Here is a 72,089-nt window from a genome sequence, read left to right as displayed (position 1 = left end):
TTTGTCATGTCAATGGAATCACAGCTAAAATATTCTTTCCCATCACCTGGGATAATGCTTAATACATAGTCATTAATTTGGTCTACAATGTCATATGTTGAAGCTAGTATAGCTCTAGACTTTATAAAGTCCTCATCCTTATCACTCTGATGGATATTTGGGTAGGTATGGTTGACAATGGATTAAATAGGATAAGTAAAGTTTGTAATTAGAAATTCAGATGGAATTACTATCTCAGAAAATCCATCATCACTTTTCCTAGTTTCCCATCACCAACATCTATCAACCACTGACAAAAGCTCTTTATTTCTTCTGCATTTGACATTGTTGAGTTAGACTGCAAACACATATTTTTTGTCAGCTTTAAAATTGCGCAGTAGTCCCACAAATTAGTAGCATTTGTAGTAGCATGCACTATGTCTAATCTACTGCCTCTAGGTATGACAAGTAAAATTTGTCGAAAGTTGCCTCCAAATACAAGTCTTTTTCCACCAAATGGAACACTATCCAAATGAGACATACACATAATGTCGTTCGGCATTTTATCCAATGCTTCAAAATAATACTTATGAGCCATAGGAACCTCATCCCATATAATTATCTTTGTTTCCTTTAACAGTTCAGCCACAGGAATTGCAACTTTGGAATGTGCAGTTCTACCATTGGGTAATAACAATGAGGCTATACCACTTAAGGCAACAGTTAAAACAATATCACCTTTTGAACACAATGCAGAGGCTAATGTCTTCCACATAAAAGTCTTTCAAGTACCTCCATACCCATATAGGAAATAAATTCCACCAACCGCCTGTCTATTGATAACATTGATGATTGAATTAAATATAAGTGTTTGTTCATCTGTATTTGCAATACACAAGAAAGTACATTGCCTACTATCTGCATCTTAATTGTTTCTATTGTAGTGATATTACATAGTAGAATAACAAGAAGACCAACTTTTTCTAACCTGTTAGAGAAGCCAAGTATGTTTGAAAATCATGTTCTAATTGAACCTTGTCATAATTCTATTCAGCATATATATATCTATTACCAAAATGTGATCACACTACATGTCTTGGAAAAGACATGCTTGGATAATCCTTAAATGATTTTTTGTTGGATTTTAATATCTCTTCTATCTGAAGCAATTCCAAATTCTGTAATTCTTTTATTTGTAGCTCTAAATCTTTTAATAGAAAGAATAAAATTAATTTTTGAGTTCTAAACAGTGATTGGAACTAATAAAAGAAGTAAAGATTTTGTATATTTTACCTGGTATGTTTGTAATCCTTGTCTAATGATGTAGAATAACATCAATTAGATACTCCCATGTTTCAGACCATACAAGATCTGGTCTCTCAATGCTATTAGATATACGCATTATTACAAACAATCTTCTCAGGAATTGGCCAGAACCCCAATAGTATGCTTTTCTTAAAGCCTCAATGTATTTCTTATCATCAAGCAAGAAGCCCATAGCAAAGCAAGCTTCTCTAAATGAAGGATACAGTTGGCCATTAACTGTACGAATTTGTTCATAAGTGGTTGGTCCTTTAACCACAACCAACATCATCCTAAGAAAATACAATTCTATAGTACTCAGAGGCACCTAGTTAAGCCTTCCAATTGCATGGCCTGCTTTACGTGGCTTCCAACATCTATCCTTGACCACGTATGTAAACTTTGTTATGAATTGCAAATAGGCTAGATTTTTTCCTTCATGGAAAATGCTATTAGCTTATAGCCAAGAAGTAAACATGGCCTCCTTAACAGTTGGCTTGGACAGCAAAGCATTAATGTCATCATCATCTTTAAATATTATTGAATTTTCACCGAGCAAATGAAAGTACAATCTTTCAACAACAGGTGATCTCCTGTGAATCTGGAATGAAGTTATTCTCCAGCAAACTTCACAAGGAGAAATATACCTACCATCAAGATAATGTTTAACCTCCTCAACAAATTATCCTGCTGTTCATTCATCATTTTGCGTAGGTACAAGAGTTGCAGTTATGCAATCATAACCTTTATTAATGTACTTGAATAAATATTTGATTGACATTGATTGATTGCACCATTCTATGTTCAGGTGAGCTTGATATTTCAACAATAGGTTTGGATTATATGGTACCATATATCTATTGTCTAGGGCTATGTGATTTTTGTCAATATATTTTCCATCATTACGTCTTGTATAAACAGGATATCCATCTTGGTCAACATTAATTTTAGTTTGCCATTTTTTGGGAAAAATCTAGAACACTTTTCATCTTTCATGCATGGCAACTTTCTATTTGCATGACCACATGGACCATGCATCATATGTTTCTTGACACACTCATAGAGTTGTGGTTGTTCAATAGCATATGGTATCTTGTTCCGACTCTTGAACAGTCTGCGAAATTTATCAGCAAGTGTACTGAGTCACAAGTAATATAAAACGGTAAGAACCGAGTATCGATCACAGGGAGTTTGTTTCATTCAGAAAAATGTTCATTCAATAGGTAGACATTTGTATAAAACCAGGAAATAGAAATAAGCAAAGATATTTTCTATAATCCTAAAGTTAACTACAAAATCAACTAACTAAATGTGAGAGATAAAATAATGATTAAAACGTTGGGTCCTTCTACTTAGTAACTTGATGTAATTAGGTATTTTTCTCTATTTAAGGTTATTTTTGTGTTCTATGTTGAGGGCAACTACCCCAAACAATGATTCCTCGCATGAATGGGCTAATTCTATTTAAACCTCGTTCTCAGATCCCTCGTCAAACTTAGCCTAAATGAATTGCATTAAGATCACACAAATGGGTGATCAATCCACAACCATGTAAGAATTAAATGCAAATAGAAGCAATGAACACATAAAAATAACTTTCAATAAATAGTAAAGAGTTTTAGATTAAGGCTCTACAGAAATTCCCAACAAGAGCTTTAGCCTTCCATGGCAAGTTATCACCTTTAAGCTACAATAGGGGTTTTTGGAAGTAAAATTCAGATTACACAGTGGTGGGGATGTCTCCTCCACCTTTAGGAACCTAGAAATCACTCTAAAACCTAGAATCCTCTTGAAAGCTAAGGTTTTTGGTGCTCTCTTGCCCTATTTTCCTCTGTTGCGTTTCTCACGTATATCTCTATTGCTTTCCTCTAAAAGCCCCCTCTCTTTTTTTGCCAACTTCAGCTTTTAAGGGCTTTCTGTCCTCGAAGGCTCGCTTAGCGCCATTTTCGCACTAAGCGCGAGTTAGTAGATTTTGGCTTAGTGAGTCAGGCACGCTTAGCGCCAGAATAGACAGATGACTCGCTAGGCGAGCTGATGGCACACTGAGCGTGTGCATGCTTGGCAGATTCTCTTCCAGATTCTCCTAACTCGCTAAGCGAGTTGAGTGCCTCGCTTAGTGGATGTTGTTCACTAAGCGCATAGGCCTCGCTTAGCGAGACACCAGCTGCTTCAACCTTCTTATTCTTCATCTTTTCACCTGAAAATGAAGTTGAACCACATTAATTCACAATGAAGGGAATATCTACGGAATAAAAACTAAACTAAACATAAAAATATGTACAAACCTACAAAAAGAACCATAAATTGGGGAAAAGACATAATTTTATAAAGCTTTTTAATATAAAAGTTAGTCGTAAATGATGACTAACATATCTCAGCTGATATGATGCTATCAATATTTGCAGGGGATGGATACTTGCTGGCAGGATAAAAAAACAAGATATGAGCATGTGATAATCCACTCTTTTGGAATTCAATTGTGTAAATATCTGCAATTGTAATATGGTTAGTTTAAGCACATCTATAGACACAATAAGCACTTGACTACTAAGTGCATTAGGAATGCACAACTTACATGCAAGTACTTTCCCTAAAACTTTTTTATCTTTCAAGTCAGACATTAGTTGTTCTAGCTCGAGTTTAAAAATTCTTGTCACAATATATGGTCGATCCTATGCAGTTAAATTAAGAGCTGAAATAAACCTTTGAATCTGAAACCAATACGGATTGCAAGTGAAAGTCAAGAAAAAAATCCAAAAATCCAACAATGCTACATTTGACCATTCCGTCAAAGTACAATTAATCCATATACCTGTGGCTACCAATAAAAGGTGAAGGTAGAATAAAACCCTTTCCATAAGTGGCATGTTGATTTTCATCTGGTTGTTGTGAGCTTTTTAAAGTGTTGTATTTAACACAATGCACCTGCTTTTGATGAATTATGATAAACAATAATCGTTATGCTTTTATCATTGTGTAACCATCAACAATAAATTGTTGGAAAAATCTTATGGACCTCAATAAAGTTTGACCTTCACGCTTTCTAGACTTTATCCTAAAACACAAGAACTCTCTGATTGTTAGTTTGTTTCTCTTTCTTTGATTTGAATCATCCATATCTCTATGTTTGATATCATTGCGGTACCCATCTTCACCATAAATAAATATGATAGGATATTGCAATCCAAGATAACTTGCATGGAGCTCATTGATTCTTTGTAATTGTCCACTTTGCTTTTAAAGTATTATGTCTTGATTGATAGGTTAACTTGCATCACCAACAATAACTACAACCACCTTTGAAATTGTGGGCAAATTATAAATTCATCCATCTTTTATCTTGTCTACTATCAATTGTAGGTTAAGAATCTTTGTCTGAAAGTTATCATATCTATCTTTGGCCATCCTAAAAGACTTAGCAAACACATTGTATTCATCAAACATTTCTTTTAACTTTGACACAAGTTATGAATCAAGAATATTTTGCCTTCCATAAATTTTTAAAAAATGTCATCAATAATATGGAATAAATAATTGTATACATCATTTAATTGTATTAAGGCCATATGGAAAAATGGAAATACAACAATTGAAAGCAAACAAAAACCGACAAATATCATACTCTAAACAAAACTCAAAAAACACATTTTACCTTATTGCACCAATTTTGTTTTCAACTTCATTTTCTGTATCATATATATACAACTAGATAAATTTTGGCGGTTTCCTAGGCATTGGTAATAGGCTTCCAATGAAATGACATGATTATCCATGAATTTTATTAATAGTAGGACATTTTCCTTTGAGCTCACTTGTATCTATTTGGGCTCTAGGAGAGCTAAAATCAAATATTATATTATATTATAAGCTCTGATATTTTGTTGGTAATTTTGTTCTTTCGCGTTGATCACATAGTAGTTGTTGTAGAGGTATTGGAGGATTCTTGAGAAAAGGAAGTTGTATCCTTCCCATGCTGCAACAAAGACTGTATTTGGCATTAGCTTGATTCCTATTTTTCCTCATCCTTTCTTGATACCACATAGCAGCTTGGCAATATGGACATGTTTCAGAAGGGTCTCCTAGATCAACATATCCTAAGAAATAAAAGTTTATTAGTTTCACATTAATAACATTATGCTTAAACTAAAACCTCGTTGATAGACAATAAAACTTGTGCTAATGTGGTGAGCATAATCATCAATACCATCTGATAGCTTATTATCATCATCTAGTAAACTATCACTTGTTTTTGTATAAAAAACAATAGTAATAACAATACAATGTATTACTTGACATGTAATTCATTTGATATAGTCTAAGTATTATTGTTACCTGCATTTTTAGTACTGTCATTTGGAGAGCCTTCATGTGTCTAATGAAGTGGATCATTTATGTGTTTAGGTACTAGAGAATGACCATGGCTTTCATTATCCGATAGTGTAGTGGAAGTTGAAGATGTAACTACAAATTTGATGTACAAATTATTCCGAAGCCTACATATATTGTTAATAGTTTTCCTCTGTCTGTTTGGGAGGTCATAGCTCTTTAGTTGAGTATTAGTGATATCTACTAATGGCATTTGAAAAGTTTTGTGGTTGCCTCTTGTTCTAGCTCCATGAACAATTCCTATGAAATTCATAACAGAAGCTCGATCTTCTCCTTATAGCAACAATACACCTCATATAAATATGTTGAATACAATATTTGGATATTACTATAGAGATGCAAAACCTATATTTTCATTGATTATGTGTGTCTTTTTAGCACTGTTATGTTTACTTCTTGGTAAACACTTTCCTTGCAATATGAGTTTTCGTTTTAATCTTGCAGATTTAGCACAAAATGTTGTATTAGAAACCTCTTCTTCCATGATACATTACTTGGAAAAAAATGCTTTAATAATGAACTAATATTGTTGAAACATCAACTAAAGATAACTCAATAGAATATGATTCAACGAAATTTTTAATCACTCTTTGAAGAGTCAAAAATTTGTTTGGTTTCATATATGGTTCTTTGGATGTTGTATCATTGTTACATCAACTCTAAGTCACCTACCATCTATGAAACAATTTTTTTAAAAGTTATTTTTATTCATAAACGATATATAAAATAGGCTACTTACAAAATCTTCTCCTTTTCATTAGGATTTAAGATGATACCATCTATGAAAGAGAAAACATGACTTAGTGGTAGAAGTAGTAGACTTTTTTGATAGCTTTCGTTAGTCATACCACTTTTTCGGTATATGGTAGACTTAGTAGACTTTTAGCCACCTTTTAGCAAATTATCCATATGTTTTTTGCTTGTTGATAAATGAATATAATAATAGCTAAGAAAATTTTGGAGCTATCCCAGCCATTAGCAATAGGTTGCCAGGAGACCTCAAAGCAAACCTTCTATTTATAAGCTCTAATATTTTTTGGGCAATTTTTGCTTTGGCGTGGCTGGTTTAAGGCCATTAAGTTGATATTGATCTGGCTTAGTAATCCTTATTCTTTAATAAACAAAATTAGAAAAGGTTTACTACTACTAACAGTTAATATGATATAAAGCCTAATATGTCATTTGGAACATATATTTTTGTAATATTTAAAAAGTATTACTAACTAATATTACTTTAAGTTGACACTTCTAGTCATATTATGGCAAACAACGTCTCTATTCGGTATGATTATACTATTAATGATGATCACATTTGGTTATAACAGATTGCCATGATTTCTATTTTCATTGTTCATATTTAATAGGAACACTATCTTAGATTTGATCACAATAAAAAACAACCTTAACATCCCAAAATGCGCAAAAAAAAAAAAAAAACCATACCCAGTTTTATCACAATAAGTGTTGGTTATAATAAGAAAACAATTTTCAATACTTAGGAACATGTTGATTCATCATAATTATCAAGAGTAGTTTGGTCTGCATGATTCTTACTTCCACCAAAACCTTGAGATCTTAGGTCCTCCTTTTGCTTTTTAATCCATTCAATTAACATTGTTTGTGGTGCAGATTGTGTAATAATTATCTTAGCATTTTCAATTGTTGATCTATGTGCAATTGTCTTTGCACCTAACTAATAATACCAATGCGTTTAATTATCAGTCATAAGTGTCAGCTTTGTAACAAATGCAGTATGATAATGGACAATAATTAATAGACCTCTTGTGCTACAGTTAAGTACTCCTTGGTATGAAACATTCTTAGTACTTGCTTGTCATGACAAATTTGATGTACCATATATCCATGATGATAGTTACCAACATCTCCAAGACACCTTCGTTCACCACAATATCTTTCAATTAAAAACAATAGGTGTTTGCCTATGAACAACATGATTTATGTTGGATAGACTGTTGTATCTAAATCCTAAAGAAGTCAGAAGAGCAATGTTATCCAAATTTTCTCATACTATGAAAACCATTTAAGCTAGATGACAAATATACAAGTACCTGAGTGGAAAAAATAAGGTTCTGGCATTCCTCATTGAGTAACTTTGCGACATTAGCATTTGGTAATTTTAACCATGCAGTTCCAGATTCATCATATACTTGAGCTATTAATGAATAATTGTAAGTTAATGGTGTGTTATTACTAACAAGTTCAATATGGTTGTAAAACAACACATATTAATGTATTATGTATACCTAGGAATGATTGAAACACTCATTTCAGTTTGGTAATGTCTAGTACCATTATATTCTACCAATTGTTGGCCATGTTCTAACTCCCACCAAGGTTTATTATCCCTGAATCCAACAATTTTGGCTCAAACTACACATAAACTATCCTTCACAAAAAAAGCACCACATGTACATATTATTAAAGTCCATATTAACCACTTCAACAATCCAACTAAACAGTAAAATATCAAACAGTAAAAAAAAAAAAACTCATCCAAATAAATGCAAATTTGCAGTTCTTTTTTGGCCATTAACAATTATGAATTTGAAATACATGTCCTTTGTCATTAGTGACATATGAATGCCACAGACATTGTCAGGCCTGACTCTGATATAATACATGTAATGCTAATGTTCAACCAATACATATTTGACCAATGATAAAGGCAATACACATTTGCACAAAAGCACAACTAAAGTTTCTACACAATGAATCTATACCTTATTCCAAAATTAGGCATGGTTGATAAGTTTGGATTCAATATAATGTTGTTGACATTAGCCACGGTTTCAATATACATTTCACCTGTTTCATTGTCATGTATTTTGTTAATTTCCACTTACATATGTATGTTGTCTAATTCCAAATAAAACCACTTTAAACCTTAATAGTAATCTATATCATGAGTCATGGCACCACATCCTCCCAGTCTGTTATATTGAATTGCCAAAAGAAGAGGACGAACATTACTATCTCTTACTAAGTCTATGATAACTTTGACATATTCATCATAAAAAACACACTCAATAGTATTTTTGTACAATAATACATAAAATGGACTTCTAGCTAGTATATAAAATGTAACTTTAAGAAAAGTGAATCATACTCTCCATCAGTGAGGTGAGCAAATATTCTTTGAATAGTGGTGTCATTTTTGACAAATTTTTCAACTGGCGATATTGTTGAAATCCACCTAGCTATGTCTTCAATACATAACATATCCAACAAATTAAATCACAAATTTTTTCATAACATATGGACTAAAGCCTATAATACAATAAGACAACTACTATACCTATGTAATACGCAGAAATTTCAAAAGAATCAGTAAAGGCTTCAAATGGAATTGGTTTCAAGCAAGATAGTTGACTTAATGATTCAGAAAGCATTGAGGTAACAACGAAGAATCTTGTTAGTTCAAGCATATATTCATGATTTGCTAATTGGATTTCAACACCATTCCTCATGACACTGACATTCTATAAAATATAGAGCTTTCCTTCTTCCATATTTAAACACAGTAGATTCCAAATATCTTCTGTTATAGATGTTTCTATTTGATCACCCTTATTCTAGATAAATATGAAAGTTGGTATAAGGCATAAAGTAAATTCTTTGAGATAATTCCTACTTCTAATAATAACAATACCAATAACACTACTTAAATAGATAACCTATAAACTTAATAACTTCATACCTCATTGTCAAACAATATCATTTCAAAATTGTCAATTGTACTTCCATTAATATGGTCAACTGTTTTCCATAGCTTACTTACTTGAGCCTTTACATCCCAACAAGTAATAGAAGGAGTAATAGCCTTGATTGGCATTAATATGAATTTTGAAACCGCCATCAACTAAGCACAAGTGTATCACAAAGACAACTCTGGTGTGTGCTTGCTACATTTCACTTTACATGAGTTGCTGAAATTAGTTGCTAAGATACAAGATTATTGTTTTAGTAATCATTGGTATTAGTGGAATTGTATAGGGAAGGTAGCTTTACTCTATGCTTTCTAGATCTCAATTTCCTTCAGCAATATGTTTTGCAGTCTCGAGAGTGTCAACCTATCATTTCTTAAAGACAAAAGTTAGTAGCTTCTATTAATAGGTACTGTTGCAATATAGACCCATCCAATACAAAAGATTTTCGTCTGCACATGTGTACTTATCAAACCAGTAGTTGTTATTGCCATATATAATCAGTACCATCTGATCAATCTGATTTAAACTATCACGCCAGGTCATTCTTTACCCAATGCCATTATTGCCAACTATAATAAAAAGTATTGGATCCTTCTTGTCAAATTTTATTGTCAACCAATTGATGACATCTTAACTTATCAATTATCAATTGATATATATTACGTTTGCTTACATTATCTTAAGTTATCAAACATTTTAAGCACACCTTAAGTTATCAATTGATACATATGTTGATAGTTTAGCCGTGGACCAAATGACAAACAACAGTAAGTTTGACATTATTTTTCAAGATATATTAATTTTTTAAAATCCAACAGACTTGTATATTTTCAAGGTATTTAACACTGTGTTAAACAATGATAGCCTTTTATCACAACACAGTCCTTAACACAGTACTTAACAACACAGGTGTGATAGTGTGCTCAAAATAACCAAAGTACTTAATACATTGATCCAAATACAAAAAAAAAAAAAAAGTTAGCAACATCAATAGTGTTTCATGGTCATCACTCAGTATTGATATGTTTGGGAAAGTTGTATCGATGATAAATCTTCAAATGGTATGTCATCCAATTGAGTATGAGACAGGGGCATGTTGCGCTTAATTGGTGTAATGGATCCCAGTAAATATGGATCAGACTCAGTAGTGGTTGAGAAGCATTACTACATCCACATATGATTTGTATTCAATTAGTCATACAACATTCTTGATAGGTTAAATAACAATTAAACCAATGAGTAACACCAAATAATTTACACTATCAATAACATCATTATTCTCATGCATCAACGATATAGATGGCTCAGCTTCATCCTTAATAATATAATAACCAAGGTAGTTAGTAACTAATAGACTGAATATTTAATAGACAACAACTTATTAAACCTTACCTGATGCTCTAAGGTTAGAAGTTTAGCAAGAACAGGGCTGATTAATGTCTCATCTTCAAATAACTGAGAAATGGAATGGCATGTATTGTCAAGGACTACCTTGAATCTAAAGGCTAATCTTTTTCCCTATACATGATCAAGAGCTTCCAGTATATCTCTTGGATCAAAAACTGATTCCTATGTAATTAGATATATGATACCATTAATATGGCACTACAATATTATCCATGTGAGAGGAATACAGACACGTGCTAGTAGATATAATATGTTTTACCTCATCAATAATTTTTTGCTTAATATCAGTTGTAGTCTCATTTATCAGAGAATAAAATTCACAATCCTAGAGTGTAAAAATGGCAGATTCGTGAGGTTGAGCTACTCTAACATCTACACAAAACCTATGGTACAACTTGATGAATGGAGACCTATACACAAAAGTAATAAAATTCATTCCATAAAAATTGTTATTTACACATCAGACAAGCTCAACTTACCTTGGTATTGTACTTGCACTTTCGTTACCATAGCTAACACAAATGAAAGACAAAGCCTCTCCATCAACTTTTTTGTTACATCTGGGACAGACATCATAAATCCAACCATTGTCTACCAACAACTTGGTTATAGTAGCCCCAATCACACACATACACTTCTACAACAAAGTCAAGACATTAAAAAAATTGAAACCCAAAGAATGCATTAAATATTAATTCAAACCTTTTTCACTTGGCTAACTTCATCAAAACATTTGACACGTGCATTATGCAAAAAGTGATCTACAATAGAATATAGTGAAGATCCAAAAATCTGACTTCCTCTTTGGGTACAGGGAATCATTGTTAGTTGACTTGGATCCTTTCTGAAATAAGGAAAGATATGTAATGATAAGTAAACTTTAACTACTAATAAATACATCATAACAAAGATTTCATCAGTAAGAAGTAGCCAACCGAGCCTTGAATTCTAGAATTTCCTTGATGTCGCTATTCACAAATATTTGGGAACCATACATTGAATTTTGTATTGCTATGGGATAAGTGCTTGTATGAAACGAATCAATATTTACATTAATCATTGAATACTTAGAAAAATGGCTCCAAATTGGTAGGTCAGAATGAAATCTATGTTTAGAAAACTCAAAGTTTAGGCAAAAATAAAGTACTACTCCACAAATAAAGTACATGTACTCACAATTTTTTTTTTGCCACAAAGGGTAGTCCAGTATAAATAAAATAGAGCAATTTCACAAGGCTAGACAAAAAAAAAGTTTAGAAAACTCAAAGTTTATTTGGGCATTTTATCAAACACAACTTGCAACCCATCTGGCAAAAAAAAAACTAGAAAATGCATATTGAAAGGTAGAACAAAGAAAAATACAAGATACTAAAAATTAGAGAGAAAACATGAGTGAGAGAAGTAAAGAATAACCTCTAGCTTCTTTGATTTTAGTCATACTCAACAACAACACTACCGGCCCAACAACATGCCTATCCAAACACTCCTTAAGCTCCATAGCCAGTGCCTCCCACAAAGTACAACTGATGATACTTTCACTGTGTCACATTAGGAATGAAACATAAATGCAGGTAACATTAAACAACGACTCTGGTTTCTCTTATTGTAACATTAAACTAATGAATACCATTCATTTATCATTGTAAAAACCACTTTCTTTGGCTTGCCATGCAGATTCCAGTGACCAATTTCAACAACCTCACCAATAACATCTTCAAGGAAAAACCAAAATTAAACAACATAACGACATTAACATGTTAAGATTATCCTTTTTCAAATATTAAAAAATTGTACCTATTAAATAGTCAATGTTGGCAAAGCCATTTACCATGTCATCAAACATTGTGAAGTTGTACATTGTTCAGGTATTTCAGGTAATTCGTGTGGCATAGTTTTAGTTGCTTTCACAAAGTTAATTTTAAAAGCATGGTGTGTAGCCTTATACTGACCACTATTCTTCTCTACTTCAAAGTTCTAAATAACATAAGTTTGACCAACTTGAAAAAATAAATTCTCCATGTGAACATCAACATTCTTGATTTGAGCTAGAATTTTATCAACCTAGACAATCAACATATGAAGTGATAGTTCACAAAAATATTTGTTATAAACAACTAACAACAACCAATGGATACAACATAGCCAGAAAAAAATAGTTAACCTGACCTTCTTGTCAACTAAAATTTGTAGAAGCAAGGCTTCGTGGTGAATGTGATTCAAAGGTGTTTTGATGATAACAATGATGACAACAAAAGATAATGACAAAGGTGATGAAAAAAAAGCTCAAAGATCAAAGAACAACTCAAGTGAATCAAAGAACATCTCAAGTGAATCAAGATTCAAGATCTCAAGAATCAAGATCAAGATTCAAGACTCAAGATTCAAGAATGAAGAAAAGACCCAATCAAGATAAGTATTAAAAAGTTTTTTCAAAACTTTGAATAGCACATGAGTTTTTGACAAAACCTTTACCAAAGAGTTTTTACTCTCTGGTAATCGATTACCATATTGTTGTAATCGATTACCAGTAGCAAAATGAGTTTGAAAAAGTTTTCAAATTGAATTTACAACGTTCCAATTATTTTCAAAAGGCTGTACTCGATTACAATGTTTTGGTAATCGATTACCAGTGCCCTTGAACGTTGAAATTCAAATTTAAATGTGAAGAGTCACATCCTTTCACCTAAAAGCTTTGTGTAATCGATTACACTGATTTGGTAATCGATTACCAGTAACTATTTCTGAAAAAAATCAAAAGATGTAACTCTTCAAAAAGGTTTTGACTTTTTCAAATGGGTTTTAAGTTTTTCTAAAAGTTATAACTCTTCTGAATGGTCTTCTTGACCAGACATGGAGAGTCTATAAAAGCAAGGCTTTGTTTTACATTTCAAACATCTTGAACACTTATTTCATACAATCCTTTACAAGCCTTGAATCTCTTTGAACTTCTTCTTCTTCTTTGTACCAAAAGCTTTCTGAAGTTTTCTAGTTTTCCAAACCTTGAAAACTTGTGTTATTCATCTTTTCATTCCCTTCTCCCTTTGCCAAAAAGAATTCGCCAAGGACTAACCGCCTGAATTCTTTTTGTGTCTCTCTTCTCCCTTTTCCAAAAGAACGAAGGACTAACTGCCTGAATTCTTTTGTGTCTCCCATCTCCCTTGTCAAAGAATTCAAAACGACACAGTCTGAGAATTCTTTTGATTCTTCCCATTCCCTAATACAAAAGTATTCAAAGGACTAACCGCCTGAGAATTCTTTTGTATCCCCATTCACAAAGTATCAAAGGTTTAACCGCCTGAGATCTTTGTCTTAACACATTGGAAGGTACATCCTTTGTGGTACAAGTAGATGGTACATCTACTTGGGTTGTTGACTGAGAACAAGAGAGGGTACATCTCTTATGGATCAGTTTTAGTTGAGGGTACATCCACTAGGTTCAAAGAGAACAAGGAAGGGTACATCCCTTGTGGATCTTTGCTTGTAAATGGATTTTTACAAGGTTGAAAGAAATCTCAAGGACCACAGGTCGCTTGGGGACTGGATGTAGGCACGGATTGTTGCTGAACCAGTATAAAAACTTTTGTGTGTTTGTTTCCTTCTTCCCTACTCTTTTACTTTCCGCTGTGCATTTAATTTCCGCTTTTACTTTCTGTTAAGATTCTCTTCTACTCCTCATTCTCTTAACAATTTAGTAAAAGCATTAAAAGAGTAATTTTTTAATTAGTAAAGGTTTAGGAATAATTAATTCAACCCCCCCTTCTTAATTATTCTGAGGTCACTCGATCCAACAAAATTAGCTCAATAATAAACTTAGCTAATCTTGGTATAGCCCACATGTTTATAAGTCGAACAACAACCTTCCAAGTTTCCTTGTGGTCATTTATTTTGGCTATGGAATTCAATCTACGAAACAGTGCTAAACAAATACACAAATGACAATTATTTGTAAATTTCACAATGGTTTCTATTATGAAATATATTAATGGCAGTTATTTGCAAAAATAAGAACCACTACATTACAAAAAATAAAAAATTAACAGGTTTAAATCCTTACCAATGGTCATTAATCTTTGCTCCACAATTGCAAAGCTTAAAAAAAGTTTAAATACTTAAAAAAACAGAGAAATGCAGAAAGAAGGTTGTTAACAGTCATTAAAACGCCATTAATCTAACTATAAAACAAAGCATGAGACGATAGATAGAAAAAATGTTTACCAAGTGAGGTGGGGTTGTTGAATTTGCATAGGTGTAGAAGCTTCCTAGAACAGAGAATGAAAATGCAGAAATGAGGTGAGCTTGCTTAACATGCAGTTGGAATGGTGATGCAAAAATCAACTGAGCTTGGAATGAAAATGCAAAAATGATATTTGGTTGGGATTTTTTGTTATACCGTGCAGAAGCTTCCTAGCTCGGGGACGTGACCTCATAGGTCTGGAGATGTAGAGCTAGGTACCGTAATGAGTGGTTTTTCAAATTGGAATTAAAAAAAAAAAGAGTAAGGAAATAGAGGAAGAAAGTTGAAGCAGAACTGAAGCACGGTTACTGAAGAGAAGGATTATTTTATTGCCGAAAAATCTACTTATCTTAGTAATAAAACAATTGTTTCATTACTAAGATATAGATAAAGTGCAAATTTTTTCGTCGTCACGACATCAAAGCCGACAATGACATCACCATAATCAACCTACTCTTCCATTAATAATGTTGTGTTCTCCCCTTTTCTCCTTCATTTTTTCTCAAAAACTTGTGACGTTAAAACAAAAAAAATAAAGAAAAGGGAGAGAAAATGATGAAGTCATGAATGCTCATATATCTTTACTCGATCCACCACAACTTGCAATGTCTTTCACCTCTCTCTCCATGGATACAACACCAAGGAAGTGTTGGAGTGCAAGGTTGCAATTCTTGATGTCATCGGTGGGATCAGACAACCCATTTCACTTTTGATGAAGTTGAACTCTCTCATTCTGAATCTCTCCCTTTATGATATTGTCGAAATCCCCGACATAGTTGTCAATGTCAACCAACCAAATCCGCCAAATTTGAGGTACACCATATCCACCCTCGTAACCCACTTTTTTTTATCTTTTCTTTTTATGGTTTTTTTTCTCAAATGTGTAAGATTTATTGTGTTTTTTTTTCATCTGGCCATTTGTGAGGTCTATGTAAAGTTGCAAACTCTATGGAGTGTGCATGGTTTCCTATTGGTATCAAAAGCCTCATTATTATAGCACTTTACCATTTTGTTCTTCAAACTTGGCGGAGGAAAAGGGTTTGTAAAGGGTTGGAATTTTGGTCGAGTTTGATTAGGTGTTAATATTGTTGGTGCAATTCGACTTCGACGGATTTAGTGGGTTCAGGGTCAGACGATCAAAGCTTTCACTCCTTTGTCATTGTGATGAAGAGGTGGGGTTAGGGTTTCAAAGTAGGGAAAAGGGAAAATTTCAAGTGAAACGATCACAAGGGAGCTGGAAAAAGAGGGTAAATTGAAAAAGAAAAAAAAATATTAACTTTTAGTTTAAAAAAAAATTGGTGTATGTAATTGTAATTTCTTTCCCACGATAGGAGACTTACAAAAATCTCCCACACTAGAATTCATCTACATGCCAGTTGGTAGAACATAAAGTTAAAACCAACCCATGCATCACGCTAGTAATTAAACCATTATTTTAGGCCTTCAAAATAAATATTTTTATTTACAAATAATATTTTAAAAATAAAAACTAATCATTACATGATACATACACTAATTTATTAAGAATGATTAAATATTTTTCTAAAAAAAACAACCACATTATTATATTTTTCTTCAATGTATTCATGTCCACATCTGTCCCATTAGCACTCGGCTTTTCACCTTGCTATCTAGAACTGAGAAAAATAACAAATTGCGCGTATCATCTCACATCTCTAAAATTTTACCCTTGCCCTATATCAAAAAAATAAATCTATAATACTTTTAATAAATTATTTTATTACTTTTTAAAAAATCTCATCTCTGAATATTTTATGCATAAATAAACATTAGGCCGACCTTGATATAAACACGGGATATTGATGATGTAACGTGCATGTTAAGCTCTTAAAAAGGGAGAAAGTATAACTTAAAAGAAAATAGAATTAATTAGTGAAAGTGATATAAGTGAAAATCCTTGAAGACAAGGAAAAGAGAATGAAGATAATCTCCATGAAGTAGATTAGTCCAACTTTTGAATGCCATAGCTATGGGGAACACAACTAATCTGATAAGAACCATTATTGCCTAAAAGCTACAGCATGTGGACCAAAAAAATGAAGATATGATGTGGAAAAAGATCAAGAATTAATGTGATGAAATTTAATTTGAAGATTATACAGTTGAAACTTAGCAGGTATATATATTTATCAGTTCCTCCCTTGGGTATTTGAACTTTCTGAAGTTATAACTACTCCTCCTGCTGTCTCGGAGGAGGCACGCTGCTGAGTCTGTGAATCTGATCATAATCAACCATAATAAACAATAGTCACATTGTTGTGAAGAATATATATCAATATAATCAACTAATCTCTATGCATTAAGCTACAGATTGATCCTACTCTATACATGAATTTGTTTGACATTTAAGCAAATCATATTGAGAGGACCTTCCATTAGTGTTTGCTTGTGGGAGGAAGTGAAAATGAAAATTCCAAAAATTGATACAATACAGTGAGATAGTAACAGTTTTGATTTTCACTAGTTGTTTGATAAAACACAAATTTAACTTTAACTCATTTTCATATGGTAATAGCAAACAAAATTTATAAAGTACATGTGAGTGGTAATCTATTTTCATCTGTGATGTATATTTTACGACTAATTATATAAAAAAATCATCCAAAACTTTTTCTTTCTCCTATGTATACAGAATATACATGGGATTTTGTAGCACAAGCTGTACTCAAACAGGGTAAGAAATTCGAAAACAATTAGAGGTTGATATAGCTGAAGAAAAATCAAGTAATTTGTTTTGGTTACTACATTTGTTTAACATTAAAAACTTACAGCAGTGGTAGTATGAAACATGCACTGTGGGCCAATGCATGTATGCAAGACCATTTGACTGGTTCTTTAAACAATTTAACCACCACAATATTATTTTTTTCCTACTGAAACCACATGCATTCACTGTTACTTTACATGATGACCTCTTCCTCTGTCATGACTTTCTTCCACATTGACCGATACATTATACGGTTCATGGCACAACCGGGACAGCTCATTCACATGGGGCTGGGGTTGCCCATGTGGACCCCTATGGCCACATGTTACAGCCAAATCATAATATATATTGTGTGTCAGTAAGTGCATCACAATTCATAAATCTCTGTGCACCCCTCTTTCACCCCACTCTCCTGGCCATGTGTGTATGCATATATTTAAGTGACACACACAAATTAAAAATCATGAATATTCACTACCGAAAGGGTAATTGAACTTAGAATCAACATGCATTAACAATGTAACTTTTTTTTTACATTTTTGTTTAATTTCTTTTACTAATGAAAAAAGTTAAACTTTAATATAAAAAAATTACAATAACTAAATTCAACTAATTGAACTAATATTTGTAGACATATCGTCTAATTATAAATCATACAAAAAATTTATTGATTTCTATAATAATTTTCTTAAAAATTATTCTAAGAATAGTTTCTGATTGGATGGAGTAACATGCAAAAACTTTAACATGGACCATATATGATATATGTCAACTAAACTTTTAAATTTGAATTAAATCAGCTTATTAGAGAAGAGAAAAGAAAAACTACCACTAGGGGAAGGAGGGGGTTGCCTTATTGGAAGTTGTTGCAATTGAGGTGGTGGACGATAAGCAGAGAAAGAGCTTTCCATGGGTGTAGGGTAGTATAGATAGGAGGGTCCAGCTGGTATGCGATGTGGTTGGGTTGAAGAGAATGTGCCCCTTGGTGCTTGCACAGAATAGCCATAGTAATAAGGGGAACCCATGGTGGAAGATGATGGTCCGTAGAGTTGTTGGTGGTAGTATTGTGGTTGCTGAATTTGTGGGTTATACAATGAGGCCTGTGCTCAACACAAAATTTGCACAATCAATCATTAAGCCAATGTTACACAACTGTTCTCCATTATAATTAGTAACCAGCCCTGACATCATTAAAAGAAAAAATACATGTTCTAATTAATTGATTGATTGGAGGGAGAAAAAAAAAAGATGCTTACTTGGTGGTACCCATAATCAGGGGTGTAGGTAGGGTAGCTGCAAAGAGAGTTAAAAGCAATTTAATCACTAAGCAAATATGGAAGGAAAATACATTAATGCTTTGGTGCATTTGTTTCTTTGAGAAGAAATGGCTCAAAATGGAAGACTCCTATTGTTGTGGATTGGCACTGAACTTAATATATGTAGGGTTTTTTTTCTCGGTAATAAATTAAATATGTGAGGAAAAAGAACATTAATATCACTAGCTTTAGTTGTCATGTGGGACCCCCAAATTGATCAGTGTGTAATGAGAGTTAGTGCTTGCTTTGTGGTATGGTATGGTGTGCAATGCATGGTCCTTAAGATTGAATTAGTTATGAGTGATTCAGTGATAGGGGTCCTTTTTTGTGGCTCGGGCATTATGAACATGTTGTTGCCCCCATCAAGCAGAAAAAGGAAGGAATAAAGCGATGTATATAAAGAATGGTCAAGGTGGCATCCAATGATATGAAATTTTGCATGCACATAAAAGTATCAACTATGCAGTCCGGTTGCAACTGACAGAGTGGAGTTTAAGGAAGGAAATTTCTGATAGAACGTATAAAGAATTATCAACTGTGATAATTGGTAGAAGTTTCTAGGCGATTCAACAAGTTGAATGACCAGTTCAAAATCTTAATATTTTATTATTTTGCAATAATATCTTTAGCTTTACGGTAAAGAGACAAAATATCTCTCTATAGTAAAATTTAATATCCTACAATATTGTATAAACTTAGCAGAGAAAAGATTCGGCTAATGTTGATAAATCCCATTCAAATAAACGTAATTAACTTTAAAAAAAATGGTAAGTTTTTTACGATAGAAGAAAAAAGGTTGAAACACCTGAGAGTTTATATATAACGATAAAAGTTGTAAATAGAAACAAATAAAGTAACACCGTTTATCTTCTACACTTCTTTGTATTAGCTTTCTGCGGTTCCATTGTATACAAAACTAAAATTTATATTATGCCTTCTACAGAAAATAAGCCTATTTTGAAAAAAAAATATATAAGAGTAATTTCCACTCTGTTCTTTTTTATACGTTCATCATATTCTGAGAGTACGTTTCAATTTACCAACTAATACAACTCATAAGGCAACAATAACATTGCTGGTGAGAAAATGACTTGATGGTACAGGACATGCAAAAGTACCGAGAGATGAGGGATTTTATTATGTACAAGATTATAAAACAAATTTATTAACGCAGGACCACTAATATATGACACATAAAAAAATTTACATCCACGGATTAAATATTCATTGATCTTTACCTATTGTCACCAGCATTTCTACTATTACCATAGTTGTATACATCAATTACATAAGTTACAAAGGTAATGTTTCTCATCGATAGGTAAAATCTAAGGGTACCCTATCTTCTTAGGCCTCTTTAACTTATGACATTAATAACTCAACAATTTCCCTCACTCCTTCTCCTTACCGCACAAAAATAAAACAGAGAAACCTAATCTATCTCCATCTCTTTTTTTTCCCTATGTAAAGTTAGTTTTATTTTGTTCTTTGAGGTTTCAACATAAAAAGAAAAGTTCAAATTACCACATTCATTAAACAATACTATTTGACTTTTTTAACCATCTAATGTGAAATATATTTTGATTTTATCGATAATTAATCTATTATAACCTTGACTCTGTATAATGGTCAGAAGTTTTTCTTTTGATCACCTTTTTCAATGTAATAAATATTTTTGTTTTTATTGTATTTACACGTTCATGTATAAATATGCAATGCAGTGGTTGATCAACAACTCATAAGAATGGAGGAAATGCAATTGATTAAGCTTTATGGGGGGGTAGTAGTTAAAAAACAAGATGAAGCAAACTATAGGGGGAAGGAAATGCACATGATGGCTGTTGAAAATTTGGCCTTGTGTGTACTTTTAATGGTGATATGATACGTGAGGACTTTCACGCTGTCACCAAGACCTACTGTAATTGGAGGGGGGAGCAGTCAAGCGACATATGTAGACAGCAATGTGTGCGTCTATATGCAGTTCTCAATTAATGCCATGGACCAGTTCCCCTTTGACTGTGAGTGACAGACATGGGTAATAATAAATGCCCACAGTAAATGAACAAAGCTAAGTCACTTACCCATATGGCGGGTACACTAGCGGCGGTGGCGGCGGCGCCAGTGCCGGCGGCCCAGCCGCCGGCACTCCACCGTAAGACGCTGCTGCCGTCACTGGTGCTCCTCCTTGGAATGTACCTCTTCCTGCATTACGACCCCACAAGACACAACCTCAAATTTGATAAAGGAATTAACAAAACATTATGTTACACTTATTATATACACATATCCTAAATATAATAATTTATGATGCGATGGTAATGATTATGTTTGTTCATAACATTGTAAGATACAAAATGCAAATAAAATAAAAGAAAGTGAAATTAATTAACCTCTAGGTGGTGATGGTCTAGGTCTTCCTAGAGAAGCAATGTTACAATTTGCTCTTCTTCCATCTATAACTGGGTTTGGATCAGCACATGCCCTTCTAGCTGATTCTGGATCACGGAATGTTACCTGTTGTTTATTGTGTTTATATATAGGACACGTTTTTGTGTAATGAGGATCAAATCAAACAACACAACACACGTTGAGGTGAAAAAAGAATCAAAGGCAAAGTGTGTGTGTGGGTGAGAGAGAGAGAGAGAGAGAGAAACATACGAATCCGTAGCCTTTAGATTTTCCTGTGCTCTTATCAGTGATAATGACAGCTTCAAGAATGTCGCCAAACTGCTCAAAATATTTGCGCATTTCTTCGGTTGGAGTCTCCCAAGCTAGGCCTCCAACGAAGACCTTAGTGAACGTTGTGTCTCCGAACTGTGATCGGTAATGCGGGTAAGCCATAGTGTCTCAAAGGAAGAAATAAAGGGTGCCCTTGTTCATGCATGAAAAAAGCTAGTTAAGCTCAAAAGGGTGTGTCTGTGTGTGTCCTTGTTTCTTCTTCTGATCTCTAATTATAATTAACTTGTCTCTGCCATTTTCTTCTTCTTGTGTCTTGTAGTTGTAGTTGTGCTCCACCATTCAACAACACCCCCTTCTTCTTCTTCTTCTTCTTCTTCTTCTTGTGCCTTGTAGTTGTAGTTGTGCTCCTCCACCATTCACCACAGAAGAATCATTGAATTTGAGAAGAGGGGCTAAGGGGAAAAGGGTGGTGGATGGTTTATGATGGTGTGTGGTATCGTTATTATTTGATGGTTGTTTGTGACAGAGAAGTTGGTTAATTAAAAAAATGTAGAAAGGAAAATAAAAGGAGTTGTTAATTTTTAAAGTATTTTAAGAGAAAAGGAAAAGGGAGTGAGAAAAAGGGTGGTGGTGGTGGAGGAGAGAGAAAGAAATCTTACAGCTGCAAACTCTAATTTGCTGGCCAAAGAGAGAAGAGGAGGGTTGTGGGCTTTGTAGTTGTAGTATATCACACAAGTGACAGCTGCGTTACTATCTCACTTGAAGTGTTTCCCCTCTGTCTCTGCATTAATATACTCTCCCACCATCCAATCAATTTTCCGTTTTGACTTAAACTAGTCTTATTTCCTTGTACTTTTCCTTCTTCTCAACCCCATTTCTCATTCCCTAACACATTACACCCCAGCCTAGCCTATGCTCATTTTTAAACAAGCATATTATTCTCTTCTTTGAGAAAAAAAAATGATTATCCATGCTAAGAAACAAAAGGGTAGGAAGGACAAGTCATAACAATAATATCACAAATTAAGGTTTGAGTTTCAATTAAGAGAAATATTTATATGTAGTAGTGACTAAAAGTTTTTTTTATGATTAAAATGGTAAAATGAAAAAACACTTCCAATATTATTGAGTATGCATGGCACCAATGACATGGTGGGCTGCCAATAAAAGTCCACCTAGAAGATTATTGCACAAGCCGAACTGAACTGCAACCGGTTTCACCCAGTTGTAACCACTCAACTAGTCCTTGGGCATAAAAGGATCTTCCTTAAGAAGGTTGCCCACCAAGTAGCGAAAGTGGTACCAAGGAGATTTGAACTCACATCCATGGAAAAGATGAAAGTTTTTTCTTAATCCTTAACCACTTATACCAACACATATTAATGTCTTATAGTATTTCAATCCGTATTGTTTAAAATAAAACAAGAGGATAATTGCTAGGACACTAATATGCTAAAAGGAACTAAAAATTATTTGATAAACTTATATGCCTTATTTTATTCATTCTTGTGGTATGTATAGTGAATTACAAAGGATAATTCGATTTAGAGAATTATAATAACAGATTTTGTAATATGTTTCTAGGTGGTTATAACAAAATTGTGGTCAAGGTAGTGGGGAATCTTCCTCAACAGAATAGTGAGGAATCTTCTTCAACGGAATTAGCAATTCTATCCTCATCCCTTTTACACATAATCATTGAGGTGAGCTAGTCTGTTGATGGATTTTTTGGGCCTGCTAGCTTGAGTGGTGTTGTTGCTATCAACACCCCCAGCCAGAAGAATAACCTTGTTCTCAAGGTTATAGGTTTTTTGCAGATCATTCCAATTTTCCTGAGTCTTTAGGGGCCAAGCCTAGCCACTAAACAAGCATCAGTTTGGAGAAAGGTGATGTAGTGGAGTCTCATTTCCAATCCAGGATAGTAATGGGTTCAACCACTAGATTGTTGTCTGAGGAAAGGGGGGGCAAGGGTCCAGGAGAATCTGATGGTGTTCCTTGGTGCAATTTCAATAAAGAAACATGAAAAACAGGATGGATTTTGGAAGATTTTGATAATTAGAGGTGATAGGCCACTGAACTAATGTGTTCTGTGATCCGAAAGGGTCCAAAATAACGTTTGGATAGTTTGGTATATGTTGGAGAAGAGATGTTTGGTGGTATGGATGGAGACAGATATACACCTAGTCACCAGCATTATAGGAAACATCACGATCATGAGCATCAACAGAATGCTTCATAGTTGTTTGAGCCTTAAGGAGAAGACGTTCTAGAGTAAAGTGAATAGTAGTGTGGGCAGCCATTAACGAATCAACAACTTCTATTGGGGAAAAGCCCTGCAAGTAAGTAGAAATTGACGGGGGAGGTTTGCAATAAATCACTTCAAATGGTGATACACTAGTGCCGAAAATGGACCGAAGTATTATACGACCATTCTACCAAAGCTAGGAACTTGAACCAGAGGGTTGGCCTGTCATGGATGAAGGAACGAAGATATTGTTCCAAGGTTCAATTGAGAACCTCAATCTACTCGTCAGTTTCTAGGTGATAAGAGGTACTCATCCATAACTTGGTGCCACTCAGGCAAAATAATTCATGCTAGAATTTGCTAATGAACAAGGGGTCCGTGTCAGACACCAAGCTTCGTGGAAAGTCGTGGAGCTTGCAAACCAAATTCAAAAAAAGTAAAGCGATAGTGTGGGCAGTATATTGGAAGGAAGGACTCCCAAGTGAATGCCCTTGGAAAAACGATCAGCAATCACCAAAATAACAGTGTGCTTGTGTGATTGCGATGACCCGGTAATAAAATCTAAAGAAAGGTCCTTCCATGGAGAAGTTGGAATGGGCAGGGGTTGAAGCAACCTTTGTTGGCTTCCTGGTCTGATACTTTGTCTGTTGACAGATGAAAATTTGAGACACGTAGCGGCAAACGTCACAACGCATATGTGGCCAGAAGAAGTTGGTTTGAAGCCTATGAAGGGTTTTGGAAACCCCATGTGACTGCTCAGGGGGGGTGGTGTGAAACTCGGCCAGGAGATTTGAAATGAATGGACTATCTGAAGGAATCCATATCCTTTCCTGAAAAAAGACAAGCTTGCGGTTTACCTTGAAACCTGAATATTGCGCAAGGTGTTGTTGAATATTCTGCAACAAATCCAAATAAATAGCAGAAGAATGAAGTGATTTGTGTAACTGCTCCAAGAAGTCGAAATTGAGCATCGACAGAATGAAGAGTTGACCATCCAATAGTGGGACAACACGGGACAAGGCATCTACCATAACATTACTAATGCCTAACTTGTATTGGGTGGTGTAGTCATAACCAAGAAACTTGTATAAATAAATTTTCTATTCAAGATTTTGGATAACCTGCGACATGATTTCCTTTAAACTCTTGTGATTAGTGAGTATGGTGAAGGGGTGGCCAAGCAAGTAATGGCGCCATTTGTGAACTGGAGATGTTATGGCGTGTAATTCATAGACATGTATGGAAGCCCATTAGAGGCAGGGGCAAAACAACTTGCTATAGAAAGCGATTAGGTGTGAGCTCTGAATAAGGACAACTCTTATGGCAGAACCAAAGGTGTCGGTTTCCAGAACAAACGGAATAGCAAAGTCCGGGGTAGCAAGCACTGGTGCCTCGTTCATGAGTTGCTTGAGTTGTGTAAATGCTAACTCAACATCTGAGTTCCAAAGAAATTGATCCTTGCGAAGCAAAGTAGTCAACAGGCCAGCAATGGACGCATATCCCCTGACAAATTTGTGATAAAAGCCGGTTAAACCCAGAAATCTGCGCAGTTCTGTGGGAGAGGAAGGGTGCGGCCAATCAAGCATAGCTTGAATCTTATCAGGGTCAAGAGCAACACCTTGATCTGAAACGATGTGGCCAAGGTAATGGAACTGGTTCCTGGCAAATAGACACTTTGAGTGATGTAAGTAAAATTCACCCTAAGAAAGGGTGATGACCATTGCTTCCAGATGGCACATGTGGGAGGATAAGCAAGGGCTATAGACCAAAATGTCATAAAAAAATACAACGACAAATTTGTGAAGGAACGATTTCAACAGCTCATTCATAGTTACTTGAAATGTAAAGGATGCGTTGCAAAGGCCAAATGACATTACCTTCATCTTGTAATGGCCTTGGTGAGTTTGAAAGGTGGTCTTGGGGATGTCTTCCTTAGCCATACGGATTTGATGAAATCCCTGGCGGAGGTCAAGTTTCAAGAACCACGATGCGCGGCCTAATTTGTTAAGTAACTCATCAATGGTGGGCATGGGAAACCTGTCCTTCACCATGATTGAATTCAAAGCACGATAATCAATACAGCGGCGCCAACTACAATCCTTTTGCTTGACTTATAGCACTAGAGAAGAAAATCAGCTCTGGCTTAACTGAATCAAGCTCGCGTCCAGCATTGTAGCGACATGTTTTTCCAATTCGGTTTTTTGACAATAGGGGTAACGGTAAGGGTGAACATTGAATAGGCTGGAATTGGGAAGAAGGTGGATATGGTGAGTGATGTTACAATGAAGGGGGAAATGGGTTGGCTCGAGGAAAATGTATGCTAAACGGGTAAGCAAATTAGTAAAGGATGGTGGTGCAGGGTGGTCAAAAGTGGTGTGTGTAGAAAAAATGGAAGATTGCCCGATTCACGGGTGAAAGACAACTAGAACAAGGTTGATACACTTTGCATATGGAAGATGGGTTTAACTTGTTGGGTTGAAGCGGGAATGGATTGTAATGAGACATCAGCGTGAAGGGTAATAGGGTGGCCTGAATGTGAAAGGATATGGTGAGGGTATTATAAACCATGGCAATAGGCCCAACTCCTTAAGCCATTGGACCCCTAGTACCAAATCCGCGTCGCTGAGGGGTAGGGCAAATAGTTTAAGGGGGTGAAACGATGGAAACCTGAGAGCAAGAGGTGTCACACTCCATGGTGGTTTTGTTTCTCTCCACGACCTGCAACAACGACGTCGGGGAGGAAGGGAGGTTCAAATACTTTGCTACACAGGATTGGATGAAGTTGTGGGTGCTCCCACCATCCACGAGGATCATGACATTGTGGAGGTGAATGCCACCGTAGACACGAGAGGTTTTTGGTGTGGGCATCCTGGCTAGCAAGTTGAGGCTGAGTTGAGGTGTGATGCAAGCAGTGGAATCCAAAAAGGGACAATTTTGTCAGAGGCTAAAAAACATTGACATGGGGACAGAGGCTAGACCTCGTCATCTTCATCTACGATAAATAGATGGAGGCGTGGTTTACAACGATGGCCTTGGACCCACTTGTCATCACAATGGCAGCAAAGTTCACGATCCCTATAAATCGCCAATTCTTAAGGTGAGAGGAGCTTAAGAGGAAATCGGGAAGTAGGAGTTGCAATGGTGGGCAAGGCTATGGGAGGGGAATGAAATCGAGCACCACGACGACGGTCAGAAAGTTTGTCTTCTTGTAATTTGGCCAAGGCTACGGCCTACAGAAGGGACATGGGTTGTGGGGCCTAGACTTTGTGGTGCAACTCGGGGTTTAGTCCAAAAATGAAGCAGTTGAGGAGAAATGGTGTTGTGAGGCCCACAATTCTATTGGCAAGCCACTCAAACTCCGTGAGATAATCATTCACAGACCCGTGCTGTTGGAGTTTGAAAAAGCGTCGTGAGAATCGTCGTAAAAGGATGGCGAGATCAAGGTAATGGGGAATCTCCCTCAACAGAGTAGTGATGAATCTTCTCCAACGGAATTAACAATTATATCCTCATCCCTTTTACACATAATTGTTGAGGTGAGCGAGTATGTTGGTGGATCTTTTGGGCCTACTAGCTCGAGTGATGTTGTTGCTATCAACAATTGTGAAAAAAAATGTTTATTCATCCTAAGAAACAAAAGGGTACAAAGGATAACTCCTAACAATAACATCACAAACTAAGATTTGAATTTCTATTAAGAAAAATATTTATATTTAATATTCAGTAATATTTTGAATAAAATTATCTCTAAAAAAACATAAGGATATATATATTTGTAAAAATATTAATTTTCCCATTACAAAAGATATGAACCCTCTTGATCATGATCAGATTGTTCCTTTTACCTGAAAAGAAGTTGTGTGATGTATATAATAAGAAAGGGTGCGTGCTGTAGTTGGCAGCTTTGGTTTACAGACATGGAATGAGGCAGATGAAATTTTTACTCAGTCCTCTTCCTTTTTCCAAGGTTTTGTGACAGCGAAAGTTATGCGCATATGATATGAGGTACAAAGAAACAACAATAATATATTTTTTAAATTTGACCTGCCTTTTGTAGGTTAATTAATATTTGATCATATGCTCGGGTAATTAACTGGGCCAATCATGGTTACACCTTTTTTTATGTTGGGACCAAAGTACATCCCTACATGACCCCAAATCCGCTAATCACAGGCAATTACACAGCAAATCAACCAAAATGAATGGGAACAGTTACAGATAGGTTTGAAAGAAAGGATATACTTTTGGTCTTTATTTATTAATTTATCTATTTATTTAATTTTTGGTTGAGACATGGAATTGTTGATTATTGCTGGATAGGAAGCCATTATGCGGCTACGATGAAAACAAAATTCAAGACTGTTACGAGCTATTATATAGATCCATCACCGCCGTATCATTCCCTCATCAATCGCATCATTAGCAGCTGTTAATATCAAGTTAATAACCCTCTTATTTTATTACTAATGGTAGACCATTTTCTTGTCCACACGCCACAGCACAAAGTCACACCTCTCCCTGACACCCAATTAACAAGTTTATTCAATTCATGATTTTGTTTTATCTTATTTTATTTAATCCTCCCCTCAAAGTATTAGTTGGATCATACATGTTTAGCACTCCCCTATTATTGTAGAGCTTGGCATTAATGATCATATACAGTATCAATGGTATAATATGATTGATAACTAATTTCTTTTTTTCTTAAATATATGAATAGGGTTTTAATCTAAGTCCATGTGTAAGAAAAAAAACTAAAAAGATTAATTCTTTAAATAAATATTAATATTTGAGATATTAGTCTTTAATTCTCCATAAAAAGTATTTTAATTCATTTAATTTTTTTAGTTAATTAAGTGTGAAGTATTCATTAATTTTATCAATATCGATTAACATTTCTCAGAAAATTTGACTATTTAGTATTCTAGTCATCTTTAATAAGTTATTTCTCTCAAATCATTAGTTTTTGTCAAAGATAATAATGACTAATTTTATTGGAAAACCTAAATATATTATTTTTAATAGAATATCTTATCTTATATAAATTTTATTCATTTATAATATTTGAATTTTAAGATCTTATTAAGAAATAAAACATAATTCCACTCGAATCAAGAATCAGCCAAAATGATCATGCATAGTTTTTGCTGGTGAGAGCCAAGGGAAGCATGAGCACACCACCCCGTAGAGAAAGAAAGAGGCAGAAAGAGTCATTATCTAGCTTGTTGCCAGCGTTAGGGACGAGGAGACAGCTACAAGGACCCTGTGGTTTTTATGTTAAAAAAACCCTGCAAAACAAACTAGTCTGTGAACTGGCAGTCCTCTCCACGTGGGGTCCTATCAGTGCTGAAGAACTATTATGAGCTGGATTTCCATCTACTCTCTTTTATACTCAAGGGCTTTTGGAACGAACCCTTTCACACATTATTATTTATAAACCATGACCCCCCACCCCCAACCTGGCCTAATTCATCAACCAATACCCACCAATCAATCTTCTTCATTTAACCCCTTCCATCATCACTTGTTTGTTTCCCATATATATTGTTTTATCTTAGCATATAAACCATGCATTCATATATATATATATATATCCTCTTAATTCTATTCTTCCTTATACACTTCCCCTTTGGGGGTCTCATTTCATTTCTTCACTCACACATGATGGTTTAATTTCTTCTTTTGGCCACCATTGACTCACATAGTGAATGCCAGGAACAGGAATTTATAACTACCACAATGTTCAACTTCAGTCATCCACAATTGTCAACTGGACTACTTCAGACATAATAATTATTATAAATATAAATATATATTTATTCTATTTCTCCCCTTTCGTTGTCATTTTGGCTCTAAATAGATTCAAACACTTAACATCGTTACCTTTTTGTCACAAATTTAGATAAAGACCTCTCGCAATCTAATCACCTAAAGATAGAAGCTTCCGTAATAATTTCTAAGAATTGATTATACCTAATGACAAATTTTGCTGTGAGAGAATTCAGCTAGATAGAGGACACAGATTCCGATTAGTAGCATTCGTGAGGCTGGGAAGTTAGTAGTGCTCCTAGCAATTGAGGTTCTCATTTCCATGATTGCAACTGTAAAACTAAAAAATGTAGAGAGAGGGTTTTTAATTATTGCAAAGTTATTATTTGGTTGCACAACTCAATTCAACCTCACACAGTCCCATGCTTGTCCCTTAATGCACAGTGACTTGTATAGTATAGTGCTGCAACATCAACATCACAATGCAATTTAAATGAATAGCAGGGGATCCAGATATATTTGATGTGTCTCAATCTCATTTACCTATAAAAAAAACCAAAAATTAGCAGGAACTGTGGGAAATTAGACTGTGAAAATCGACCCTCTTTTTATGTCTTTGGTCATCAAATAATATATATGAAGATGTGTGGAAGTTATTCTTGGCAATTGTAAAACCATTTCAAAACAGTTATTGGAAATTATAAACCCTTTGTAAACAATTTTCATTGTTCTTTTAATTGGCAGACCAAAAGTAAAAGGAAATAAATGAAAGCTTGAATTATTGAGGCATCATCCATGTTACCAACTTACAATCTCAATGGTCCTCTCGTGAAGTGAGGCTGGTTAAGTCCTAGCTAGTCCCCAAGATGTCATGTACAACTTTTCTAGCCCAAAAAGGAAAAGGGCAAGAAAAAAAGATGTCATATACTTCCAGATTTACTTATATACAGTTGTTCCTCACCGAGTATGATGATGTATTTATAGTTAATGCAATTATCATTCTATGACAAGCTCAATGTTTTTTTCATAATCGAATAGAAATTGATTTTTTTTTTCATGATATTGGTAAGATTTTCTCTCAATTATATTTTTTCTATCCACAAATTTAAATATGAAATCTTATTTAAAGAGATTAAATTTAAAATTATTCAAATTAACAATTTATTGTTACTAAGATTGATTCTGAATCAAAATTTAGTGTCACATGTTCATATTAACTTTTGTGAACATGATTGATTTTGAATATATATATATATATATATATATATATATATATATATATATATATATATATATGTATATTATGATTAATAATGAAAATGATAATACATTTTAAACTTTTTTTTTCTGTTTTTGAGAATTTCTTCAGTTAATAATGAAAACAACGAATAAATTTTCTATTTGTCTAAGAGTATTTTTAAATTTAGACAAAATTTAAAATACATTAATTCAACATATAGATAATAACATTAATTAATTAATTATGAAACAATGTGTCTTAAGAAATAAAGTGTAATTTTTGTAAAATAAAAAATAAAAAAGTGTAAAGGGACATGTATTTATTGTAAAAAAACAAATATTTTATTTGGCCAAAATAAATTAAAAAGATAAATTTAAACAATAAATAATATCTTAAAAATAAAAAAAATAATTTAAGATATGAAATATTTGGTGTGGACAAAGTCATGTGGCGCATTGAAAATATATTGAAAAGAAGTATTCTCTCATAGTGATATGGTGCATTGGAGAAAAAAAAAAGTAGATGAAGAAATATTTTTTCTTTTTTAAAGAGCATATGAAGAAAGTTAATCACTTTAAAGAGTGATGGCTTGAAAGTAGAGAAAATTTCCGGTATGATCAATAAAATTAACTAATAAACTAACTTAAAACTTATAAATTAACTTAAAGTTTAAAGGCTTATAAACTAATGGTTTAATTATTTGATAAGACTAACTAACAAAGACGTAAAAAGACTTATTTAATATTTTATACATTTAAATTTATTTCTAATAACTTATATTCTTAAAAAGTAAGATAATAATTTTTAAATTTTGTATTATAAGAAAATGATAAGGATTTTTTTTATTTTACTCATATGGTTTAAACTCAATTTTTTTTCAAAAAAGTAAAATGGAATTTTTTTTTAAAATTGAATAAAATGGTAAAATAGAATTTCAAATAAAATAGTATGATAAATTTGAGAATAAAAAAAAAGCTAATAGCTTTTAAGCTAACTTATTTTCCAAAAGTTACTTCAAGTATTATCAAAATAAGTTACTTAGGCTATGTTTGATAAAACTAACTTAAACTCAGAAAGCTAGTTGATAGTTGAAAAATTAGTTTATTAAATTATAAGTATTCGATAAAATTATATGTTGAAATAGTTAAAAATTATAAAATAATATAAAAATAATAAAATCATAATTTATTTAAAAAGATAATAAGAAAATTAAATAAATGTATTGAAGATAAAAATAAAAAATATAAAAAACTAAAAATTAGAAGCTAACATCTAAAAAAAAATACTAAAAATTATTAAAAAAAAACTTATTTATCAAACAGCAAAACAAACTTAAAGTTAATAAAAAATATTCTAAACTAATTGAAATGTCTTACCATAAATAACTTTAAAAAATAAATTATTATAATAAACTCGTGTACCAAATTATTTTGGTCAAAATAGCTTATAAACTATTCAATAAAGCTTATAAGCTACTCAAAGTTCTTACCAAAACATAATCTAATATTTTGGCATTTTCATCATTATTATTAAAAAATTAAACATTAAAAATAAAACTAAAATGTATGCTATATTGCAATTATTAGTAGGAATAAAACAGTCAAAAACTTTTTTTTTTCTAAAAGGAAAATAGTTTCCAAATTTTTAATTTTAGCTTTTAGTTTTTTTCTGGGGTAAAAAATGTTATATGATGACATAGACATATTTTCTGAACATTAATTGTATGTAGAGTGTACGATGTGTGAAGTGTAGGAATCTAAAAGAAAAGTTTTTAGAGGCGTAATTAAGAATTGTCAAAATAGTTTAAGAACTGTAAATTAATTTAACCTACTTTTAATAAATACATTCTTCTAAATGAGAGATTCACTTACAATAAAATAATATTAGTATATATGTGTATGTAATCATAATCTTAACTACTATTTATATATATATAAACTCTAGTTTATAACATCTTCAAGGTATTGTCGGCAAGTGTAAAAGGAAACACAATTGAGTATTTGTAATCAGAGTTTAATGAACTTTTTATATTGTGAATTAATTAAAAATTATCGTTTATAAAAACTCTAGTTTACAAAATGTTTTATTATTGAATTGAATGACAATGTAACATTACATATTTTTTTTGTATTTTTGTGAAATTAAACATAATTTCGACTTTTTTGTTTTGGGCGGGGGGTTGCAATTGGCAGAGAGGATGCTGATGGTTCATAAAGTGAACTGTTCAAGATGCGGGCTTTTGATTTGATTTAAGGACCCAACAAGTTTGATCATTTTTACTTTCCTCTTTTTTTATTTTTTTTGTCCAGAATAAATTGGGATCCTGAACCAGTGTTGTGAATTCTGATGCCCCTAAAAACATTTTAAAATGGGCATGCCTACAAACTGGGTGTGCCACATTGTTCTTGGGCTAAAACCAGTGCTTTATGCGCTGTCCATTTTAGCCACTAATACAATTGAAAACACAATAAGGAAATAATAAAGACTCTAGTTAGAAAATGAATACTAATTATGCCAAAACTTATAATATGGGGTGGTGGCGCAGTTGGCTAGCGCGTAGGTCTCATAGCTTCTGAGTTATCCTGAGGTCGAGAGTTCGAGCCTCTCTCACCCCAATATGTTACATTTTTAATTTATTTTATTTAAATCATTCAGTTTAACGGTATCGATTTGAGTAATGTCATTTACTCAATAACACACCCAAAAGAAAATAATATAATACTGTAAAAAAAAGTGCTTACTGACTTATAAAAAGTCGTCCGTATGTCCTATACCATTATTATTACCATATATTCAAATTCTCGACTTGTCACTTGTTATGCTTATAAGAAGCGTGAATGATTTTAATGGTCGTTAATATGTACAAATGGCCCAAGAATTTTCAGTATCTACGGTTACATTTGCACACTCTTTGGGTCACACTCACTATTTAGAATTCAGTAGCAACTAAGTCCTATGGTGAGCTTAATAATTGATAAATTAACGAAGACGACAGTAACCAACACCTCAATTGCCAACTGGTCAATGATATCAAAGGTTCGTTGTGCAAGAAACAAATTTCGTTGATAGTTCATTCAAATTGACTATAGGTAGAAGGGTTGACTTCTAAAGTGCAATATATCTCTCTATCTTCACATTTACTCTTCGACAATTATGAAAAATACGCCAAAATTTGAGGCCAGATTTTTAGTGAACATCAATAAAAGCATCCTTTCAGTTCAGAGAATTTAGTCTTTATAATTATGTAATTTGAGATTCCAAAGTAAATTCATCAACTGCTGACACAAAAAATGGGAAACAGTCTAAATCCAACATGTCAAAACAACTGTTGAAACAAAATCCCCTTTATTTAATAGATTAAAATTAGTATTGAAACTTGTATCCTAAAAGTCATAAAGCTCGGTAGGTACTCGGACACATGTCCTATACTCGAGCAAGACCTAGACACACCATCCTTATTAAAGGAGTACAGCACAAACCGATGAGGAGCAGTTACCGAGTTGAAACCTCCTCCCTTGCCCTATATATACTTCGACAAACAGAAGAAAAAGTATGTTTTATTAATCCTCATACACATAAATATTTCATACTTAAATGACTTGATTGTTGAAGTTCTTTTGCAGGTATTCCCATGGAGATCGAAGATTATATCAATACTAGACAAAGGAGATCATATCAACACACTGAGTGAACTTGGTAACAAAATTAATTTAAGGATGAGACTGATGTATGCTTGATCCCCAAAACTAAAAAACCAGAATTTGTGAATAAATTTCGGTTTATTTCTCTCTGTAATGTTAGTTATAAAATACTAACAAGGTTCATAGTGAATAGACTGAAACCTTTGATGCCTACTATTATTTCTCCTTATCAAACTGGATTTGTTCCAACTAGGAGTATTCATGGAAATATCATTGTGGCTCAAGAAATGCTTCATAGTATGCGCAACATTAAGAGAAAGCCAGGTTTTTTGTCATGAAGGTGAATCTAGCAAAAGCTTATGATAGGATGAGATAGAATTTTATTTCTAATGTTCTTCAAGAAGTGGGCCTTCCCCAACAGCTAATTTCAATCATTATGCATTGTATTAATTCAGTCCAATCTAATCTATTGTGGAATGGTCATAGGGTTGCCCCTTTCTTACCTCAATGTGGCTTGAGACAAGGAGATCCCATGTCTCCGTATATTTTTGTGACGTGTATGGATAAGTCATCTCATCTAATCCTTTAAGCTCTTCATGCAGGTCAATGGAAGCCTATGAGAGCTGGTCGAAATGGACCATTCATTTCACACTTAATGTTTGTGGATGATCTTTTACTTTTTGGAAAAGCATCAATAAGTCAAATTAAATGTATTCAACATGGTTTGACGACTTTCTGTGATATGTCAGGACAATTGGTTAGGGTGGAAAAATCCAATATTTACTTTTCAAAGTGTGTTGATCAAGATACTAGACGTAAGTTGGTCCAATTATCTTGTTTTAAGGAAGTAAATGTCTTGGGTCGTTATCTTGGAGTTCCTTTGCTAGGCAAAACACCCAAATGTAAGGATTTCCAGTATTTGGTAGAAAAGGTCTATCAAAGACTCGGGTTGGGCCTCTCAACAGTTGTCTTTGGCAAGTCGCATAACTTAAGCTAAGTCAGTTTTTGAGACCCTGCCCATATATCCAATGATGACTACCTATATGCCAAAGATTATCTTGGAGTATATTCAAAAAGTTCAAAGAGCCTTTATATGGGTTGATCAAGGTACTACAAGGAAATTGCATGTAGTAGGATGGAAAAGTATGATGCTTCCAAAAAATAATGGAGGTATGGCTATGTGTAACGTAACTACCATGAATACAGCTTGTTTGATGAAAATGAGATGGGCTCTTAAGTCGTGTGATTACGGATTATGGGGGGAAGTTATTTAAGGGAAATATGGTAGAGGTGGGAACTTCAACCAACATGTGTTGCAAGTAAAGATATCAGATTCCTACATATGGAAAACTATGGCTAGTATTTGGCCTAAGCTTTTGGAATCAGAAGTGTGGTCAGTTGGGGATGGTACTTCAATTAATGCTTGGCATGACAGATGGATCGATTCTAGTATGAAATTGATTGATGTTAACTCAAAATTCCTCCTCATATGCTAAATATGTGTATCAAGGATTTGGTGGATGACCAAGGTGAGTGGAATAGAAACATGTTAGAGTCTCTTTTCCCTCATAATATTGTTCAAAGAATTGTGACTATTCTTCCTCCTAATCTAGAGGCTGGTAATGATCGAAGATTATGGCCAGGCAACAAATTGGGCCAATTTTCGGTGCTAGTGCTTATAAACATATAAATGATTTTCATAATTTAGAAACTACAGGTATGTGGAAAAGAATTTGGAAACTAGTCGTGCCTTAGAGAATTCGAGTATTCATATGGCAAGTAGCTCATGGAAGATTGAAAACAAAAAGTAGGCTTGCAAAATGGGGAATTGGTTCTCCTTACTGCAGTCATTGTCCCTTAGTTCAAGAAACTTCTATGCATGTCTTAAGAGACTGTTCACAGACCCTATGGAGTTGGAATCACCTTGTTGCTATAGAATTTAAAAGTGATTTTGGTAGTGCTTGGTATTCGAGGGCCAAGCAACCTCCGAGAACGAAGAGGGAAAGAGAAACTAGAGCTCAAGGAAGAGAATGGAAGTTCTTTCTTGCATTCATCAAGGCTGGTGTGAACATTTATAGCCACTAAGTGGCGGTTACAACAGAATCCAACGGCCTAACAGAAAGCCTATTGGTCCTACTGCACAATTATTCCTTCTAGAATATTCTAGCGCCTTCCTATGAACTTGCATGCTTATGGCTCATGATCAGCTTCTCACGTAGTCCTTCAGATGCATGGGTGTGATGCTTTGCCTTTTGGGCCTTGCTGCTTGCACCCCTGCTCTACTATTCGTATCATTCCCGCGGGCTTCAAATAACACCTTGTCCTCAAGGTGATGCATTGCTTGGAGAGTTGTCCATTCTTCCCAAGATGTTTTGTCAGGATGAAGGCCTCTCCATTGAACCAACACGAGATGTTTCGGTCCAGTATCTGAAGCAATGGTTTTATGAGCTAAAATAGCTAATGGAGTCGGGACAGGTTGATTATCCACGGCCAACTGGGGAAGCTCTGCCATTACGTCTGAGGTGGGTGAACCTACAAAGGGTTTTAAATTTGAACAATGGAACACTAGGTGGACTTTTGTGTTTTTCAGGCAAGGCCAACTTATAAGCCACAAGTCTCATCTTTTCGGTGATTTGAAATGGCCCATAGAAACGCTTCGCAAGTTTAGACTGAACTGCACCCGAAGCTGTGGTCTGACGATATGGTCTTAGTTTAACTAAAACCCATTCACCTACATGAAACTCGTGATCCCGACGATGCCCATCAGCAATAGCTTTCATATGTGTTTAAGCCTTGAGCAACTTTTGGCAGAGTAAGGTGAATACGGCCTCTCGTTGACTGAGAAAATCATCAATAGTGTCCACCGTGGTCGTGCCCGTCATGTATTGAGGAAAGGTGGGAGGTTTGCGGCCAAACGTGACTTTGAAGGGTGTCATTCCCATGGAGGAGTGGGTCGAGGTGTTATATGACCACTCAGCCCATAACAAGAAATGACCCCACGAATTTGGCTTACAGTGAATGAAGGCTCTTAAGTATTGTTCAATGATCCTATTTGCCACCTCCGTTTGACCATCTGTTTGAGGATGGTATGCGAAACTCATTTTGAGTTTAGTGACACTCAGATGAAACAAGGCTTGCCAGAATTTGCTAATGAATAACGGATCCCGATCAAAGATAATACTCCTGGGCATGCCGTGGAGTTTGCCTACGAGTTCCATGAAAAGCTGAGCAACACTTTGTGCTGTGTGATGGGAAGAAAGCATACTGAGGTGTAGCCCTTTGGAAAAATGATCAACAATCACAAGGATACAAGTGTTATCGCGATATGCTGGAAGTCCCACGATGAAATCCATGGAGAGATCCTCCCATGACTGTGATGGAACTGGTAGCGGACATAATAAACCCCAAGGTTTGGCAGGTTCGTACTTCACTAATTGACAATCCACACATTGGGCCATAAACTTACGAATGTCACTACTCATAGTCTGCCATGTGAAGTTTTCCGCTACTCGATTCAAGGTTTTTCGAAAACCTATATGAGCTCCTGTTGGTGTTTGATGAAATTCTGTAAGCAAAGCTTTGATGAAAGTGCAGTCTGAAGGTAGCCAAATACGCCTTCAATGCAAAACGAAGTTGGGCGTTAACACATGATCAGGGTAGTCTGCTGGGTTCGCATGAACCTTCTCCCTTAAAGTGATGAAGTCATTATGCGACTGCAACTCCTTATAGAGATCTTCAAGAAACACAAAATGAGGCATTGAGAGGATGAAACATGAGGTACTAGGTAATTCTGAACATCGCGATAACGCGTCTGCAACCATATTAGTTTTGCCTATTCGATATTGTATAGAGTAATCAAATCCCAACAATCGTGCCAAATATCAGTGCTGTTCCAGCGTTTGAATGGCCTGGCTCATCAATTCTTTCAAGCTTCTATGATCAGTCAGGATTATAAAGTGGTGCCCCAAAAGGTATTGCCTCCATTTCTTAACAGCAGTGGTAATCGCAGTGAGTTCACGAACATAAGTGGAGGAGCTAAGTAACCTAGCGCAAAACTGTTTGCTAAAAAAATCTATTAGGTGTCTTCCTTAGGACACCACCGCGCCCATACCCGAACCCGAGGCGTTTGTCTCTACCATGAAGGATTTAGTGAAGTCAGGAAGTGCTAAGACTGGAGAATGTGTCATAGCATGCTTCAAGTTTTTGAAGGCAACGTCAACTTCAAGAGTCCAGTTGAACTCTTCTTTGGTTAACAGGCATGAGAGTGGTGCTGCCAAAGTAGCGTAGCTCCTTATAAATCTTTGATAAAAGCCAGCGAGGCCAAGGAACCCACAGAGGGCTCGTGTCGTGCGTGGCTGAGGCCATTGTTGAATGGCTTGCACGTTGTCCGATAAAGGTTGAACCCATTCGTCGGAGACCACATGACCCAGGTATTCAATTTGTTTCTGAGCAAAGGAACATTTAGAAAATTTAAGTGTAAACTCGCCTTCTCTTAAGACTTGGAATGCAATTTCCAAGTGTTCCAAGTGATCCTTGAAGGAGCGATTGTAAATCAAGATATCATTGAAGAAGACGATGATATATCTGTGTAGATGCAGCTGGAACAAGCAGTTCATCGTTGCCTGAAATGAAGAAGGTGTGTTACAAAGTCCAAAAGGCATTACTCGAAACTCATAGTGGCCATGGTGAGCGCGGAAGGCTGTTTTGCTTGTATAGGATTCTTTCATCAAGATCTGATGATATCCTTGCATTAGATCGAGCTTGGAAAACCAGGTTGCGCCTCCAAGTTCATCTAATAACTCATCCACCGTAGGGATAGGAAATCGATCATGCACCATGATAGCATTCAATGCCCTATAGTCCATGCAAAACCTCCACGTCCCATTGCGTTTCTTTATTAATAAAACTGATGACGAGAAGGGACTAGAGTTGTGTTGTATATGACCACTGCGAAGCATCAAGGCCACTTGTCTTTCAATCTCTTGTTTTTGAAAGTATGGGTAACGGTAGGGTCTTACGTTTACTGGTGTTGAGTTAGGAAGAAGGGTGATGGCGTGGTCCGTGGCTCGTGATGGAGGAAGGTTTGATAATGGCTGGAAGAGGGAGGAATATTTGGTGAGTAAGGTTTGGATTGCTGGTATCGGGTGTGTCAAAGGTAAGGGTTCGGGTGTGTGTGGGTCAAGCTGAATATGGAAGTAGGTACTAGTGTTACCTGTGTTTACAAGGCGTCGGAGCTGTGACGGAGAAATTTGATCAATATTTGCATCACGATCCCCCTTGAGTTCAATCAACTTATCATTAGAAATGAATTTCATAGTGAGAGTTGCATAGTCAGTGAAGACAGGTCCCAATGACTTGAGCCACTGCACTCCTAGCACTACATCAACCCCGCAAATTGGAAGAACATGGAAATCAACCAAGAAAGTGTGTGCCTGAATGTGTACCGAAACCTCCTGGCAAACCTAGTTACATTGTAGCTCTTCGCCATTCCCTACTGTAACTCGAAGGGTTGAAGTTGTTTGTGGCTGCAAGCTCAATTTTGTAACCAACTCCTGCTGTAAAAAAATTATGTGTGCTTCCTTCATCAATGAGGATATGTACACGGTGGTTTCCGATGACGCCCGTGACTCGCAAGGTTTCAGGGGCTCCTTGACCTGAAAGTGCATGAAGACTTATCTGAGAAGGAGATGTTTCCTGCGTAGATGTAGGAGACATTGGTGACGCCGGGATGGGCTCAGAATCCTGTAGGCATTCATCCTCTTCTGTGACAAACAGGAACAAGGACGGGGTGCACTTATGTCCCTGTGAGTACTTTTCATCACAATTAAAACATAATCCATTCTCCCTTCAAATCGCTAATTCGGTTGGGGAGAGACGTTTGAAAGGAATGGTGGTTGGAGGGGGTTTTACTGGTGAAGGAAATAAGAGGGACTCAACTAGTTTGGAGACCACCGGCGGTGAGGCTTGGGAAGGAGGGCCATACGACGGATTCGTGGATCCCCTAGCAGCAAATCGTCGCCCATCCAACATCTTTTCCTCATGTAATCTAGTGAAGGAGATCGCCTGAACCAACTAATGAGGTTGCATAACTTGCACCTCCCGCCAAATAGCTGGATTCAGTCCTGATACAAAGCATAAATGGTGTCGGCAATCCGATGATACGATTTGCCAGAGCTTCAAATTCCGAAAGGTACACCGAGACCGCGGATTTTTGCGTTAACTTACAAAGTAAACCTGTTGGATCTTCATAGGTTGAAGACGAGAATTGTGCATGAATGGCGTGTAAAAAAGTGGACCATGATGACAGCTGACCACTCTGATGCATCCATTGTAACCAAGCTAATGCTGAGCCTTCCATGTAAAAAGATGTTATGGTGAGCCGTTCATGATCGAGAGTTGAATGATATTCAAAGAGCTGCATGAATTTGAATATCCATCCCTCTAGATCAAGCCATCAAAATGCGAAACTTCGAGCTTCATACGGTAAGTAGGGGTTTGTGGTCGTCGTACCAGCAGCTGGTGATGGTGCTTGCGGCGGTGTATATGTTGTTTCCAATTGAGTCATACGATGCAGAAGCTCGTCGATCTTGGAAGACATTGAAGACGAGAGTCGCGAGCGCCTCTTCCCAACGATCAGCATTTGCTTTCAAACGAGTAGCTTCAGCCATGGCGTAAGCAATGAAAGCACCAATGGTAGTGCTTGGTATTCGAGGCCCAAGCAACCTCCGAGAACAAAGAGGGAAAGAGAAACTAGAGCTCAAGGAAGAGAATGGAAGTTCTTTCTTGCATTCATCAAGGCTAGTGTGAACATTTATAGCCACTAAGTGGCGGTTACAACAGAATCTAACGGCCTAACAGAAAGCCTACTAGTCCTACTGCAATTTATTCCTTCTAGAATATTCTAGCGCCTTCCTACGAACTTGCATTCTTATGGCTCATGATCAGCTTCTCACGTAGTCCTTCAGATGCATGGGCATGATGCTTTGCCTTTTGGGCCTTGTTGCTTGCACCCCTGCTCTACTATTCGTATCAAATTTCGTTGGTACGCAATTTCAAGATTGGATAGAATTTAATCTTAACAGTGATGTTTGTCTTCAAGGCTATTCTCCTTGGCCTGAATTATGGGCCACAACTTGCTATTATTTTTGGTATTGGAGGAACATACAACAACATGATGATTCATTTGTTTATACATGTAAACCTTGGGAATAAATCTGTCATCATTGGAAGAAATACAAATCTGCCCACTTTCAATTTAGTCCCTCTAGAAATTATGTCAAAGAGGAAATTCATATGAAATGGAACTCTCCTCCTGGTGGTTGGTTTTGCTTAAATACAGGTGGATCTTTGAAGTCATCACAAGGTCTGGTTACTTGTGGAGGCCTCCTGCGAGATCATCATGGCAGATGGAAAATAGGATTTGCGAAAAAAGTGGGGTGCACTTCAACCTTTGTTGCTGAGTTATGGGGAATTTTATAGGGCTTGTGTATTGCTAGAGATCAAGGTATGCAAAATATCTTGTTGCATGTAGATTCAGAATCTGATGTTAAAAGCATTAAAGGAGGCAAAGTTGGATGCATGTCTAGAGCACCCTTGGTTCGAGCAATAACAAAATTGATGAAACAATTGAGGTGAGTTTATGTTATTCATATATATAGGGAGAATAGGTGTGCTTATTGTTAGCAATCAGGGAACATCCCAAAGGCAGAGGCCCAAGAGGGCACACAACAAGCCAGCACACCTTAAGGATTTTGTCTGAGGAAAAAGACAAAAGCAGGAAATCACCAAATCACAAGAGGAATCTTTTCATAACATCCCATTTGCTATTTGTTATAACTACCTAGAAGATATTTTCTACAATTCTGTTATTTCATAGCTTGTACGGCTGACCATTGATTAGTTGCAGCTTATGCCATGAATGTTTATATATATTCTTCTAGGAATGAATAAAAATTGCAGACCATTATCTCATTGCTTCTTTTATTTTAGCATAGCATAGGAGTAAGACTTAACAAAGTGGTCCGACCTGCCTTTCCGATGCCGAAGCACAATACATGATAGGCCACCATAGACCGCTTGGAAGATGTTGTTTCGCATCTCACACAGAACCATGGCTCCCTTTCCCAAACCCAGTCCACCTTGAATAGCAAGATCAACTCCATCCTGAAGTGACTTGCGGCCATTACAGTTCATCCCTCTTCCCCCAAATTGCCACCAACACCCCCCACCCTCGTTCCCATATGAAATTGGAAGTTCCCAGGTTCGATGGACAAGATCCCATAGGCTGGATTTTTAAAATTACGTAGTTCTTTGATTATTAAGGAATTCCAAAGAATGAAAGACTCATCGTGGTCTCATTTTATATGGAGGGCCCGACTCTCAGCTGGTATCAATGGATGTCCCGAAACGGCTTCCTCTCCTCCTGGCCAGCAATGCTTCAAGCGCTAGGGTCCCGCTTCGCTCCGTCTTTCTACGATGACCCCCACAGAGCACTTTTCAAAATACACCAGCGAGGCACCGTTAATGAGTACCTTGCCGAGTTTGAATGCCTTGCTAACTGTATTGTCGGGCTCACACCCCCTTTTCTTCTTGGCTGTTTCATCTCCGACTTGAACCCTAAGTTGTGTCGGGAAGTACAGGCCCTGCAGCCTTTATCTCATCCTCAGGCTATGGCCTTAGTTAAACTTCAAGAAGACAAGTTGCAGGAACGCCGTCGTGGTGCGCGTTCCTCCTATTTTCCCTCGACTCTCCAAACTTTGGCTCCAGGTCCTTCTTCACCTCATCCAAACCCCAGAACACCAATCAAACGTCAGTCGTCAAAAGAACTGGCCATTTCTCGAGATAAAGGGTTGTGCTACCATTGCAAAGATAAATGGTATCAAGGCCACCGTGTCTCAAATTTTTTATCACCGATGACAATGACGACGACCCTCCTTCTCAAAGTTCCCCGGACACTGCCACCCGCATTGACTCCGCCTCCTTTGAACCATTCACCGGGACCACACCACAATTGAGTCTCAATGCCCTTGTTGGCATGCCCGCCCCAGAGACTTTTCAAGTGTACGGCTCCATTAATCGACATCGGGTCTTGATTCTCATGGATGGCGACAACACCCATAATTTTATACAAACCAGAGTTACAAACTTTCTACGCCTCACTTTGTTCCCCACCCCACCTATGTAGGTCATGGTTGGTAATGGCAGTACCATGCGTTGCGTTACTGTTAAACTATTGGCAAGTGCATCAAATTGTCTCAAGTAGTAAAGTTATAACAGAAGTCCGAATATCAAATCCATAGACTTTGTTTGTACTTAGTTGGTGAATATATAATTTTTCAAGCAATAAATAAATTGGTTTAAAAGATTGTGAAAAAAACAGTAAAATAAATTGACAGAAAATTAAATTAAAATAAACAAGAAAATAAATTAAAGATGAATTTAAATTAATTAATTAAAAATAGAAAAGATAAGAAAAGCCAATATAATAGAAGTTAAATTTAGAAGATGAGAATGTTGAAAACTTAGTCTATCAGAGCTATTTTTTGATGTAAGATTAATTTTTTTCTCTATTTATAATTATTTCAATTTACACTTGCATCTACTTATATACTCTAATCAAGATCCCTCGAGTGAGAGAACCTAATTTATATATTTTATCTCCCAAATTTCTTTGTAGAGATAAAACAGTAAATTGCATTAAGAATTAAGAATAGAAATGTATAACAGGCTAAACAAAATCAACCTATCTCTAGCGATGACTTTATTTAGATACACTTTCCCAGTTCTATTAGAGAATAATGCTTCCCAATGTTACCCCTAAAACTTATCATGCAAATGGGTGATCAAGTCATAATCAATAACATTAAGCACAAGAAAGGATAATGCAAAAGGTAATAATATTAAATAGATAAGAAGAGAAATTACATCAAAAGTAGTTGGTTGCCAAGTTCCCAACAAAAGGGGTTTAGCCTCTCATTGTTATATGAGGCCTTATAATTGCAAGAGGATTATGAATATAAAAGGTAATAGATAAGAAAGGGAATGAATGATTCTTAATGATTGCTCCTCTAACTTCTAGCCTTTGTCTTTTATAAGGAATTGTATTCTCTTGGAAGTTATGTGTAGCAGTGTGTTTTTTCCTTCTTCTCTCTACTTCTTTTATAGGTGCAGATCAGCTTAGTTTTCACGCAACCTCCACGCTAAGCGCACTAAGCACGTGTCTAGCAGTATTACGCTCAGCACGTGTCTCGCACTAAGCGTGCCTTCACTTTCTAGGATTATCCTTCACTTTCCAGAATTATCCTGGTGCTAAGCGTGTGTTGCCCGCTGAGTTTGTGCATCACGCTAAGCACCTGAGACACGCTAAGCGAGCAGCTTCAGATCTTCAATTTGCTTCTTGGGTTTTACTTTGTTTTTTTCCCTACCAATTATTCACTCAACATCATGAATTCATCAACTTTTAATATTTTCTGCACAAAAACTTAAATGATGTTAAAATTCCAATTATTTGCACAAAAAAGAAGAAATAAGAGAGAAAAATTATCAATTCCTATATAATTTAATCCCAAAATATACCTATACATAATAGTTATCAATTAACACTTGCCCCCAAATCCCCTTGGATATCCAAGGCCATCGATTCACTCTGGATATGTACGTGTTACCCCTGAGTGGCGCCGATATCATCTTGGGGGTACAATGGCTCAATGATTTGGGCCCGATTACCATTGACTATAACGCACTTACGATGTATTTTTCCCAATTGGGCCAACCCGCGACCATTCAGGCCAAGATGTCGTTACACCGTCCTCACACCTCAGCCCAACAACTAAAGCGCCTTTTCACCACTGAAGCAGTTGATGTCTTGTTTCAATTAGCCATCATTCCTGGACTAGCCCAACCCAATTCATCACCCACACCCATTGATGACCAATAGCTACCATCAACTTTCACTCTCCTTCTCAACCGTTTTTACAATTTGTTCCAAGAGCCCACTACCCTTTCCCCTCACCGTACCATAGCCCACCATATACACCTCCACCCAAATTTGAAACCAATCAACGTTAAACATTACTGATACCCTTATTGCCAGAAAACAAAATTGGAAAACTAAGTGGCCACAATGCTCGTGACAAGTTTGATACAGCTAAGCCAGGGCTCATTCTCATCACCTGTGTTGCTTATTAAGAAAAAAGATGGCAGTTGGCATTGTTGCATAGATTATCACACCTTAAATGCCATTACAATTAAGGATAAGTTTCTGATGCCCACTATCGACGAGCTTCTGGTGGAATTAGGTCGTGCTTCTTGCTTCTCCAAACTCGACCTCCGACAGGGATTTCATCAAATTTGAATGGCCGAGGATGATATTCCTAAGACTACATTCCGTACACTTCAGGGCCACTACGAATTCAAGATGATGTCATTTGGCCTTTGCAATGCCTCTTTGATGTTTCAGGCCACCATGAACGAACTCTTTCGGCTATACCTCCATCCATTTGTGGTTGTGTTTTTTGATGATATTCTGGTATACAGCTCGTTTCTCACAACTCATTTGCTTCATTTGGAAGAGGTTTTCTCCAAGCTTTCTCAGAACAAATTTCATCTCTACGGTTAAAATGTCTATTTGCTAAAAGTCAGTGTGACACTCTTTACTCCATACATATATGTACTAATAAAAGGAAAAGAAATCATAACTAATTTAAAGTTTTTAAAACATTTAAATAAAATCCTTTCAACAGGGTAAAAAGCTCAAATTCACTTTCTTTTACATCATATTCAAACTTGTCCAAATAAATAATAAAGTCATCTCATCTCAAACAAGGCCGCCTAAGACTTCATACAATTAATATAGAAACCTATACCCCAATGTCACATCCTATCAGAATATTGTGTCCCGATGTCCTGTGACATAAGGTTCCTTAAAGCAATTCACCTAGTCATATGCTCCCCTGAATACAAAGTTCAAGATCATCACAGGATCCAAACACAAACAACACACAGGGAGTGAGTTATCACATTCCTAACTAATAGAGAAACAAGACAACTAGATATACATATCATATAAATGAGATACAACTTACTTAAACATAAATCACGTAATTCCACCACTTTGTCATTTAAAATTCACTTTTCAATCATCAATCACATTACACATGAATCACACACTCCGATCAAGACATAATAACACATCAGTTTCATAATAAACAATTAACAAGCGTATGCAATAGTTATGCTAAGACTCGAGCCTATATGCAATATGGTACCATGTCAGTGAAAAACCACCCTGGGGCACTTAGGAGTACATAACAAGACACACCACAACATGGATATGTTAGGTTACTCTTATTAAGTAAAATCATAGGGAGACCAGTCAGGGTCACGCTGTTTTGCGAGAATGCTCCAACCATGTGGGATCGGCACAGGCTTAAAGGAGCACTCAAATCGGGTGTATTTACCCCCAAGGCCTACACTCCAAAGAGTCCGTCAGGGTCTCTCCCTCCTGATTCAGGTCCAACCCCTAAAATAATTTTTTTGCATGCAGACACTGCTCATGAATTATGCAATACCCACGACCTCACACTCGTGTTTTAAATACATTTAACACATTGCGCTACAATTTAACACTGGTTCCTAAATAGGAAACCTATACTTTCTCTTTAAAACTGGTTCCTAAATAGGAAACCTACACTTTTTCTTTAACACTACGCATCAACACTTTTCTCAAGATAACACTGGTCGGGTTATTGTATAATTCACAGCTCACAACACAAGTAATGTCACATCAAGTGTTAACCACACACTTATTTACAACAAAAACTTGTTCACAATTTCACATCTCATAATGTCACAATCCACCATCACATGTTTGCATGTATATCACAGATTAACACATATTCAACTTTGCACTTATACTCAATCTCAATAACAATATTATATTCTCAAAGCAACATGTTATTCCACAATTCATCACAAATTCAATTTATAGACACTGCTCATGAATTATACAATACTCACGACCGCACACTCGTGTTTTAAACACGTTCAACACATTGTGCTACAATTAGGGGTGGGAATAGGCCAGGCCAAGCTAGGCTTTAAAGGGCCTGAGCCTAGCCTACGATGAATTTTTGAGGCCAGAGTCTGGCCTATAGCCTATCAAAGGCTTTTATTTTGGCTCGGCCTGGCCTTTTTAAAAGCCTAGTCTGGCCTGATAGCTTTTTTAAAATTTTTCTTCACATTAAATTTTAATATTCATTTACTATGGAGTTGGAACGTAATAGGAAAGTTAAAGGAAAATGAAATGTTAACAAGAATAGGAAAGCCAATAAAAATAAAATAATGAGGAATATAAATGGGCACATGATTCACACCTAAATTATAATTAAAGTCTTACTTGATTATAGGAATGGAATTTATGGAGCAGTAATGTGTAATCAAAGTCTGCTAGTTTCAAAAAAAAAATTAATAGTACCAAAAAAATAATATAAGTATATATTGGTACCCAAAAAATAATATAAGTATATATACATATATATAGGCCGGCCTATCAGGTTTATAAGGCTTTTTAATAAGCCTAAGCCTGGTTTATTATATTTAATAGGCTTTTAAAAAAGTCTAAGCCTAACCTTTTAATTAAATATGCTAGTCCAGGCCAGACTTTATGTAGGTCAGGTCATAGGCCCCTGTAGGCCGGCTTGGCCTATTCCCACCCCTAGCTACAATTTAACACTGGTTCCTAAATAGGAAACATATACTTTCTCTTTAACACTATGATCGAGGCCGTACCCGAATCAAATAAACATGAAAATGCAGTAACTAGGAAGTGATCCTAGGTCATTTCCCAACGAGCAATGACAAACCAAATGTTCATAATATACTTGCACAGTAACAGTAACGATTGGGGGGGTTTGTTTGTTTTGTGATTAAAGAGCAGAACAAGTAAACTGGAATATGAAACTACTAATATTAAAAACGGGTTGTTTCCTCTGATTCAGAAGCCATTCTCTTATCCTGGGTTATGGAGAATTCGTCCCTAACAGTCAACCACTTAATCCAACCCTATTTCAATTTACTAAGCGAAAATCAACTTAGGGTTGTCAATACGTGATTAGGCACCACATACACCAGTTAGCCCTTCGTCCATTAAGCATGAACACAAGTTAGGCTCAGAGGCAATTAATCGAACACGAAGCGTGCACTGATTAATGTTCACGAATTTGGGATAACTGGTGAAGGGAAAACTGCCAGGAAATCACATTATAAACGAAACCTCAAAGAGAGTTGGGCTTCGTCCTCAAAAGGAAACAACACCAGAAAAACTAGCCTTCCATAGATTCAAACAGAAAACGCAAATGAAACATGAAGCAGAAACATAAATGAACAGAAACGTAAATGCACAGAAACGTAAATGAACATAAATGTAAATGAAACAGAAACGTAAATGAAAGTAGAAGAAGAAGCAAGAACGAAATTGTAATTAGAAGCAAAAAATGGAAAATTGCATTAAGAACGAAAACAGTAGCCTTAGAACAGAAAAACGTAGAAACCTATAACAAAGCTCTGAATAATAAAATAGCATAACAAAATAGCCTTGCACGAATCCCAAGGATGCTATTTAAAAAGAGTCACTCAAAGTCACTGGGCCCTATTACAATACTCTGGCCCAAAACGAAATAAACACTGAACAACATAAAATAAAATTGCGAAATTTCCTAATTAGAAATTAACTAAGGTAAGCGCTGCTTTATATGCCCTCTTCAAGTCCATAACCAAAATCCGGATTAAGCCCAATGTTTCATTAATTCCTGAAATTAGATTAAAAACATCAAATTAGCTAAATGAGCCCAAATAATAAAACTGCCTGATTAATTGACAATTAAGACTAATCAGTAATTAAAATGGTGAAAAAAGGGTTTAGAAAATAGAAGAAAATGATGGCACATCAAAACCCCCCCATACTTAGCCTTTTGCACTCCTGGGAAAAATGAAACAAAGAACAAAATCCAAGGATATCAAAGAGAGACAAACAAAAACATTCACATATTTCTCAATGAACATCAAGGAATGAAAGGAATGGGTAACATCTAACATAAGGAGATCCAAAAAGTCAAGACATTCATGAAAATCATCCAAGCAACCCAATCATGGCAAAATAGTTAATCAGCTCAAGAATGAAAAGTGATAAAGCCTCACAAGATATACACTTTATCTCTCAAGTGTCTAGGCTACTATTTACCCTCAAAGCACCCATGAAAACAAACACCACATAAACTTTGCAAGATTCTAAAATTGACAATCAACCCATAAACACAAGCACATGAGGATCAAAAGGCCTTTTAAGGTTGTAATGGGGCCAAGGACAAGGTATGGAAAAATATGGAATAAGTGGTTGAATCCCAAAGGAATAGAGGAGCAATGGGGAATAAGTGCATATTAAGAAAACATATGAAAATAAAAAGAAGTAAAGATAAAATTTAAACATAAAGAGTAGAACCAAGAGTCTCATCATTCTTTTGTCATTTATTATCTTATTCACACAACTTTACTGCTTTTCTTTTTCTTTTTCGATTTTTTTTTAATAATTTTTTTTTGTACTCTGTAGCCTTTGAGAAACAGCATCATATTCAGCATGCCCAACATTTAACCAATATGCAATGTACATCAAGTATGGCCCAAAATACATCATGAAGCATAGCCAAGAAAACAAGTTATCCAATGAAACACCCCCCCCCCCCCCCCCACACTTATTCCCAAAACAATTCCAAAGCTCCAAAATTCCTTAAGGATATGGTGATATCATGGTTTTTCATTTAAGGCTTGTAGTGAGCTTCAAAACAAGGAAAGGGAAACAAGGCTCAAAAGGGCTATCAAAGGAATTAATTCAAGGTAAGTCCATTTGGCTAGAAGCTTATAAGAACAAAATTGCCTCAATCATTTCCAAATATGCATGTGAATTAGGAAGCATCAACAAGAATCAAGCCAAGGCTATTGTGCAAGCAATCAATGGGGCAAAACACACCAAATGATTATGATGATGGATGGCTCAAATTCTCATAAAGGTAAACTCATCACTTTCAAATTGAGCTTTCAAAACTATCATGACATGTAGAGGAGAATCAAGGATTTCAAGTCACAAAATGTCAAGAACTTTTATTTTCAAAACAATTACCCATTTCTTGAACATATCCTATAATTCAAAGAAAAACATGCAAAGTCGTACATGCACACAAAATTGACCCAAAATATTAAACTAAAAATCCGATGAAACTAATAACATTAACAAATTAACACAACTAACAAATTAACAAAACCAACAAAACTAACAAAACCAAAGAACACTTCCCCCCCCCCATACTTAAACAACACATTGTCCTCAATGTAGCACAATTAAAATATTAAAACAATTAAACCATCAAATAGAATTGGACAAGTGTAATAAAAGCAAAGAAGGAGATAGGAAAAGAAGAACTCCCTAAGTCATGGTGGAGGAAGAGTAGGGTGGAGTAAGGAAGTCTCTTCCACCACTACGTCCACTAAAGAAGGGTTCGTGAGGAATGGCTTAAGTCGATGTCCGTTGACCTTGAAGCTCTTGTTTGTGGAGTCCCTTTTGATCTCAACTGTACCATAAGGAAAAACATTAGTAACAACAAAAGGACCAATCCACTTAGACCTCAACTTACCACTCATGAGTCCAAGCCTAGAATTATACAATAACACTTTTTGCCCAACCATGAAGTCCTTCTTAACTATCATGCTATCATGGAGCTTCTTGGTCTTTTCTTTGTAGAACTTGGCATTCTCGTAGGCTTCTAGGCGGATTTCATCTAACTCACTCAATTGCAACTTTCTTTCCTCACCAACTTGATCCATAGAGAAGTTGCAAGTCTTCACTGCCCAGTATGCTTTGTGCTCAATTTCCACTGGAAGATGACATGCCTTTCCAAAGACAACCCGATAAGGAGACATTCCTATGGGTGCTTTGTAGGCAGTCCGATGTGCCCAGAGAGCATCATCAAGCCTGGTACTCCAATCTTTCCTGCTTGGCTGCACAATCTTCTCTAAAATTCTCTTGATTTCCCGGTTAGAAATTTCTGCCTGTCCATTGGTCTGGGGGTGGTATGGTGTGGATACCCTGTGTACCACCCCGTACTTTTTAAGCAGGGCATGCATTGTTCTGTTGCAAAAATGGGTTCCTTGATCACTAACAATTGCTTTAGGTACTCCAAACCTGCAAAACAGATTAGACCTGACAAAGTCTGCAACAACTTTAGCATCATTAGTTCTAGTGGGCTTGGCTTCCACCCATTTTGAAACATAGTCAACTGCAAAGAGAATGTAAACATAACCAAAAGAGACAGGAAAAGGGCCCATGAAATCTATACCCCAGACATCAAACACCTCACAGAATAGCATAGGTTGCTGAGGCATTTGTTGTCGCCATGTAAGTGTATTTCTTGCTCTCTGACACTGCTCACAAGTGCTGCAGATCTTCCACGCATCTTTAAAGATGGTGGGCCAATAAAAACCACAATCAAGCACTTTGCGAGATATCCTTTGAACACCAAGATGACCTCCCGGTGCGGAAGAATGACAGAACTGCAGGACTGAGTCAGTCTCATGATTTGGAATGCATCGTCTAATTACCTGATCATTGCACAATTTCCACAAGTAGGGGTCATCCCAAATAAAATGCTTAGCTTCACTTTTAATTTTATCTTTTTGGGCCTTAGATGCTAAGGGAGGAAAAACAGAGGCAACTAGATAATTGACAATGTTAGCAAACCAAGGAGTAGAAAGAGAGTCAGAAATACTATACAGTATATACAAATGATCATCCGGGAAATCATCTCGAATGGGTGAATCCGCATCTGATACACGTTCGATCCGACTCAAATGATCAGCAACTAGATTTTGTGCTCCGCTCCTATCATGGATCTCCAAGTCAAACTCTTGGAGCCAGAGCATCCATCGGATCAACCTAGGCTTAGAATCAGCCTTCTTCAATAAGTACTTTAGAGTTGCATGGTCAGTATAAACAATAATGCGAGTACCAAGCAAATAAGATCGAAATTTTTCAAGAGCAAAAACTATGGCTAGAAGCTCTTTCTCAGTAGTAGTATAATTCGCTTGGGCAGCATCTAAAGTCCTAGAAGCATAATATATCACCCTGGGCAATTTATCAATTTTCTGAGCAAGGAAAGCCCCCAATGCATAATTTGATGCATCACACATAAGCTCAAAAGGGGTTGTCCAATCGGGTGCCTGGATGATGGAGGTGGTAGTCAGCGCTCTTTTGAGGCAATCAAAAGCCTCTTTGCATTTGTCATTAAAGTCAAACTCCACCTCCTTTTGCAACAAGTTGGACAGTGGAAGGGCTACTTTGCTAAAATCCCTTATAAAGCGCCTGTAGAATCCTGCATGACCAAGAAAAGATCGCACCTCTCGCACACAAGAGGGGTAAGGCAATTGTGAAATAACAGAAAATTTTGCAGGATCTACTTCAATACCCTTATTGGAAATAATGTGGCCTAAAACTATACCTTGCTCAACTATAAAATGACATTTTTCAAAATTTAGAACAAGGTTAGTTTCAATGCATCTATTCAAAACTTTTTCCAAATTATCCAGACAACCATCAAAAGAGGATCCATACACAGTGAAATCATCCATGAACACCTCTATGCAATTTTCTAAGAAGTCACTAAAAATACTAATCATACACCGCTGGAAGGTACCAGGGGCATTGCACAGGCCGAAAGACATCCTCCTATAGGCAAAAGTGCCGAAGGGGCAGGTGAATGTGATCTTTTCCTGATCCTCAGGAGCAATAGTAATTTGCATATAACCAGAAAAACCATCAAGGAAACAGTAGTGAGATTTACCTGCCAGGCGCTCAAGCATCTGGTCAATGAATGGCAGGGGAAAATGGTCCTTTTTGGTAACTTGGTTCAGCCTCCTATAGTCAATGCAGACTCTCCAACTGTTCTGCACCCGAGTAGGAATCAACTCTTCCTTCTCATTTTTTATCACTGTGAGCCCGGTCTTCTTCGGGACTACCTGGATGGGACTCACCCATTGGCTGTCGGAGATAGGATAAATGATTCCAGCTTGCAAAAGCTTGGTTATCTCCTTCTTCACTACATCAAGAATCACCGGGTTGAGTCTTCTCTGTGGCTGTCTTACTGGTTTAGCTCCATCCTCTAAATTTATTCGATGCATACATGTGGATGGGCTAATACCAGGAATGTCTGCCAGAGTCCAGCCTATAGCCTTCTTATGCTTCTTGAGAACAGACAACAACTTCTCCTCTTGCTCATCAGCAAGGGAGGCAGATATAATCACTGGAAAACTCTTGCTATCATCCAAGTAAGCGTATTTTAAATTTGATGGCAGAGGCTTCAATTATGGTGTGGTCGGCTGGATAGTGGTAGAAGGAAATGGTTTCTCAGCCTTTACCTCATAAAGAAAGTCAGAGGTATGTGTACTTCCTGAAACATGGTTAGTCCTATCTGAATCTATAAAATCAATCTTGAGAGGTAAAACTCCACCACCAGACATGCAATTAATATCACTCTCAGATTCACTCTCAGCATCAAATTCAGACATATGATCAAGTACAATTTCAGACTCAATGCATGAAGAGTGAGAGGCATGCAGATTAGAGTAAAGATCAGTCATGTATTCATCAACAACATGGTCAATAATTTCAGCACGAAATACAGAAAGATCTTCAGATGGGTATTTCATAGCATCCAGAATATTAAAATGAACAGTTATATCACCAAACTCCATGGATAGTGTGCCTGCATAAACATCTATCTTAGTTCTAGCAGTTTTCATAAAGGGTCTGCCTAGAATGATGGGAACTGATCTTTGAGAAAATCCATCCTCCATATTCAAAATATAAAAATCAACAGGGAAAATCAGTTTACCAACTCTAACTAAGACATCTTCTATGAAACCAACAGGATAGGCAACACTTCTATTAGCTAAATGAATTACCACATCAGTTGACTGCAAGGGACCTAGAGATAAAGAATTAAAAATAGACAGAGGCATAACACTAACAGAAGCTCCTAAATCTAGCATGGCATTGTCAAACTTACTATTCCCTATAATACAAGGTATGCTGAATGTACCTGAATCTTTGCATTTTCCAGGAATTTGAGGAACAGATTTACTAATCAATGCGGAGACATTTCTGCCCATGCTAATTCGTTCACTTCCTTTAAGCTTCCTTTTATTAGTGCACAGCTCCTTTAAGAATTTGGCATATCTTGGAATTTGCTTTATTGCATCCAGCAGAGGTATGTTTACCTCTACTTTTCTGAATGTTTCCAAGATCTCTTTCTCTGCCTCTTCCATTTTTTTGTTGGAAACTGCTCTTGGAGGGAATGGAAGAGGAGGGATGTGCTGCTTCTGCAAATCAGAATTACCAGTGGAAGATTCACCTGCACAGAAATTGTTAGGTAAATTTTTGTCATTACCTTTTTCTGGGTTAGAGTGAAGTTGGGCAGGTTCATTTGCAGATGAGGAAGGTGTTACGGGTTGAGGTCCTTGACACTGCTTTCCCGACCTCAATGAAATGGCACTGACATTTTTGGGATTTTGGACAGCTTAAGAAGGCAGCTTGTCAGAATTTTGGGACTGTTGTTGATTCAATTGTGTAGCCAATTGTCCCATCTGATTGGTTAAGCTCTGAATGAAGGCTCTGGTCTCTTGTTGAAACTGCATGTTCTGCATAGTCATTTGCCTCACAAGTTCTTCGAGGGAAGGTTGTGGAGGGGTCTCAACTGTTGGCTGTTTCTGGGGCTGTTGCTGTTGTTGGATTGGTGGAGGAATGTATGGTTTGCTTGGGCTAGCAACATTTTGGAAGGAAGGAGCAGGCTACTGTTGTTGTTGCTGAGGGCTAGACCATCTGAGATTAGGGTGATTCCTCCATCCAGGGTTGTATCTGTTGCTGAAGAGGTCATAATTGTGCTGTTGTGGTTGATTTTGCTGCTGAGGTTGAGGAGGTCTATTGTAAATATTAGCAGCATAAGCTTCGGGCTGCTCAATTGCTCCAGGTTGCTGCATGGAAGGGCAAAGGTCTGTATAGTGGTTAGCAGAGGAGCACAAACCACAGACCCTTGCAACAGGTACAAATTTCTGGTTCAAGGCCAGCTGGGTTACCAAGTTAACCAATGCATCCAATTTTCCTTCAAGCTTCTTAGTTTCAGATGATGTAGCTGAGTTTGTAGCTACCTCATGCACTCCTCTAATGACTATAGCATCATTTCTGGCGCTAAACTGCTGGGAGTTGGAAGCCATCTTCTCAATTAAATTTCTGGCTTCAGCAGGAGTCATGTCTCCAAGGGCTCCACCACTGGCAGCATCTATCATACTTCTCTCCATATTACTGAGTCCTTCATAAAAATATTGGAGAAGCAGCTGTTCTGAAATCTGATGGTGAGGGCAACTGGCACATAGTTTTTTAAATCTCTCCTAGTATTCATATAGGCTCTCTCCACTGAGTTGTCTAATACCTGAGATATCCTTCCTGATGGCTGTGGTCCTGGAAGCAGGGAAAATTTTTTCTAAGAATACTCTCTTCAAGTCATCCCAGCTCGTGATGGACCTTGGAGCAAGGTAATACAGCCAGTCCTTTGCCACTCCCTCTAATGAATGAGGAAAAGCCTTCAGAAATATGTGATCCTCTTGGACATCTGGGGGTTTCATGGTGGAGCAGACAATATGAAATTCTTTCAAATGTTTGTGCGGGTCTTCACCTGCAAGGCCATGAAACTTTGGAAGCAAATGGATCAGTCCAGTTTTAAGAACATATGGGACATCCTCATCATGGTATTGGATGCACAAGCTTTCGTAGGTGAAATCAGGTGCAGCCATTTCCCTTACAGTCCTCTCACGGGGTGGAGGTTGTGCCATGTTCTCAGAATGTTCAAAATCAGAATGCTCAAAATTATAATGCTCAAAATTAGGATGTTCAAAATCACCAATAACAGAATGCACAGATTCACCAGTAATGGAATGCTCAGAATGATCAAAAGGTATAAAATGATGCCTAACTAATCTATGAAATGTCCTATCTATCTCAGGATCAAAGGGTTGTAAGTCAGATGGATTTCCTCTAGTCATACACTACATTCAGCATGCACAACTAGTTGCTTTGTCATGTAAATAAAGGTGCAGGTTTGAACTACAACTACCCTCAAATGATATCCAAATGACTTGAAATTTTGTGAGCAACCTTATAAATTGATGAGAAGATAGCACAAAAAATTTCAGGCAAAAATTCAAAGTCTAACTATGGAAGCTAAAAATGGTAGGTTAAGAAAAATAAGTGAATAAAACTTGAAAAATAAAAAAAATTTGACAGAATCACTATTTTTGGACGATGGAGACCTCAGCCGGGCCGGCTGCCACAGCGTAGGAAATTTTTTTGCTACCCCAAATACATACATAATAATTGCGATTCTGATAACCGGAGCAAAAGTTATGGCCGTTTGAAGTTTCGACAAACACAAAATTTGCTACTTTTTTGGAACTTTCAAATCTAACCAAACTAAAGGCTCTAGCTATTTTTCCCACAAAATATAGATTAAAAGAAGTTACCACAAAAAAATTCAGCCAAAAATAACATCTCTAGCTACTAAAACAAAAAATCTCAAATAATTCAGCATGGGTGGTCGCTAAAATCCGTCTCTACTTGATTTCTACCACTACTCTGTTTTGCCGCAAGCAAAAGTGGTCGCTAAGTCCGTCGCAAAACATTATTCACAGCAAAACACCCAAAACTGAAACAGGGGAAGCGCTTAATAGGAAAACTGAAACAGAACACACACTAAACAAAATACCAGGACACTAAACAACACTAACACACATACTAACACAATACTAACAATTAAACATAAAACACGAAGGAATTAAACACACAACACTAGCTAGCTATTATGAACCTTTGGACACTGCTCCCCGGCAACGACGCCAAATTTGATCGAGGCCGTACCCGAATCAAATAAACATGAAAATGCAATAACTAGGAAGTGATCCTAGGTCGTTTCCCAACGAGCAATGACAAACCAAATGTTCATAATATACTTGCGCAGTAACAATAACGATTGGGGGGGTTTGTTTGTTTTGTGATTAAAGAGCAGAACAAGTAAACTGGAATATGAAACTACTAATATTAAAAACGGGTTGTTTCCTCTGATTCAGAAGCCATTCTCTTATCCTGGGTTATGGAGAATTCGTCCCTAACAGTCAACCACTTAATCCAACCCTATTTCAATTTACTAAGCGAAAATCAACTTAGGGTTGTCAATACGTGATTAGGCACCACATACACCAGTTAGCCTTTCGTCCATTAAGCATGAACGCAAGTTAGGCTCAGAGGCAATTAATTGAACACGAAGCGTGCACTGATTAATGTTCACGAATTTGGGATAACTGGTGAAGGGAAAACTGCCAGGAAACCACATTACAAACGAAACCTCAAAGAGAGTTGGGCTTCGTCCTCAAAAGGAAACAACACCAGAAAAACTAGCCTTCCATAGATTCAAACAGAAAACGCAAATGAAACATGAAGCAGAAACGTAAATGAACAGAAACGTAAATGCACAGAAACGTAAATGAACAGAAATGTAAATGAAACAGAAACATAAATGAAAGTAGAAGAAGAAGCAAGAACGAAATTGTAATTAGAAGCAGAAAACGGAAAATTGCATTAAGAACGAAAACAGTAGCCTTAGAATAGAAAAACGTAGAAACCTAAAACAAAAGCTCTGAATAATAAAATAGCATAAAAGAATAGCCTTGCACGAATCCCAAGGCTTCTATTTAAAAAGAGTCACTCAAAGTCACTGGGCCCTATCACAATACTCTGGCCCAAAACGAAATAAACACTGAACAACATAAAATAAAATTGCGAAATTTCCTAATTAGAAATTAACTAAGGTAAGCGCTGCTTTATTTGCCCTTTTCAAGTCCATAACCAAAATCCGGATTAAGCTCAATGTTTCATTAATTCCTGAAATTAGATTAAAAAAATCAAATTAGCTAAATGAGCCCAAATAATAAAACTGCCTGATTAATTGACAATTAAGACCAATCAGTAATTAAAATGGTGCAAAAAGGGTTTAGAAAATAGAAGAAAATGATGGCACATCACACTACACATAAACATTTTCTTAATATCAACATTGGTTGGGTTATTGTATAATTCACAGCTCACAACATAATTATTGTCACATAAGTGTTAAACACACACACTTATTCACAACCAAATATCATGCCCACAATTTAACATTTCATAATGTCACAATCAATCATCTCATGTTTACATGTACCTCGCAAATTGACACATTCCACTTTGTACTACTCAATCTCCATAATAATATTATAATGTCATTATAATAATTTATTACACCTCATAACTCATATACACATCACACAGTAATCATATTTGCATGACACAAAACATATATATATATATATATATATATATATATATATATATATATATATATATATATATATATATAGTAAATCAAGCTACATTATTTTTAATCAAAAGAGTTTTTATAACAATTAATTTAATATTACATCAAAAGAAATTACCACTAGGCATTAACCTTACAACTTTATTTAATTTATTATTTTAGTATTAAAATAAATATATACGCATAACATGTTGATCATCGTCGTGGAAAAAATTTGAATAAGATAATAATTTGTATAAAATAACTCATTGAATAATATTATTTAGAATATAATTCACATTAATAAAAAGGGCTCAATTTTTTTAAGGGTTCACACTCAACACAAGAACACATCAATTTCACAGCAATTTTTCATTGGGACTGGTTCATCAAACATATATAATTCATATTTATAATTATAAGGATAAAATAAAGAATTACGGAAACACCCCAAAACTCATTCCATGTTCTCACTAATCCCCAATTGTGAATAACTCATCCCTTACCTCGATGTAGTCACTCAAGTGTTCTACGTTCTCTGTTATCAATTGTGGCATTCTTGGTGCTCTCTAGAGCTCCTCCTCCGGTTGCTCTGTTAGGGTTTTCAAACGTTAGAGAGAACGAGAAGGGATTGAAGCCTTCATTCCATGATCCTATGTGTGATGCCTCTTTCTCCATTCATAGGCATTCTTTTGTAAATCTCAACGGTGAAGGTGTGTGCAATTAAATCGCAAACCAAATATCATATTTTCATGACAATCCAACGGTTAACGAGTTCGGGATCATAGTTTTACCGAGATAGTTCTGGGTTTCTACGGGAAAGAAAAAGTTACAATGCGAAGGATATTTCTATCATATCCGATATCTTTTCGTAATTACCAATGGTGAGAAGGCTCAAAATTGAGTTGCAGACCTGATGCTCAAATTTCACGATGATCCAACGGTGAATAAGTCCAAGATCATCATTTTTCTTAAATAGGTTTGGTGGTACGTGAGAAAAATATAGGGTTTTAAGGGGAGGGGAGGGAAAAACGAAACTAAGAGTAAGAGGAGGTAGAAAAGTTGCCTAACACGTCTATATTTATAGCTAGGGTACAACTTATTATTTACTATATTTATTTATTTTTATTATTTTATAAAAAAAGAACTCTATTTTATTCCCTAAAATAAATAAAAATACCTTTTTTTCTCTCACACTATTATTTTAATTAATAAAATTATTTCTGCTCATTTATTTAATTACAAAAGTCTCATCATTTTTTTAAAACTCTATTTATTTTAAATGAAAAACCTTTTTAATTTAATTCACGAAAAATGAAATGTTATAATCAGCTTCACTACATGGGCCACATTGTATCTGCTCAAGGCATAGCGCCTGACCCCACAAAATTACAAGTCGTGGTTAATTGGCCTCAACCTTCTACAGTCACTGACCTTCGAGGTTTCCTAGTACTAGTTTACGTTCCGTGCATTCCATGCTAGGTCTTCGACTTGCTTGGTGGTGTTTCAATAACGTATGAGTATATTTTGTGAATGACATGCTGAGTCTCCGACTTGCTTGAGTTCACAAAGTTTATCACAAAACTAAAATCTTTTCCAAAAGGTAACATTCTCAAATAAATGATCACTCAATTCTCCTTTTTCATGTTACAAACACTCCATGCCGGGTCTCCAACTTGTTTGACTTCACAAAGTTTACCACAAAATCAAAACCTTTCAAAATAAAATAAAATCAACTCAACACAACCTTTTTTTCTATAAAGAACTATGTAAGTCTGATTTCCTTATTGCACTTGGGGATACGTAGGAGCGAGGATAAATCCATTGTCGACCAAAAAAAAACAAAAAAAATAAAATCCTTTTAAAAAAAATAAAAATAAAAATTTGATTTCTTTTTCTAAATAAAAATAATAATATAACAATATTATTCATGTATTCAAGGGAAGACAAATAATTAAAAGTCACTTTATTTTTAACACACTCGATTAAAGGCTGTCGTTTTCATGACGGACGCATGGGGTGCTAACACCTTCCCTACGCGTATACGACTTTTGAATCCTTTTTCTCAAACCGTAGACCATTTCTTATCCTTTTTTGTTTTTCCGACGTTTTTCTTAAATAAACGTTGGTGGCAACTCTCCAAGTTTTTCATTTTTTTTGGAAAATAATTTATTTATTTATCTAAATGATTTTTATTTCGTTGTCCCGTCGTGGTCCATGTTGTGACACTTGGTCTCTGATCGCAACCCTCTCTTTATCAGCAATTTCTGGCACGAGCTTTTTCGTTTGGCCGGCACCAATTTACATATGAGCAATTCATACCACCCAAAAATAGATGGATAGACCAAGGTATTCAATTGAGTCCTCAAGCAATATCTTTGCTCCTTCGTTCATGACAAGCCCTCTCAATGGTAAAAGTTTCTATCATTGGCTGAATGGTCATACAATACTTTTGTTCACTCAGCCACCAGAATGTCACCTTACAAGGCTACCTATGGTAAGCCTCCACCATCTATTCCCCAATATTTGTAGGGGTCTTCTCTGGTGGAGGTCGTCGATTCTCTACTAACAAACTATGTCGTGCTCCATGATACATTATGCCGGTGCCTCATAAAGGCTCAAGCCACTATGAAGAAATTTGCAGATGCCTAATATCGCAGCGTTCATTTTTCCATCGGAGAGTGGGTCTATATTCTCCTTTGGCCGTATCGCTAGACTTCTATGGTTGCCACATATACCAAACTCACTAAACGACACTATGGCCCATTCTTGATAGTGGAACGCATAGGTCCAATTGTCTATCACCTCCAATTGCCAGATTCCTCCAAAATTCATTTGATTTTTCACGTATCCATATTGAAGCCACATCATGGTCCACCACCGGCAACTTCTATTCCTTTACCTCATGCCAACACAGAGAATCACCCATCGTTGAACCTTTAACTATACTTGATTGGAAATGGGACACAAAATCTTCTCTGCCGTCCAAATTGGTCTTGGTTCAATGGTCAAGATTGGCCCCTGAGGACACTACCTAGGAACATTGGAAGACTTTGAAGACTCAATACCACCTCGAGGACAAGGTAGTTCTCCCAAAAGAGGGTGATGTTAGCAATCAAGGTGATAACAACAATTAGGGAACAACCCAAAGGCAGAGGCCCAAGAGGACACACAACAAGCCAGCACACCTTAAGGATTTTGTCTAAGGAAAAAGACAAATGCAGGAAATCACCAAATCACATAGAATCTTTTCATACATCCTATTTGCTATTTGTTATAACTACCTGGAAGATATTTTCTACAATTCTGTTATTTCGTAGCTTGAACGGCTAACCATTGATTGGTTGCAGCTTATGCCATGAATGTTTATATATATTCTTCCAGGAATGAATAAAAATAGCAGACCATTATCTCATTGCTTCTATTATTTTAGCATAGCATAGGAGTAGGACCTAGCACATATGCTATGGCTAGTCTTGCATGTGATATGGAGGCTGATTATATGATTTACGAGGAACCATCAGCTCCTTAGTTGCAGCTGATTAGTTTTGATGTAAAGGGGCTCTCTACCCCTAACAGTGTAATCTCCTCTTTTGGGCTTTAAGCCCCTTTAAATATCAAGAAAAAAACGTAAAGTAAAAATAATATATGGCGACAGAATTCGATTACGGTTGGACCTTAAAAAGCTTTGCTTAAGTCCATTGTTTAACAACTACTTAGTAGTTTACCCAAAACAAAACTACTTATTTTAATATATATTTTTCAAATAACTAACATATTATTTTAAGTACTTTTATATGGGCCCAATCTCTTCTTTTTTAAGGAGAAAAAAAAATTAAATCGGGTGAATCACACTCTAACTATATCTACTAACATGAGCTTTCTACGAATATTTTTCTAACTTTCTTTTTGACGTAATATTTTTCTAACTTGATCTGATTGCGGTTGATATTCCTACAAGCAGTCTTCTGGGGGCATTTTATAATCCTACCAGGCTACCATTAAATTTTATATTCCTGAATGTCTACCAGAATGCGTTGGACATTTTAAATTTAAACCATACAGAAGAGACGTGCCAATGCATAAATATGGTGGGTGGAAATTAGCCATATGATCATAAAATGACAATATCTCTGTTGGAATGTTACTTACCCTCTTACATTTAATCTTTGTTGAAATTCTATACCAAATTCATAGTATGAATCCCTTAAAATTGTTTTCTAAATTCAACTAAAGTATTAGTACACTTTTAAAAAAAAGAATAAAGTATAATTGCAATCGTTGACTAAAATATTAATAGCTAAATTATTATTAAACGTATATATTATAACAATTTATAAAATTATTAAAATCTTAATTATTGATTATTTAATCAACAATTATATTGTACTTTTGTTAATAATGAAAATTGTAAATAAGTTTTAAAAAAATTATACTTCTAAGAAGTCAATTTTCACTAGTCATTTTATTAACAAATAAATTTTTAAGAATGAGACATAAAATCTATTTTCAATAATAAGTTCTTTTTAGTCGAACAAGCAATTATATTTTTTAACTTAGAAGAATTGTCTAAGTATTGATGAAAATAATTATAATCATCTCAATAGTGATATTCATAATAAAGGGTTTTATATAAATATTTTTTCTAACAATTCTTGTAATCACAATTTTTGTTGATAGTGTTTTTATAGTAATAGTTTTTATAATAATTATAATAATGTAATTCCTTATGAATTCAATAATAACAAGCAACTGGGGATTGGATAAAAGTAGAATTCAGAGAAAAATAAAAACTGAAAAGAGACCAAGTTCAAAAAAATGTAAAAAAATAAACAAAACAAAAATTCATTAAAAGTGAGATGAATAGATTATGTCATTTGAACCAAGAGTCATTTTAAGTACGAGTTGGTGGTATTTGAGAATTTGAATGATAGTGATTTAATCCAACAAAAATGGTTATGAGATATCTTTATCAATAAACTTCTACTAGTAGTAATTAAATTATAGATTTTTGATATATATATATATATATATATATATATATATATATATATATATATATAACAAGTTCTTAATTACTTAGATCCAACAACGTCTAATGTCTTCAAGTAATTTTTTTCATCTTCTAATTGTTGTAACTTATTTCAACAGAAATCAAGTCACTTTAATCTTGTGAAAATGTTAGTCATCAAAATTTTAATTAACTTGTAATTTAGAAATTTTTTCAACGAGAGATAACAAATTTATAACAATTTTCGGAGTTTATTTGGGGCATTGTAAGCACCAGCAAGATTGCCCATTCACATTAAAACATGCGTCACCACAAATGAGCCATTGGTTTTTATCAATTTTGAATGGATGTGGTTATTTGGTTCGAGAAATAATTACACTCTAACAATAATATTTTCAATTAGAAAAATGAGGGAGGAAGTTCTATAGATAAATGGCTGATCGATTACTAATTGTGGAAGGCAAAAAATAAAATTCAAACATAGGAGAGAAGATTGTAATGGAATTCTTGAAGGTGGGAAATTCTAATATGGAAGTGGCCCCTTTAACGTCTGAAAAATCATTTAATGCATAGTATTTATTTAGGAAAGGCTACCATATGCAACTGTCAGAATGAGTTTTAGCTTTTTGTTTTATGTTCTTGCCCTGTTGGGTCCTTGAAAATTGAAATTCCAAGGAGAATTAACCGAAAGTTTGCAGTTTAGAAGAGTACACCATGTACAGACTATGAAGATAGTTTTCTTTTTTCTTTTCCAAAAGAACTATTAACAGTCAAGAATTTATTGATTGAGTAAAGTTTTTGAATATTCGTAAACTTTTTGATAGTGTTATCGATTCCTATAAACAAACAAAAATAAAAAGTATCAGATTATTTTTAATATAATTTTTATTATTGAAAAAAATTTAAATGTTGCTTTGCTCTTCAAAAAAATATTGAATAAAATTTATTAAAAAATACAAAATTATCATTGGAGCTCATTAAATAAAAAAAATATGACCAACACAATTTTTAATTTTTAATAAATTTTAACTAATACCAAAAAATATTTAAAAGAGTATATATATTGTTTAAAAAATTATGTTTCCCCATGCTTGTTGATGAGCACGCATTGATGGACCCGTGCTTCCTTCATGAAAACTTAACGAGTAACATTAGTCCCCATTCTAAACCGTTTGTGGGCGTACAATAATTTAATGTAGCGTTGATCGAGTTTTGTGATTCATTATGACATACAACGACATGTGAATCATATGGTATGATCCAAAGATGGAGAACAAAACAATAACTAGCCATCTCTCTCTCTCTGTCGGTCACATTCTTCAGAATTTCTCAGTTAACAGTACAAACACTATGAAACATATGCCCAATGCTCTAATGCATGTTTAGCATGTTTAGGGTATTTTTTGAATCCTTTTAAAAGTAAGTTGAGAGTAAAAAATACATTAGATTTCCTTTTCCAAAAGTATGTTTGCTATCCTTCAAATTTTCAATGGTTATCTGAAGATAGTGTGTGTTTGAATAGATAGAGTTGAATTCACCATGATTTTTAAAAGCAATAAATAACCAGTTTTTGGTGAACATATCATGATTTTACACTCACCATAATTTTCTATATATCACCAAACTAAACGCACTAATACCTCTAATATATTTGGATAGACAAGGAATCCTGCCTACAGAAACTAAAATTGTATAAAATATTTTTGTTCCTAAATTCATGATTCTTCATGCGTGAAATTTTCTTTAGTCTAAGACCCAGCCCCAAAATTATCAAATTTGATATCTGACTAATTCAGTTCAGATCTAGTAAAATTATTGTAGTTAAGTAACAACTTTCTAACCAAATTTTAACTTAATTGACTCAAAACCATTGATTAAATAAGAATAATTTTGTCACACTCTATACTTATATGATGAGTAGAGGAATGCAAAACCTTTTTTATATCAAAAATAATTTATTTTGAATGTAAGATTCACAAAAAATTATATAGATTTATACTTCAAAACTAATTTTACTACTCATTCGTAGAAATAAAATCAATTCTTTTAAACTTATTTTAAAATGTCACTCTTAAACACATTAAAAAAATTACTTTAATTTTTTCAAAATCAATTATTTCAATATCAATTCTTTCAAATTAATTATACTAAAATATAAAGTGCTTCCATGTTTTGAGAGGCCATGGATTAAGACTACCACTAAACACCATCAAATCAATTACAATTAGTGATCGTTAAGCCCGTCACATGCAAATATGCAATGCTGGGACCTAGTGCTCTTTGATAACCAAATTAAGCTGACATATCATGCTTGTTTGTCATGCAATGATTCATTTGTTGAACAACGACACACGCAACTCTTATAGTGACGTTTACAAAGCATCACTCTCTTGAGTAATGGAAGTAGTTGAAGGAATTGTTGCTTAAGATTATATGTGTTGGTGTGGAAGTGAATGAATCTTAAGGGGAAGGTAAGCCTTGTGTTTGTGTCAATTGTGTGTGGCCACCATTTGGGCCAAGCAATAAATGAAATTGATCCACAAGTGTTGTTGATTTTTTTTATATATAAAGATCCACATGTGTTGTTGTAATGTCTTAGCCTGTGTTTGGACGAAGGATTTAAAAATTTATAGGAAATTTAAATATACAGCATTCTCTTGATTTAAATTTCTTTCATTTTGTAAATATTTTATTTGGATGAGGCAATTCAATTTCTTGTATTTTAATTTTCTTGTTTGGATAAAATAATTCAATTTCCAAGTAATTCAATTTCAATGAAATTCAAATTTTCATTTTTAAATATTTATTTGAAAATTAAAATTTCAATATTGAATGAAAATAAATATGAATCATTTTTTAAATAGTTAAATATTTAAAATAAATTTAATGCTATACAATATATAATAATAAATTTTTTAATATTTAATAATTAAATAATTAAAATTGTCTAAGGTTTTTAATATATAAAAAAATTTAGTTCTAATTAATTAGATGGGTAAATGCCTACATTTTACACTTCTTTAAATTTAGTTAATAATGTGTATTTATATTAACAATTTAATCATATTTTTAAGTGATTTTGTTTTAGACTAAATTCACATAGAGAGTATAATGATGAAATTGATCATTTATTTATTCTAAGGTGTAAAATGTTATTTTTGAGTTTGTAACACGTGTGACCTTATCCGATTGTTATTTTTGAGTGGTTGAGTTGAGACTTGAGATGTTGAGTCCGGTTTGGTAGGGACAAAGATGGTTGTTGCTACAACTACTTCTTCTTCAATCTCAGCGTGGTTCACTCCTCACGCTTTCGCTTTCGTAAAATTCAGAAACCAGTCCTCCCAGTCCCCGGCGGCGGCGAAGCCACCACCTACACTCGCCTCCCGCTCAAGCACGACTATTCTGCTCCCTCCCCTCTCTCCTCTCCCGAAATCAAGCTCTCTGAAACAGCCCCACCGATCACCCGCCTCCTCCGTAATCGCAAACCACAAAATATAAAACAAGATGACGTCGTATTCGAGTATTCTGATTCCGAACCTGAAAGCGACAACAAGTATGAAGCCTTCGACTTTTCGGGATACGAGAATGTGGACGAAGGCGAGGAAGAGACTCTGAGCGTGAGGGAGAAGGGGGTGCCAGCGGTGATGCGATGTTTCGACCGGGCGAAGATATACGTGAAGTCGGGGGACAGTGGGAACGGCATGGTGGCGTTCCTCTCCCTCTTCAAATCCCACGGAGAAAGGAGGAGTGAGTACAAGCACGGAGTGAGTAGGAGCACGTTTCGAGAAATTGAAATTCTTAGGTTTTTAGGAGAATTTCATATGACTCAGTTTTAGTTAATTAAAATTCTCTATTAAAATTCCAGGTATTTAATTTTTCCTTCAATCATTATCCAAACACTAAATTTAAAATGACACCAATTCAATATCTCATTTAAAATGAATTACTCAAATGAAAGTATCCATCCAAACACATTCTTAGACTTTCAACACGTAATAGATTGTCAATTATGGTGTATGTAATATAACAGGTCTTCTTCGGGATAAGACCGGTTATTGATGTAGGAACATATATAATACCAGGTTTAATTACTTACGGTTATTGATGTATGAACATATATAATATCAGGTTTAATTACTTTGCTATAATTACAAAAACTTTCACTTTGAATCTCATTTCACTGCTAAAATACCTAAATGGTAGCCAGCAAATTTCACTTGTACCTACATCTGGTGTTTATGGCAAATGCGAAATGAGAAAGTGTGGGACAACATAGAAAAGCCAGTATTCATCTCCTTATCTCACAATATTGGGCGTGTTGCTGGACAGAGTTCATCATGTAGTGTATGGTTGAACAACTAAACACTGTAACTCCATTTTAAAGTTTTACATTCACTACTAGAAAATACGTTTTTAACATTGATTATTAAGGACTTTCAACATCGGTTATAAATCAATGTTGAAATTATCGACATTAATTTATCAACATTAATATCAGTTGTTTAAAAATCGATGTTATTATAACAAACAACATCGGTTTTTTGAATAACCAATGTTGTCAGTAAACAACAACATAAGTTTTTCCCGATGTTGGTAAGAAGAAAACAACATCAGTTTTGCTTTTCATAAAAACCGATGTTGTTTTATGATTCAATTTTAAATATCGTATTTATTTTTTTAATTAGTAATATGTAGTAATTAATTCAGATCACAACTTATCATTCAAAGTTGTATAAAAATGGATAAATCAGTCATGTACCAAGGATAGTTATAAACATTTCTAAGCAAAATAACATATTATAAACAAAAATTTACAAATTGATAATATATTAGAGTAGTAATGTACTTTAATTACAAATAAAGCCAAAATAAAATAAAGTTAGAAGTTGCATATGGGAAATTTGAGTTCCAAGAAGCAAATTTTGTATTTGTGCAAAAGTCCTACATCCATTTCCAATTTTTGCAGTCTTCCTATGATGATTATAAACTATTCTACACTTTGTCCCTTCCAAGTTCAGATGGGTGAATCTTACAGCTTTCATAAATGAGTACATGTTATTTGGCACATCCTGAAATGCAAAAGAAATTCATATTAGATAACTATATGATATCAAAATTTGACATACAGATAAGAGTGTTTAATTACTCACCAAATTGTTGCAAGTCACTTTGTACTCAATGAGTAGGACTTCAAAAGTGACTGAGTTAGGAACTTGGTGGTACAAGGAGTGTCATTTAGGGAAAGTTTTTGGCTCAGAACTGCTTTTGAAGATGGTGAGGAGGAAAACACTCTATCCATAATGGGTCTAGGTGACCTAATGATTTCCAGTGAGCCTATAGAACTCTTTAAGTTCCGTCCATCCAGCAAGTAGAGCTCGACTCACCAAATCTTGATTATATGTGACAGAGCACATGTTGCCACTAGAGTGTAGCATATGCCACATAGGCTCTAGTTCATCTTTCCACCTTATAGCAAATGACCTACTAACTTCACCATAAGGCTACATTTAACAAACAAATTAATATAAGCAAAAGTACTATTATATATCAAGTCATGTTTATTTTAGAATAGTCTTGAAATAATTTCTAACCTGATCAATAACATGAAAAGTGTTGAACATTTCATCTGATTCTTTGTTAATCTTCATCATTATATTAGTCATTTCCTTCCAGTTTTGTTGATGTTCATTCATGGTTTCTAAACTCTATTTACAATATAAACATAACATTAATATGCATGATACATTTGACATACCAATATGATATTACTATTTTGGGGGCCTAAGGCTGTGGCAGAATTCTCACATCAGAACAAAGTCCCATTAACAAGCACATACACACGGAACCATGCAATTCAAAAACAAAATTGTGCAACCAAAGCCTATTTTCTAGCAGTGTGTACATGAAGCTAATACCATATACATGACTCAGAAGGCCACATCTATATACAACAGGATGCACTACCATAGCTTAAAAACACATGTATAATTTAACTTCCATGGTAATAACCGCAATCCAAGCAAAAATAAAAAAACAAACAGCAACACTACCATAGCTTACGAACACAAGCTTCATTAGAGAATCGCAATAACATCAACACTAACATATACACCATTATCAATTTCAAAGAGCACATTTTCATACATAAAGCAAATGTGTTGCGATATCGTCAGCACCTCACCCATGTTTCATCTTCTCAAGACCAAATAGGGCTTATTTTTCGCAAGGTAAGGAGAAGACAAAACACGGCTAAGGTGGTGATGACAAAATGGTGTAATGCAAGGAAGAGGATGTGCTAATGAACTTACCTGCTAACAGAGCAAATGCAACGAAGAGGCATGAGGAGGCGAACAGACAAGAACACGAGGAAGAGTCCGTGCAAGAGAAAATATGGCTTGTAGAGACACTTCAAATATTTTTAAATGTAGGTTTTAACTTCGGTTTTTAGTAAAAACCGATGTTAACTAAGTGATGTTAACGATAACAACGGTTTTTTTTATAACATATCATTTATTAACATCGGTTTTTAGTAAAAACCAATGTTAACTGAGTCACGTTAAACATCGGTTTTTCGAAAAACCGATGTTAAAGAAGTCACATTATTTACAATTTTACCATTGTGTTTTGTTAACATCGGTTTTATTGAAAATTGATGTTAAGGTAACGATGTTAAATGTATATTTTATAATAGTGATTGGATCATATAGCATAGCTTTAATGGATGAGTTGGGAGTTTATAAAATTACTTTAGATCCTAGACTAATTTCTTCAAGTGTTTTCTCGTGTCTTTAAATCCTTTAGCTTTTGGCTTTGAGTTTGACTTTATGGTAGAGATTAGAGAATGCTTCAATATTAGGCTTTTTCATTATATCAAAATAATCCTTCAAGCATCTTCATTGACTGAGATCTTCGACTGAGGAGTTCATGGATGCTCTTGTGTTTACGACAACCATTTTGTTCCTTTTTATTTTCTATTAGTAAATTCTGAATAATGTTGAGTCCATAGTGGAAGGGTTTATAAGGTAACTATTTTGTTCCTTTTAATTAATAGTTAATTCATGAAAGTTTAATTTTCCATAATTATTAATTATATAAAAATGTTAACACATTAATTGCTTTATATATATATATATATATATATAAGTTCAATTGGTTTAAAATTATTTGTTAAAATAGGTGTTTATTTTAATCAAATAAGCAACTTTCTACTTTTTAGTATGCTTTATCTAAAATACTTTTGCTTAAAAAAGTAGTTTTTTTTACTTCTTTTAAGAAAAAAATCTTATATGTTTCTTAAAGAAGTATTTATATAAAAAACACTTGTTTATTTTATTTAAGTTTAAATAAACTCACTCGTGTGTGCGTGTGTGTGTATATTGGAAAGAGTATCAAATCATTTAAGTAACACAATGATAACTAAGTTATCATCTCTACAAGGACTTGTGTGATAAATGAGTAATTTCTAGTAAATTAAATAGACTACAAAAATTCAAAATTTAAGAAACTAAAATTAAAGATCAATGCATAAAAATAAAAGGCGAAAACAAGACAAATTTGGGTTTTGGAATATTATCAAGCATTTTGAGTGTGTTGAAACTTGGAGTAACATCAATGAGAGAAATCAATGGATTTAACTTCATTGGACTTCCTAACATGCAAACACTATAAATTCTTATTCAATTAAACTTATATTATCATCAATCCATAATTTTATTTCAATCTTAATTCCTTAAGTGAAAAGACTTAAACCCCTTAATTATATCATCAATCCCTTGAATTAGCATAACCAAACAATTTGCATAAAAAAAGGGTCTATTGATGTCCAATCCTTTTTATCCTATTCCTAAGCATAAAAATTATTGGGTGTTCTCTGTAGTTCACAATTCAAAAGAACTTTCCCATTACAATTGATTACATAGAACCATGCAAAAGGGTGATCAAGGAA

General features: G+C 35.1%; 2 protein-coding genes and 2 non-coding genes across 6 annotated transcripts; 2 read left to right on the top strand and 2 right to left on the bottom strand.

The window, feature by feature from the left end:
* Positions 1–16,902: 16,902 nt before the first annotated feature.
* LOC100788516 (RNA-binding protein 38) lies at positions 16,903–22,553 on the bottom strand. Of its 3 annotated transcripts, none has more exons than XM_026125498.2 (6): positions 21,739–22,553; positions 21,471–21,594; positions 21,162–21,282; positions 19,021–19,057; positions 18,617–18,864; positions 16,903–17,275 (listed from the first exon to the last, which is right to left on the bottom strand). In XM_026125498.2, the coding sequence occupies exons 1-6, from the start codon at positions 21,919–21,921 to the stop codon at positions 17,167–17,169; spliced, it is 822 nt and encodes a 273-aa protein (XP_025981283.1). In that variant the 5' UTR covers positions 21,922–22,553; the 3' UTR covers positions 16,903–17,166. The 3 variants fall into 3 exon arrangements, with proteins under 3 accessions (XP_025981283.1, XP_003544797.1, XP_040864943.1); XM_003544749.5 differs by having other exon boundaries at positions 18,594–18,864; positions 21,739–22,542; XM_041009009.1 differs by lacking the exon at positions 16,903–17,275 and adding an exon at positions 17,293–18,076 and having other exon boundaries at positions 18,594–18,864; positions 21,739–22,551.
* Positions 22,554–23,939: 1,386 nt separating this feature from the next.
* On the bottom strand, positions 23,940–25,035 carry LOC102670270 (uncharacterized). The gene is made up of 2 exons (XM_006596819.1): positions 24,619–25,035; positions 23,940–24,092 (listed from the first exon to the last, which is right to left on the bottom strand). Exons 1-2 carry the CDS (start codon positions 25,033–25,035, stop codon positions 23,940–23,942), a joined length of 570 nt encoding a protein of 189 aa, XP_006596882.1.
* An 8,508-nt stretch (positions 25,036–33,543) lies between these two features.
* TRNAM-CAU (transfer RNA methionine (anticodon CAU)) lies at positions 33,544–33,628 on the top strand. Its single transcript is given in 2 exon segments — positions 33,544–33,581; positions 33,593–33,628. It is a non-coding gene; the product is annotated as a tRNA-Met (tRNA).
* A 22,468-nt stretch (positions 33,629–56,096) lies between these two features.
* On the top strand, positions 56,097–56,203 carry LOC112999418 (small nucleolar RNA R71). Its single transcript, XR_003264605.1, has one exon. It is a non-coding gene; the product is annotated as a small nucleolar RNA R71 (small nucleolar RNA).
* Positions 56,204–72,089: the final 15,886 nt, after the last annotated feature.

Source organism: Glycine max, chromosome 14 (genome assembly GCF_000004515.6).
Source record: "Glycine max cultivar Williams 82 chromosome 14, Glycine_max_v4.0, whole genome shotgun sequence".
In the NCBI taxonomy this organism is placed as follows: Eukaryota; Viridiplantae; Streptophyta; class Magnoliopsida; order Fabales; family Fabaceae; genus Glycine; species Glycine max.
Note: the sequence above shows the minus strand (reverse complement) of the source record. Positions and strands in the feature narration are given on the sequence as shown.

What these genes read in the sequence shown, in the direction of transcription:
- LOC100788516 (XM_003544749.5), bottom strand. Translation starts at nt 21,921, where the DNA reads ATGGCTTACCCGCATTACCGATCACAGTTCGGAGACACAACGTTCACT. An exon ending in TAGACCATCACCACCTAGAG is followed by an intron (nt 21,283 to 21,470) that starts GTTAATTAATTT and finishes GTCGTAATGCAG; the next exon opens with GAAGAGGTACATTCCAAGGA. An exon ending in CTGATTATGGGTACCACCAA is followed by an intron (nt 18,865 to 19,020) that starts GTAAGCATCTTT and finishes TGTTGAGCACAG; the next exon opens with GCCTCATTGTATAACCCACA.
- LOC102670270 (XM_006596819.1), bottom strand. Translation starts at nt 25,035, where the DNA reads ATGGTAGATGCCTTGTCCCGTGTTGTCCCACTATTGGATGGTCAACTC. An exon ending in AGACCAGGAAGCCAACAAAG is followed by an intron (nt 24,093 to 24,618) that starts GTTGCTTCAACC and finishes ACTTACTTGCAG; the next exon opens with GGCTTTTCCCCAATAGAAGT.